Below are 57611 nucleotides of genomic sequence, written 5' to 3'. Positions count from 1 at the left end.
TTCCAAAAAATCAAGTGAAATTCAGCCAATAAAGTAATTTTCAATTAATTTTTTTCTGCAGGAATATATAATGAATTTACAATTGATTAATAATAATTTGAAAAGTTATTGGAAGACACACAGGCTTTTTTTTTTTTAGCCATGAAAAAAAATCACCAAAATAAACTTGTACTCCTGACCTAACAAAAACACACGTCTGAGAAGTAAAAAAAAGAAAAAGAAAAAAGGAAGCCCTAACCAAAAACAGATGACATGAATTAAAAGGCTGTTAAAGGGAATGCAGTTAGTCATTATGTAACTATTAGCTCTTTGAACTAGAACAATCTTGGAGTTTCACACTCATTGGGTTAAATTCTATCCTGAATTAGACCTGTTCACCACACAGATGAGACCAATAGGGTTCCATGAGTGTAACACAGGGTAAATTTTTTTCCTTGTAAGTTAATAATCATGAAATCATATAACAAATCTGTAAACCAATTACCAAAAGTCAGTAGGTGCCCTGATTAAACTACACACATTTGCTGGAACATGCTAGATTCACAAATTAGCCCTGTGTTATTTATAGCTCCTCAAGGCACAATAATAAAGAAAGTGTTAATGAAATCTGAAGGCTTGCATGTCTCCCTTATATTTGAATGTAAATCCCAAGAGTCCCATCTATAATCCAAGTTTAAAAAATACTGTTTTTTTAAAAAACAGGTTCTATATTTTAAAAAAAATCTATAAAGTTCCTATTTTCCAATCCCATTTTTTTTTGCCACAATGAAACTTCGATATTCCTTCCTGAATCTTTTGCATGCAGTTAAATATTTTATTTTGCAGCACTATATAGTTGAGCCAAATCATGAAAAGAGCAGCCTCCATTTATACTGGGGCAATTTACTTTGCTGACACAAGTTGTAGCTCCCAATTCATCTGCACAAGAATCATAACTTACTTTCCTGTACAACTACCTCTAACAACTTCACACCTACCTCTTGGATATAGCAGTCAGTTACCCAAGTGCACTCTCCATCCATCACAGCCCCACAACTATGTGAGGCCTAGGGTCTAACAAATCTGGCATGATTGCAGATTCCAAGAAAAAAAAATCACATTAAACATCTATGGTTATAATAAGGGTCCTAACCCATTCACTAAGAATCTTGAATGGAGTTTTCCCAGTCTCTGAAGTTCTCCAGAAACTAGGTCACCGAAAAACCACTAAAATTAAAAATATATATTTCTTCCATAGGTAACTATATATTTTGTGGGATTTCACTGAGTCAATGGAGGCTCAAATTTATATATTTTTAATTTCATTCTGCTAAGAAGGGAGAAGGCTGCAGTTCCAAGGTAGACACTGCCTTAAGATACCCATTTTTTTCAATCAAAAGTTGAATCCTCTCCCATTGACTGATGGAACTTAGTGAATATAAATTCTTTGGTAGGTAACACCGGTACTGGCCAGCTGTTGGAAGTTTTCACAATGGCTCCATGCATTGTGGTAGGAACCAGATGTAGAATGCTTTAGATGGGTACAAGTTTCCTATAGGGCCTCTAAGATTTTTAAGGAAAGGAACATTTTCAAATGAATTCATATTTGGGTCAGAATGCAAAGCTCTTACTATCTCTTCCAGCCCAGCACTAGCCTTCAACTCTATTTGTTGCCTTCCTATATTTATGCCGTTCACTGATGATCATAAGGGACTGTCTAGCATATCATTCAGATCCTCTCAATTCCATGTTACTAACATAAATACTTTTGCTCTTTAATATTCTTGCTATTCATGTTCATGCACATTCATAACATACTGTATGCACTGTAGATTTTATTAAACATGCAGCAATTGTACAGAAGCATTTATATTCTTTTGCATTCTGTGACGTGATGAATTTGTCACATTATTGCATTAGGACAAAGCAATGATGAATGGTCAATCAAACAAAAGTGAGGGAATGTTTTTAGCATATTGTAGTCAGAGTCTTGAAAATCTTATGAAGGGGCTCAAAGGAAAAAGAATTCTGCCCATATTTTCTCATGTGTTTCCCATTTGTGGGATGCAAACACAGAGGCTACAGCAGACTATTTTTTAACATATACTTCAAATGCTGTAGTGGTGGAAATGATGCATTCCAAAAAGTCAGAATTTCAGATAAAGCATTGGAACTGTTATTTATTTATTTTTGTTGCTCTTCTCTCTCTCTTTGAATTGGTTAGGTTTTTTCTTGTGTTGTGGAGAAGTTATTTCAGGTGACAGAAAATAGCTGGAGGCCGTTGAAGAAAAAAAAGCATGCTAGGAGCCAGTAGTTGCTTCTTTATATTATTTTACAGTCCTGACTCTCAGCCAGAGGGCTGGCAGATAAGCAAGTGATGCCAAAACATATTTTGAATTAAAACAAAATTACACTGGCTGGTTTGGGGCTGCTGTTGAACTACATTGACCTCAGGAACTGTTTCTATCTCTGCATTGTGCCCAAATATAAACTATACTAATGTTTAATTTGTCTGATTTAAAAATATCGCATAAAAACACAAATTTTCTTGTCAGATATGTGGATAATAGGAACTGTTCTTCTAAAAAAGCACTTCATAGCCCTCTTAACACCCACCAAAACCACACACAGAGATCTTTTTTATCTGGGATTTGTAGCACTCTGAAATATATTGCTACTTTTTTTTCAGCATTTCTTATTATGCACCTCTGACCTTTTGCATTTCATCCACAAAGGCTCTTCTTGTTTTTTCTGCTTCAGTCAGAAAAAGGATGCAGCAGAATTCTCCTGAGAAACTCTGAAGGGTAAATGTAGATTGAGACATGAGGATTTGCATTCTGGCTTATTGAGACATCTTTCATTTACTAGACGCCTAAGTCACCAGTCTGTTTTAGTCTAAGTAGTCTATAACTTGATATTTCTTTAAAACTGTGGTATTCTCTCATATTTGATGGCAGGGTTGTCTTAACAAAAATATTCTAATTAGAGCTAATAGGGTCACAGTCAATAGACTTGTGCTTACTTAAGCCAGATGTGAATTTGACACATCTTAGGGAAGGAAAAGACCTATTAAATCACTTACGCCACCCTGTGCCACTGCATGACTCTTCCCTACAGTATATAGACCTATCTATTTCTTGATTTGCCACGTGCTGGTGCTTCCATCTCTTGCCTTTGGAGACCATTGCACAGAGTAATATATTTCACTGTCAGGATGTTTTGTTTGTATGAGTTAAAAGCTGACAGCACAGTCTGCAGAAACTTAGTTTGGGTTCCATTTCATATTGACACTTGTGAATGGTGCTTTCATCTTTTAACTCAGGGACATAAACCTTGCATAAAGTGTATGTCGACTATGCAGTGTAAAAGCAATTCTGATTACTCCCTGGGTCTGCGTGTTTGAGAGGTCAAAGTTCAAATATGTTACCGTTAATTTTTAAGGGTGAAATTGCAGAAAGTTAACATTTAATTCATCCCAGAATGTAATTACCTTTTGTTTTCTGGGTGGGACCAAGGTGCTAGGAGGTAAAAGATTGTCTTTTGTTGGGAGAAGCAGACTCCTGAGGCTTTATAAGTTATTGTGCTGTTAATTTTGGCTAATTCCCCTCTTTATGGATGCTTTATTCTGCTGTTTCACTTTCACTCTCCATTAATGCTGAGGATTTAATGCATTTTTTTATCATACTGAGCAAAATGCTGATGGTATCTTTATGCAGGCTTTCTAATGGCAGAGAGAGGTTATTATCCTCCTCTTTTTTTACTACATCTGTACAGTGTAGAAATCTATGCATGCACTTCATAGCCACCCACTTTCCTGGGGAATATGAAGATGTTGTCTTGCATTATTCACTACGAAAAGGATATTGGTAAAAATTGACTTAACTGACCATTTTAAAATTTGTGCATGTGTAAATCATTTCTTTTACACAGAAATTAGTAGAATGGCATCAGTTATATCTATCCTACCACTGAAATTATTTTTCAGCTTAGAAGTAAAATTAGATGTGGTTTTAAAATTGGTTCATGCAAGAAAAGTAATTTGTTAACGAGCCATTATGTTAATTGCCTTCACTGAAGGAGAAGCTCTACCCCATATAGAGGGCAAGCAAAAGGCCTATGCACAACTGGAGTTCTCAAAATGGGATTTTGCAGGCCCTGTGCGTAAAAGTAAATTTCACTCAGATTTTATAGGACCAGTTGTTTAGGTTCAGTCCTTCACAGTAATTCAAATGACAATATTCAGTACAAAACAATTAACAAACCCAGTCAGAATTCCAACATGAAGTTAAACTCACCATATTATCAGATTAACAGATCTGAGTCAAACCCCTTCTTCTGCACCCATCTGCCTATCATGAATGCTGAATACTAGGGCAGGGCAGACTTCCCGCTCTTTGGATTTGGGTGTAAGTTATTCACAGATGGCCTTATTATTCAGATAAAATTTGCCTCCTTTTTCTGACTTCTACACCAAAGTCACACTGATCTGCTGGGCACCTGAGCACTGGCCTAGTGATCTGGTCCCAGTCTTAAATCTTGGAGCTTGGCCATTCCCTTTCAGGCTTATGGACATTAGCATAGGTACTGAGAGGACCCCTGTCCCACTGCTCATTTTCCTGAAGTGCTGCTGCATGTGGAAAGGCAGTTTCATACATTTCTCAGAAAATGACTATGAAAGAGCTTTTCACTGTTGGATGCTGCCTTCAATCACCTGGATAAAATTCAAGTAAGGACAAGTGAACTTAGACCTCCATTTGCTGCTGGTACCAGTTACCCAGTTGCTACTACTCTGGCCCTATTAAGTATACAAGAACAACACACTGTATATGCTACCACTATCTAGCCAGGCCTGAATCTACAAAACTACCAGACTCTTGGCTACCTAAGGAGGAGTGAGCTGCCTCCTTCCCACCACCAAGCTAGCATACTTCCATTTCTTTGTCTAACCCTCAAGTTCCCACCCACTCTGATACACTAAGAGTATAAATAACATGATTTTCTGAATACTTTTAGCTGACATGTTGACCTCACTAGCTCATTCAATGTATTATTCTATCCATCCATACCTGATGTATATATAAAGGACAGCTGGATGTTAAAAACAATTTGCTTTAAGAAGCTGCAAGGAATTGTGACTTTTCAAAAGAATTATGTGAAAATAAAAATAGGATGGAGCTAAACATTCAGCTAGAAATTCTGCTTACTTATTGTGCTATATATTTATATAAATTCATTTTCCAACTAGGGCCCATGAAAATTTTCTGGGGGTACGTTTTCATGCTGCTGAACGTAACGTGATGATGATTTTCAATAAGCATACATCTGCTGTTTCTCTAAAAGTTTGTCTATACTTAAGCTTGGCAGGATTTGATTTAAATTATTAGTCATTGATAATGGTGGATTTCACCTGACACCGAAATCAATGATAGCTGCTATCTATTGATAAATTGGCAAGCAGAGCCTCCCACAAACCTAGCACCTGCAGAGATCAAGTGTCACAGGCTCCAGGGCCATGCAAAGAAGCCTCTGCAGCCCTGCCAAATAGCCCTGCTCACTCACTTATAGCTGGTAGAATGGGGGCTGTCCCTGGGCATGAGCTCTTCAACAGTGGGGTGAATTTCCCCACAGCCAAGGACTTGTCCTTCTCCTCACAGCCCTGGCCCATGAGGACCGCAGCTTTCCCCATACACTGTGCCTGCAGGGACCCACTGTCACTGGCCCTGTGGGTGTGCACAGAGCCCTCTGCAGCTCTGCTGTCATGGACCCACTTGCTCACTCATCTGGGGGAGTACAAGGGCCATCCTGAAGCAGTGGCTGTTAGGCATCGGGGTGGCTTCCCTTGCGGCTGGAGGCTCATCACCCTCCTAGTGGCCTGGTTTCGGGGTCTCTGCTCTGCTCATCCAGGACTCCACCTTCCACCTGCAGGGATCCAACGTTACCAGTCCTGCTCGCTCACTCGCTCACTGACTGGGAGTGTGGGGGTTGTCCCCAGGCAGGGACAAGGTGGCCTCCCCTATGGCTAGAGGCTGGTGGTCCTTGTTCTCTACCTGAGCCACCTACCTCTCCCCCTGCATTATTCCCTTCCCATAACTCCCCTCCCCTCACTGCAGCCCCTGGCCCAGATTCCCTGGTGCTGGGGAAAAATTTGCTTCTCTGCACCGGGACTGGCGCCTCACCTACACTTTTCACCAGGTATCTCAGGCCACTGAGCCATGCTGGGAAATCCTGGCATCCCCTCGTCCATGCTAGGAGCTCATTGGCTGCATACCTTTCAAATGGCACTCATTTAGAGTAGCATCACTCATTTTGTCAGAAAGTAACCTATAAGCCACACAAACTGGGGCGGGGGGATTAAATTTAATTGTTGAAAATTCTGTAAATTGAAATAAAAAAACCTCCTAAAGCTGATGCTACAGAAAGTTCTATATGCTAAAGGAAGAAAGCTCATAGCATTTAAAGTTTGTTGCATGAATAATTGTCTGTGTGTCCCTCGTTCTGAGTCTGTCACATATTACATCCCACATTTGGGCCTTGGCAAGATGAGAAGTATGATTGCTTGACATTTCTTTTGAAACTGGGAGGCACATCTGTTGCTGATGAGGAACAATACTTTTATTAACTGCACAGAAATGCCACATTTTAAAAGGTCAGAGAAGGTCAAACGGATAATTCCTATCAGCAGCACTGGCCATCACTATGACAGCATTCCATAAAAGTAATAGTCTTATGTCAATACAAATGTCTATAATAATAAACTAATAGTGCTCCCATCATCACTTAGGGCTAAATTCACAAAAAAAATTTGGTTTGGTGATGCTCAGCATGAGAAATCCTAGTTTTTATGTGCCTAGAAAATTACTGGGATTCACACAGAATGAGTTTGGTGCCTAGGATACTATACGTTGCATGGAGGGAGATAGGTGCCTTAGACTGGGATTCACAAAAAGACAGCATGCTAGGTGGCTCCAAGCTAGCCAGTGTGCAATGCCAAACTAAGTGCTAAGCCCCTCCTAAGAAATAGGCACCTAAGTCCAGGCTGCAGGGGAGGCACCTTCCTCTGTTTGGGATTCTCAGCTGAAAATTCTCTCGGTTTTAGCACCTATGCTGTTTTAGTAAGTGGCTGGAGTGGGGAGGAATAGACCCTCCCTTATAACAGTTAGGACACTCATCTAGGATATGAGAGACACTCAGTTCAAGTTTCCCCTGCATGGAGTCATTATTTAGAGCCAGGAGAGAGAAAGCATAGAAAGCATAGATGATGTAGCCTGGTGGTTGGAGCATTCACGTAGGATGTGGGAAATGCAGGATCCTTGTGCCAATGACTGCGGCAGTCCACAATATCCCACAACCCAGTGGTTAGAACAGTTATCTGAGGTGTAGCAGATATCAGTTCAAATCCATTGGAGGGTGGAATTGAACCAGGAGTCTCTCAGTCTTATGTGAGTATCCTAAGCACTGTCCTCCTTCCCTCCCCTCCCAGCTATTTTGTGTAAGCTCATCTATTGGGGCCTGATATAGAGTGCTCACTGGATAGGGCCCCACTGATGAGTTAGGCATTCCTCCACTTATCTTCTCTTCATTCAGTGCATTGCTATGGGGCTTAGGGACACCTAACATGTGGCTGCAGTATATATGCTCACCTGGAAAATTTTATTTTTTTAAACACAGAAAACATTTAGGTGCAGAGCGTTTAGGCAACAACTGAATAAGGGCCTTGTGAATCCCAGAACCTGATTCTGGGATCGAGGCCCCTAAAGTTGTCGTTAGGTGCCTATAGGGTGACCAGATTGAAAGTGTGAAAAATCAGGATGGGGGGGGGGTGGGATGGGTAAATAGGCACATATATAAGACAAAACCCCAAATATCGGGACTGTCCCTGTAAAATCGGAACATCTGGTCACCCTATAGGCACCTAACGACAACTTTAGGTGCCTAAGTCCTTTGTGACTCTAACCCTTAAGAACTTTGTGGTTGTCAAAAAATTTGCTACATCTAAGCTGAGTCTCAGAGGGGAGATGGAGAGTGAGGGGAGGTTGTTTAATCAGGAGTACCTCCATTTTCAGATGTGTTCGGAGCATGTTTTTAAAAAGAAACTTAAATTTCCTTCCAGTTCAAGCCCAAACAAAAGAGCCTTTAAATAAGGGGGTGGGGGGAAGGGGGAGAGCCCTGTGTTGCAGTTTCTTCATTGGAATTTTTTTTAAACTATGTATATTCTTCCCACCAGTCAGTGTAATTGCCTTTGAGGAAGGCAACCATTTTATGCAGAAAAAGTATACCTCACCCATCAAAAACGTATCGTCATTGTTCATATGTTGTATACCTTCACTTAATGGATGGGAAAATATAGTAATAAAGTCCCTAGACACTACAGAAATGGACACTTTAGAAATGCATGTAATAATAAAAAATGGTAATAACAGTGTGAGAAATGCTTGTAAGGAAACCTGAGCCTGGTAAAGCTAGTTTGGTTTTGGGTTTCATTATTGTCTTAGCAGAAACTGACTCTGACATCACCAAAATAGGACTTGGCATCCCAATTCCATAAGATCAGTAAACAGGATTGTCACTTTTACTTCACTTGGCCTGACTCTGGAGAAAAACCAGACAGGAGAATCTCTTCAAAGACATTCTGTGAGTAGTTTGCAATATATCAAATATAATACCCAGAATTAATATTTCTATTAGAGATGGGCTGGAACCAAATCAAGATTCTAAGCAGAACCCTGTGTGATATTTGGATCTGAATCTCTAGATACTGAGGGAATGAAATCCTAATGAAGCCATTAACTTCAATGGAAACAGGCTTCTCCACTGAGTATTTGAGTTCTCAGTGTATTAGCATTTAAGGCAAGAAACAATAATAGCAAAATGCAGATTCAAAGAAGGTCAAGGTAAGACAGGATGGTTATAAACAATCAGAGTTCAATTTCAAAACTCAGAAAGGTGTGTGAAAGATTGCACAAAGTTTTATAACCTGTGGCAAACAACTTTCAAGTAAGTATGAGATTTATATCTTCCTTTAAAGCCCTTGTGAAATTTGACATTGCCTGTATGAAAGTTTGGATGGATATGAGCTTGGAATTCAAACAAAGTGGGATGCAGACCCATCAGAACTGAAATATAATAGAATGCTAGCACAACCCCTATGAAGTAAAAGTAACATATTCTGTAGCTCTAAAATAAATTATTACCATATTATGACCAATAAGCAAATTTGATATTAAATATACAGCCTCATCTGAGTCACACTAAGAGAGAGACTCAGTAATATATGGTTTTCATTAAAACAGCTACACAGGGTTGTGAAGCACCTCACTGCCATCTGCTCTTCGTGCGAGGAAGTCTGGTCTGTGCCTGCTGAGAATCTGCTCCCTGACTTCACCAAGCTCTAGCAACAAACAGTACTTTTCTAGGCCTCCCTGATCCACACTTTTTCTGTACAGGTTAGTGATAGGCACGCACCGATGCCCAAGTCCTCCTAGGGTCCCTCTGTAGTGCCAAATCCCAATCCACTGAACACAGTAGAGACTTTCCTTATAATACGCCTTTTGGTGAATCCAGGGGATCCCTATAACCCTTTGTAACCTGTGCCAGTGGGCATCAAGAGGTGCTTGGGTCATAAACAAATGTCAGAGTGTTTGTTATAAGCTGACCATATCAGTGACAAATGATTACCAGAAGAGGCCTATCGATGGTTCAATATATTGTAAATCAGTAACCTCTAAAAGATGTGGTATTTTGCCTAGTCTTGAATTTTAGTTAAAAAAATAACAAATAAGTCTACAGAAATCATCATTTTTAAAGATGTTCTTCAGAAAGTTATTTAACATTTTTATCAATACAGTTGATGCACTGAAAAGATAACCAATTATTTGAATGTCACATTTGCAAATTCTGTATGGCTGATTTAGTTACACTGGCCAATGTGGTCTTGGGTATTCAGCAGAAATGTATAAAAAACACACAATTAATAGTTTAGGCTGGGATTGTCAAAGGAGCTTGAGAAAGTTTAAAATTCAGTGGCATTTAGCTGCCTAAGGGAACCAGGTGCCTAAAGCCCATAGATACCTTTGAAATTCCAAATTTAAATTCAGCCTTAACAGTTTAGCACAACTGTGAATGTGCAGAGGAGGGAAGGCTCAGAGGGAAACCCATAATAAAATCAACATGACTGCCTTCCACAAGTAGTAGTGCTGACCATCCTCAGTTAGAAAGCTGCTGATGGTCTCTCACAAATAGCATTGTTTCAAAAGCTATGATTTGAAGAGTGAGAGAAGTGGGTCGTAAATGCCACTGATAACAGAAAATTAGGAGATGAAGAACACTTGAGCAACTTTAAGTATGGTATGTATGATTACAGCAATCAAAATGCTATCCTATTCCTCTACAGTTCATCTAGAATAACTGGTTTTAAAACAAAACAAAAAAACCTTACTAGAATGATCGTAAATTGTACAGTATGCATAAGATTTATAAACACCCCTGACAGAAGTCTGAATAGGCAACTGACCCAACAAGTAACATGCTACTTATTTTATTGTACTTTAGTGACCAAAACAATTCCTGCTGTTTCTTCAGCAAACCAGTTTCACCTTTTTGCTATGCTCCAAGTTGTTCAATATCATATTTTTTTGCCAGTTTGACATTGTGGGCTGAATTGTTTCTCACAAAATCTCTGTACTTTCTTGCCTGAAGCTAGATACAATATCCTTAATCAAAATATCATAAGATCTGGTGCTTATACAATTCACTGGTGCATAATAATTATGTATATATTACTAGGGATCATCAATAAAACAATGTTACAATATTTTGAAATATACCATGAGTAGTCTCACGGTAATAGGTTCGTTCTCTTATGTTGCTTGATTTTATAGTAAGAGAATTACACATACACGCTGTGTTCCTTTTACTGTCATCCTGGTCTTCTCACTTCTCTCTCCTGACCCTGCTATGTTCTACAGTAGCCTGTTACATCTTGTTTCTATTTATACTCAGATTTGGGGGGCATGGACTGTCTCTGTAATAATGTAATTTTGTTTTATTTTATTTTGAACAACACCATGTGCAGTGGGGTTCCCTAATGTAGTAAGAGAGAGCTCACAAGGACAACAAAAATGAACTGAAAACACGAAACCCATGATTTCAAATGTTGTGTGTGAAAGAATATAACTAGTGTCATTATACATCTAATTTTTTGCTAGCATACCTGCCTACGACTGTTGTAGCAATAAAATCAATATTTTTGTTCGTTAAACAAGAAACTGGTACAAAGTCTTAAATCCTTTTTTTTTTAAACCAACTTCCATTCTCTTCAATGGCTTTTGAATTTTTGACAGACTAAAAGCTGAATAAAATCTGAGTAAGGACTATAGGATCTTACTCATGATTAACATCTATTAATTAATCTGCATCCACAAACTTGGTTTACAGTTATGAAACTTCAGTCCTTGATTATACAAGTAAATTTTTTTTAAGTTTTAGAACCTAATCTAAAGCCCACTGAAGCCAATGGAAAGAGTGTCATGGACTTTGGGACAGGTCCTCAGTCTCACTAAGTTTTCAAAGAACGTGGCTAGAGGAGATTATATAGGTTTTTGTAAAATCTACATGCAGCCACTAAGTGAACCAGGCAGACAACTGGGACTCAAGTGTTGGCTATGCGTATGACACACAGCATGACATCAGACCCATCCTCTACTCTTTACATAGACTTCCCAGAGAATCTGAAATTAAGTTCAATGTCTCAGTCCTTAGCCTTAAGGCATTTCATGGTCTGGGTCCAGGATATCTAAAGAAGATGGTCTAAAACTCCATGGTGAAGACGTTGGTCAACAACTTTGCTCCTCTTGCAAAATGGAACTCCCTGCAAGAAGGGTAACACTAATCTGTGCAGGAGACAAAACTTTCTTGGGGTGCTGGTCTGAGACTGTGGAATGTGCTTCTATATAAGTGGCCTCTTCCCCTCACAAAACCAAGCCCTGTGCATTTCATTTTAGGCAGTCTCAGATAAGTGAAACCTAAAGTGTGAACCCATAAATGAAACCAAATTGAAGAGTGCAACAAAAATCAATGAGTAGAGGCTAACAATAGCTTTTTAGGGTTTTTTTTTTCTGATTTCTAGTGTCTTCTAGAGTCAGTATTAGAAGGTTTGCAAAAGATTCCCAATACTGAGAACATTAGTAATTGCAATAATGACCTTCCACATCACCCCCACTGTTGCAGCATGTTCTTTTGCTGAAGTCTGACATTATTCAGAGCCAGATTTTGACACTTCTACTCATGTTGGGTGGCACCTTATACCCTGAGTGCTCCCACTGAAATCTGTCCAACATGAATAAGAGGATCAGAATCTGACCCTCAGTTGGTAGCTCTAGAAATGTTAAGGAAGTTGCCTTAAAACCAGTGTAGTTTATATTATATTCAGTTAGTTTTATACTTCAAGACTTGCATTTTCAAAAGCTTGTGTGGGGGGCAAGTCTCTTATGTGCATGGCACAGTACAAACATAGTGGGAAACAGCCCTAATTTTCAAGATTTCTCTATAACATCCCAAAATTAAAAGAACATTAAGGTTGCAAAGTCAAGCACCCAAAGGTTAAGAACTACCAGAATTAAGGTACAGCGTTAATCTGCTCCCCCCGAGCATATGAATTATGATAATCTTTAATTACATTATCACATAATTTTTTTTTCTGGTGTTACAGACAGATAAGTAAGCTTCAGAGAAGGAAGTTAGTTCAACCTTCTCTTTTCTCCCTGCTGTGGAAAAAATATATAATTTTGCTATCCAAACAGTAAAAGACAATCAGCCTAGAAAGTTGAAATTTTCAGAGAGGAGCTAAAGAAGTTGCAGCTGTATGGAGGAAAACGATAGGACAGACACTGAGTTGGAGTGATGAAAGGGGAGTGAGAGGAAGGTTGTAAAGCTGATTAATAGCATGGAAATGACAGAGACTTAGCAGTATTGAATTATCCAGAGTTTGCAAACAGGGAAAAGATGAAGAAATGCCAGTAAAAGGAAATGTATCCTTTCCCCCAGTTTCATACACAAAGGGTATGAATGAAAAAAAGCCTCTTGTTCTCCTGCAATGAATCCTGACAGAGCAAATGTATATTGCTTTACGTTAGGATTTGGGGTTTCCTGAAGGAACATTCACATAAATAGCAACAGGAATGTAGGATTCCCATGGCCATGGAGTGCTAATGGGTTAAAATATCCAATTATTTTGATAGCACAGGGTTTCATGTCATTCAGTGAGTTATTGCCTCATCAGTGAGAAATACCTCATTGAACTTTATGGAAAGAAGTTACAATTTTTTCATATGCACTTACTTCAATTAATATAATCAAAATGAAGATTTGTTTGAAATTAAAAAAATAAAATAAAAATCCTCATTAGGGTCCACAATTCCAAATATTTATGTTAATAAATGACCCAGAAAAATATACAACATTCACCCAGATTCCTCATGGTTCTTCATGTGATAGTTCTTTAACTCAGCACCTCCCATTCAATTTTGAGCCATCAGTTCTCTTCTACATTACTATAAATCAGTATCATGTGCATTTTAACAATAGGAAACAAAATGGCATGTTTTACTGTGAAGAAACGTGTTTTGTTGCTATTTGGAAAAAAATTAACATACCAGTGATATTTTCAAGGCAGAGAGCATCTGGGACAAAGACTATAGAAATATACATCCTGCAAACCTAAACACGAAAGACCAATCCTTACTCCATTTGTCAGCTAATAAAGCTGATACAAATGGAACCAGCCAAGACTACCAATCATAAGTGTTCACTGATCCATTGGCAATTTTTGATCACTGCACAATTACATAGTGTTTACAGGGCATATAGCAGAAGCAGGTTAAGGAACAAACATTGTCCATCATGTGTTACTTTTATTCTAGGAGGATAATGACATCTATTCTTTCTGGAAAATGTTTGTGTGATGTAATTTATTTTCTTCTGGATATGTCACTATAATGGCAATATCAGCAAGGAAGGATTAAGGAAGAAAAAAGATGTTGGCAAGCAAGTGACATTACCTCATCCAAGGGAAAGGACACACTTACGCTTTCATGTTACCATTCAGCAAATATTTATTGTTTTAAAATGTTGCTCCTCTCACTGTTTGTTTTCAGATACACTAAGTTTTTTTCTTGACATGCTCTTATAAATTGCTGTATGTATTTTTATTCATAGAACATTTTTATTGTATGCTTAATTCTAATCAATATAATCTGCTGCAAGGATTGGTTTGATACTCATTTTATTGACTTTATTAATAAAGAAGCTAAACAGCAATGAAGAACCTTACTCTTCTATGTTATACTCTGACAACCCCCACGGGAATAATTGGCCCCTTAAGATAAAGTCAATACTAAATTTGGATTTGTTGAGGACACAAGTAAGAACAGAGCAATAATGGAAAAGGAACCCGAGAGGTTAATGTTAGGAGCAGAAAATCATTCAGTGTGATGGAACCTGACAAATGCATAGTAATGTAACTGACTACAATTAGTTAAACTACCCCTTAGATTAATTCACTGTGAGAAAGTTATCTGATAACTGTTGCCTTTTCTTCTGTTCACATACCATTCATGAACCAATCCTGATTTTTGCTCTTAAATATTCCCAAATTAGTTTGGGCAAACAGTGTGCATCTTATGGGGTGCTGGTAAACCATTCACTTTGACTATTCATTATGGTCCTCCTCAAGCAAAATATGAGTATGTGCTTTAATTTAATTTGACTGCTGAAGTCAAAGGAACTACACAAATCTTATCATTACACGTATGGTCAAGTGCTTTCCTGGATTAGGGAATGTGTGTTCTGCATGATTGTTTATTTACAACACATAGTATTCTCTCTGCTCCCCATTTCGGTAAAAAAAAAATGCTTAAGCAGCAGAAATAACAAATGTCAAAAAATAAGTGATGAGAAATAAATATGCCTGTTTGCACGAGTACCCTTTTCCCAGTGTATTCATACAAACAGCCACTCAAACATTTGTTTGCCCAAAAGCCTGTTTGCAAGAAAGTCCGCAAACAAAAAGAGTGCTAACATGGTTGAACTAACAGCTGATAAATGTTAGTGAGCTCCATTGTTTTAGTATTCAGGCAACTCTATTTAATGATAACAGGCCAACTTTGTTGTAAAGAAAATAATTCACAGAGCTCTTGTCACGAGGCCCAAAAACTGTAATAAGCCTTCACTTTGGACAGCCCATTCTAGAATAGGCAGCACTTCAAATGTAATTTCGAAGTGTCACTGAAAAATTTTAATGATAATCTCTGTCAATTGCACTAAAAGATTTTCATTTTAGACCATGAAGTAACTGCTTAGGCCATGCTACGCTAGCAAGCTTACAGCGGCACAGCTGTACCACTGTAAGATTGCTTGGGTAGCCGCTCTGTGCCAACAGGGGAGAGCTCTCTGGTTGACATAATTAAATCACTTCCAACGAGCAGCAGCAGCTATGTGGGTGCTACTGACATAGCACTGTCCACACCGGGGCTTCTGTCAGTTTAACTAATGTAGCTCAGGCTCGTGGTTTATTCACACCCTTGAGTTATACGACAAAAAAGTGCTAGTGTAGACATAGCCTTAGTCTATTTCCTAACTAAATACCATATGTTTGAAAGTTACAATTGAAAATCTGCTGCAGAAAAATGTGTAATTTAGGTAAGTATTCTAAGAAGGTCATACCTTTATGATTCCTTTATGTCAATTACTAGTATACAACAAAACTACTAGGTAAGTCTGTGCAATGTTACTTTAGTTATGTGGCTGGTATATGGAAGGAGACAGATTCAATAGTAAAACTGAGTGAAAAAACTCCCAGAATTTCTGTCCCACAGAAAATATCAATATTTCTACATTTGTTTTCATCCCAGATCAGGACAAAGTTGAAATATCAAAGTTTTTCACACAAACAATTCAGCAAAATTCCTATTCTGAAGTGTCCGTGTTTTGTTTTAACATTTTTGAACAAAATGAAATGTTTTAACATTTCTGAATTGAAACTTTTCATTTTCGTTTATCAGCCTGAAGCAACTTTTATTGATGGATCAATACTGATCTCTGCATTTTCCTGAACTGAGCTATCTCATGGGAGTTGTATTTCTGGGTCCCTCATGCCTAAATTCTTCCATGTGGCACTATGGTATCTCTATCTATGGACGAGGTGTTGTTTTTCACCACAGGAGATGCAACCTGTCTAGGGAGCCTTGCCCAAAAGCAGACAATAGTGGAATGAGGCATGGAGATTCGGGAGGACTCTGAGATTAATGTTGCATTGACTCATAATGAAATGTTTCATTTAGATTTTCTAATGGAAAATTAGAAAATAGCAAAACCAAAATTTTCCCATTATAAAATTTTAATTTTGTGAAAACCACATGTTCCATTAAAAACATTTGGATGGAAAATTCCTGACCATCTCTATTCAATAAACAGACAGACCCATGAAGTGCTAGTTCTTTACTTTACAAGTACTGTGACCACTTTGAGAATATTGTATGCAATCCTGACCACCTGAACAAAATATGAATAATTTGGATACAGTTCAGAGAACAGTAACAAATTATTTAGAAGCTTGAGGGATCTGGTTTAGGAGGAAAGATTTAAAGAACTACTGGCAGGTAATGAAATGGATGCAACAACCATCTACATGTGTGAACACTAAGGAGAGAATTGTGATCAAAAGAAGTGGGTGGTTAACTTAGCTAAGAAATAAGGGAATAAAGCAGAGCAAAGGTAAATTTAAAATAAATATCAGGATGTCCTTAACAGTGGGTGGGCCTACTGCTACTTTGATGATGCTGGCAAAACTCACATTGCCTTCAAAGGGAGCAAGACCACACGGATGTGAAATATTGGATTGTGGTCTTAAAAAAAACCCAAAACACCACAACCAAACCACACACACACACACACACAGAAGCAGCATCAGTATTTACATAATTAAACAGTACAGTATAAAAAAATACTTGTGAATACATTGTCAGGAATAGTCTGCTAGGCCAGATGCTAGTATAATTGCTCACACTGAGTAGTACCTTGTTTCAAATAGTTCTATTTACTGCAGTAAAGATATTCACAGAGTATGGCACTATTCAACATAAGTGAGGGTACCCAAATTTGGACTCATGATTCCAAAGCAGCAAAATATATTATAAACCCTCACAGTATGGCACAAAAACTGAACTAAAATGGAAAAGCATAATTAAAGCCCCATTCTCCCATATATAACCTAATTCTCTGTATAGGAAAGGAATGTAGGTGGTTTTCAAATTGGCTAGAATCCTGTGAACTCTTCTACTGGGAGGTAGCATCGCCCTCCTTCCTCTCTATCCCAGACACTAAAGGCTGAGAATTCGAGCTATTAGCTGTCCAGATCCAATGAAACAAAGTGGCTTCCTTGTGGAGGTTACTTGCCTCTGTAGAAGCCTGCATGAAACTTGGACAGAGCAGAGTTTTACAGGAGATAACTGTCTGGAGGAGATGTCAGGAAGCCAGTCTGCGTGTGCATGATTGGAGTGATAGCTGCAGTTGCAGCTTCTATGTAAATAGTTTTCTTAATAAACACCTAGTTTAGCTTTAGAAACATAGAGTCCTCTCACATTATTACCCAGCACGCAGTACATGAAACTGTCTCCATACTACTTTTAGCTCCCACTTTCTTGAGTAACATGGCTACAGTTGGAGATATGCTACTGGATATTTGCTTAACTGGGGGCTGCCTCCAGAAATCGCTCAAGGGATAATGTGTTTCCCATTGTGCAAAGTATGTAACAGCCGGCCGCAGTTTTCATTCATGAAGAATTTCTGCATGTTTTGCTGTTTTAATAATGGTTTCTGTAATCATGAGAATCACTTTGATACGCCTTAATACACAGAAGTCAATCCATTGAGTACAAAAATTAATACAGTGAATGTTTACAAAATATAATTATGAAGTCAACAGAAGTTTGGGTGAAATGTCAGAAATGTGTAGACAACAATCTGACATATATCCTAATGAGAACATATGGTTCTTTCTTTAATTCCTTCTTCGCTGTCAGAAAATTAATATATCTTCTACAGGGGATTAATTATTATTAAAATAGAACAATGAAAAACAGAATTGGCTCCAGCATTGATATCCCAGGGCCTATGAACAGCATTTTTCTGGCCCCTTTCTCTTAACCCCAAGATCTCCCATTTTTTGCCTTAACAACTTCCTCAGTCATTCCTGCCTCTTCCTTCCCCAGCCTCACCCCTTTCTTTATTCTTCTCCAGCCTTCACATCTTTCTTCACATCCATAGAGAACTTGTCTTCTGGCCACACAGTTTCATATGACATATTCCAAGTAGCCTTGAACACTTCAAAATTCACTTTAAGAAGATATCAAACTGTACCTGGTAAGAAATTGAAATGATCTAATTGTTCATTTTGGGTTTGATCAGTCAAGGTGCTTAGCACTCTGTCCTTACTCCAGTACTTACTTTCAGCTATAAGCACTTAAGTAGCCCCATTAATTTAAAGTTAAACAAATGCTTGAGTGTTTTGCTGGATCAAAGTCAGGTTGCCTTGCACATTGTTCATCAAGGGCTTAATTTGGCAAATATGTATCTTTTCTCTCTCTAACTTCTGAAAATCTATAAAGTGAATCATGCTGATCCCTGGGAGACCTAGAAATCTTCCTAATCTAGGGCATCAGTAATGATTCCATTTTTGTACTTATGTGCTGAAAATAAGGCTGTGGACCTGATTATTTAATTGGACTATTGGTGGTATTCCCACAAACAGGTACATTTTAAGGAGGTAGACAAAATGTCAAACCATTTGCAGCATGTGTTAAAATATGTATTGGTCAAAAGGCAAGTCAACAAATTTGATAACCTTAATTTCAAAGGGGAGGAAATAAAAAAATATGAAGGCTGATTCATTGGCAAACTGAAGCATCTCATACAAAGAGTAGCTATTAAACACAAAAACACTTTTCAGAGAAAACCGTTTTTCTCACTTTCTTCCTGGCCTGAAATAGAAACAGAACTCTCACTACTTGAGGGCACCCCAGCTCCTTTGGGTTATCCTGATCACATAGCTTGCATACCTAGCAAGAAATGAGATGTCCTTTTCTTTCAGAGCTGAACTTTGCCACACTTATCCAAGCCTTTATCACTGAAGTTGAATTAATGTGATGAGCTCTATATTGGATTGCACCTTCATTTTATTCAGAAATTGAAGCTAGTGCAGAATAAGGCTCACTCTTTATATGCTAATCAGTTTAATAAAAAGCACCTATGCCTTCTGACATACACTGACTTCCCACTGATTTCCATGAGAGGTTCAGTTGCTGGTTGTGACTTTTAAAGCCATAAATGATTTAGAACCTGATTTTTGCGGTGCCCAAGCTAACATCTCCCTGGTTTAAACAATGGCTGCCAGAAGGATGCACTTTTGGAGCGGGATATTGGCTTTCAAAGTCATTTTCTATGCTGGCTCACCAGAACCCACATTGTGGGAATCCTCGAGACACTGAAGGCATTAGAGACATGATTGCTCTCTGTAAATATATCTGCAGGATAAATACCAGGGAGGGAGAGGAGTTATTTAAGTTAAGCACCTGTGTGGACAGAAGAGCAAATTGATAAAAACTGGCTATCAACAAGATTAGTCTTGAAATTAGATGAAAGGTTTCTCACCACCAGAGGAGTGAAGTTCTGGATCAGCTTTCCAATGGGAACAGCAGGGGGAAAAAACCCTAACTGGTTTCCAGACTGAGCTTGATAAATTAATGAAGGGGACGGTATGATGAGATTGATTACAATGGCACCTGGCCCATCTGTGACTGTTATTAGCAAATATCTCCAATGGTCAGGGATGGAACACTAGACGGGGCTCTCAGTTACTACAGTAAATTCTTTTCCAGGCGTCTGGCTGATGTATCCTGCCCACATGCTCAGGATCTACCTGATCACCATAGTTAGGAATGGGTTGGAATTTTCCCCCAGATCAGATTGGCAGACAACCTGGAGGTTTTAAACCTTTATCCTCAGCATGCAGCACAGATCACTTGGTGGTTTAAACTAGAGTAAATGTTGGGTTCTCTATAACTTGAATTCTTTAAAACAAAATTTGAGGAATTTAGTAATTCAGTTAGAAGTTATGGCTGGGCAAGTTCTGGGGCCTGCACTGTGCACTGAATGGTCATGATAGTCTCTTCTGGCCTTAAAGTCAAATTCTCCAGGCTTGCTGTGTGGAGGTAGTGTGTCTGATTGAGGATAATAAGGGATTTTGGTGACACTATTTTGGACTGAAGTCTCTTGAAGTCAAGCTTTTGAAAGCCTTTCAGGAAAGTATGCAGCTATTAAAATGTGTAAGTGGGGCCTAAAAGACTGAATTGGATACTCAATATTTTGTATTAACGGCTGTGGAGATTTCCCCAGGGAATGTTTCCTTTTTGTTTGTTTGTTTTTTTAAAGTTTAGATATATTTGTGTTTCCTTTAACTGTGTTAATGCAGTGAGATATGACTCAGAGGGGCAGCTACAGAATATAGATAAATACTGATTGCAAGAATGTTTTCTACAAAGTATGTTTGATATTTAATCTCCTCCAACAAGTGACTGGGTCACATCACAAAGCAGGCATCACTGAACGTCTTAAAAAGCAGTTTTACTTGTCCAACAATATGGGGAAAAGAGAGTTTCTCTCTAATTCGATGTGTTGTGCTGTCTTTAATTATATGGAGTTTTACAGGCTATACAAATTCTATGAAGCAGACTGATCTTGATTATATCTGTATAAATCCACATTAAGTGTCTGATTTTTCAGAAGTGCAGAGCATTATATAACTCCAACTGTGTGTGTGTGTGTATATATATATATATATATATATATATATATATATACACACATACACACACACACACACACTTGGAGTTATGGGTGCTCAGCACTTCTAAAAAAACCAAGGCCTAACTTTTGAAATCAATGGAGTTACTCCGGGATTATACAGCTGTGGTAGAGCACATTGTGACCTGAAAATATCTGTGGGTATTTTAATTTCCTAGTGCACAGTAGACTACCTTCATTATCTTATCTAGACATTATGGATATAATATAGATACATCAAAATTCTTAACTGATTTTTTTAAATCCTTGTATCACTCAAAACTTTGGAAGAGGGAAGTTTTGCCAATGACTTTAATAGGAGCAAGACAGGTGCCTTTATATTTTGTAATGAATCTGAAAGAAAACTATTATAATTTTTCAAGTACAGAATTAGGTCTCCCTTTAAAAGTAAGTACTGCAGATTTAGCATATTTTTGTGATTGATGCACATGGGCTTTTAATGAAATTGAATGAAGTGAGATCCAAAGTCATCCCAGTAATACACTTCAATAAAAGAAAACACAAGCTGATAGAGTTGCATATGTGAATGTTCAAGGTTTATGGCATTACTTAAGCAATGAATGCATGCAGTTATTAACCTTCTTTGAGAATTAAAATGTTCTAGTATTTGATTAATTGAATCCACTGCTCATTTTAATTTTGAATGTTTGATTTTTTGAAGATGTAATAAAATGTAATTAACAGTGTAATTATTCTGCTCTTGAAAATTTGCAAGACAGCCCTGCCAAAAAACCTGTTTTTAATGGCTTCTCTTGAGTAAAAACATTAAAAAAATGAATATTTTCAAATAACTAATACCAGTTTCCCTGTTAATAGAGATAGTAACCTAAATTACCACCACCACCATCAGCTGCCAGATTTTAACTGGTAGTCTAGATGTGAAAAGGTCTTTGGGGTAGCTCAGTCAGTTGGTAAAAGACATTCCTTCTGACTTGCATGAATGCCTATAATTACCAGTAGTAGTGATAGGTTCTTATCATTAATAAGGATTGTGTGTGCAATTAACTATAAAATGGCTATTCAGATACACTTTCACCTATCTGTAGATAGTTTACTGAGATGAGCTCCTAGATGAGATTTGACATGATTTAATAGTTCTATAACACCGTATATCACCTACATTCAAACACTAGCTTACTTGTTGATTTGTAACTATAATGTGCTGAATTTTAATGTGGAAAATCAACTTGGGCATCTAGCACAGAAATGTTGGGCCTTGATGAATGGACTGACCTGAGCTAGCAGGAGGGAACATATATTTTTAAGAAGATATTCTATAAGGATTTCTCTTTAGCTATGTCGACATTGTGAGTGAGGGGGGTGATTCCCAGCTTGTATAAGCTTTCATCTGTGCTAGCATGCTCAAAATAGTAGTGCAGCTGCAGTAGCACAAACAACAGCAGTGTCAATAGGTACTAGTAGCCTCTAGAACATACCCACAGAGTTCAGGTGAGTTTACACTTGGGACAGCTAGGGTGGTTGCACCACTGCCAGCAGTACACTATTCTTTTTAGTGCACTAGCTCAGATGAGAGCTAGCACAAGTATGTCTATGTGATTGGGGAAATCACACCCCTAGCTCATAGGATAGGCGTAGTCTTTATGTTCATATGCGCTAAACAATTCATTGTAAGGGATGAGCTATGCAAGTTAATCACAGCCACTTTTGATGTAGCTAAGATTCAAGACAATTGGTGAAGATTGCACAGCAACAGTTATACATTACTAGAGGAAAGGACTAAATCTGGTCAAAAAGCGATACATTTTTCACAAAAAATGTACTTTTTAATCCAGGTTTGAAAGAATGTCAAAAGCGCAAATTTAAAAAAATAACCAACTCTACTTAATCCAAAAGCAGATTTGTTTAAGCAGTTTGGAAATCTAGATTTACTCATCTGAGTAATTGATTATTTCCATTCCCCATCCTGGAGTTTAAGTGTGTTACTTCTATTAGTGTCAGAGTTTTACATGCTCTAAGGACTATCATAAGAATCGTCTTAGTGATCAGACCTATCTTCATTCTAGTCCAGTATATGTCTCTGACTGCAGGATGAAAAAGAGGATGCAGGATTAGACTAAAAATAAAGTTCCAATTTGAGTGGTCCAGAACCAGTAGGAATTACATGCAAAAGCTAAGCTATATTTATAATCACAGTAGTTTTACTCATCCTGAAGCTTACAAGGCTGAACCTCCTTCTCTTCTGGCCATGTCTCCCACCCATACCCAAGTCTTCCTATGTATTGATGAAAGGAGCATCCCTACCCTCTTTCCCCATTGTGAGCCATACCTCATCTGGCCTGTCTATTCCTATGTCACGTAGATTAAAATAATGAGAATAAAAAGTTGAGGATAGGGAATGAAAATGCTTCCTAAGACAGTGTTACTGGGCCACTCACTGCTAGGGCAGTACCTTGTCCTAGCTATGCTAGAGATCAAGTCCATCAAGGTCTGATGCCCCCTTCTGTCATCTCACTCTCCAGGACTCTGCACACTTCCTCTTTGTGACTCAGCCCTCCGGCCAGCTCACTGTACAGTCTTCCCTTTCTGAGGTATCAATATCCCACTGGATCAGCAGTCTTCATCCACTCCAGACAATCTTACAATACAAGGCCAGCTTCTTGTTAGCAGCAGAATCAGGCCTGCCCACTCCCCCAGGTTCCAGTTCAGGGACCCTACATCCAGCACCTATGATCTGCTTGCTCCCAGACCTTATTACAATTTTCCTAGACTAGAAAAGCAGGAAGGAATCTATCTTCTGCCTCCCCTTAGGGATTTATCAGCCCTAATTCCCTCCTTGAATGGCATAACTGCAGACTGCATAGCTCTCTTTCCCTAGGAGAGGAGAGGAGAGGTGTGTCTGCAGTAAGACTACAGACTAGCTCTGTCACAACCCTCTCCTGTTCTCAGCCACTGGCCTGGCTGGTAACTTTCTCCCTTTTCTAAGCACTATGGCAGAATGGGAGTAGGGAGCACCTTTCTGCAACAGTGCTGCCATCACTGTATTTCTGTGCTAGCAGCCAGGAGAGCTGCTGTCACAAAGCTCCCATCATTATAGTCAGTTTCTAAAATGGCAATTTCCATATCAGGAAATCACTACCTCTTTTAAAAACCCTTTATTATTTCCTAGCCACAGATTTGTGTCCTGGAAAGATTACCCATATGCATGAGGGGATTCTTATTAAGAAACCTACAAATTGCTTTTGGTCCATCTCATCTGCTGTCAGTTGCCAATATTGTATGCTTTTGAAACAGGTGAGAGGACAAATGAAAACCCACGTACATAAGAAAGAAAAGCTCTCTGTTGGTTTTTATGCTTATTGTACCCTTAGCCTTTCTGCTAAGACTGCTAATAAATTATCTGTCCAGGCATGGACACAAATGGGGTGAGTTTAAAGAAAAAAGCCCACCAAGGGGGTAGGGAGGTGGTGGCAGGGGACAAGAGATACAATACAAAAGAATTCCCACAAATTTCTAACCTTCAAGTTGGGCCTAGCTTTTCCCCCCCTCTTCATTTATTTAACCTTTTCTCCTGTATCCCTCTCTATTCATAACATCTCTCTCCTTTCATCCTTTATTTTTTCCTTACTTCTTCCTATCTCTGCCGCTGCTCTTCCTCCTCCATACCCAGATGTCCCCCTACTTATTTTCATCTTGCTTTTACCTGTTTCTTCTCTCACTTTTCCTCCCAGTGTCTCTGCTTCAATTCTCTTCTCCCCCTTCCATATTATTTCCTCTCTGCTTAGTCCCTTATTATTATTTACCCCCATTTTTATTTCTACCTCTCTTCCCCATTTAAATTTTCCTGCCAAGGATCCTTTCTTTCTCTGACCATCTGGGTCTCTTATTTCTCTCCCCATCTTGTGTTCTTTCTCCAGAACCCCCACCAATTTCACAGCTGTACTAATTCTTTCCCAATGTTTCCATTTATTTCTGTATTTCTCTCCCTTTCAATTTAGGACATCTGTCTTCTTCTAGCTACAACACACAAAACACCTTCACCTGCTGTAATGTGAGGATGCCTCCATTTCCCACATTCTCTGAATCCAGGGGCCTGCCTGCTGGTGGAGGAGAAGAGGACCTAGCCTGGGAGGCAAGTAGAGTGGAAGAACCAGCTGGAGACCCAGCTGGTTCTCGCAGATAAAGTTTGGAGCAGTGATGCCTGAGTGCTGCTTAATCCCGGTGTGTAGAGTGGGGCAGACTAATCATCATCTTTAGATTTCATCATCACACCTTAAAGCCACCCCTAGATACAAATCCACTTGTAACTGAACTGAGAACACAAGTCATTTCATGCAGGTCACCATCATATGGTAATGATTATATCAGTCATTACTGATTTGAGCTTGTTTTGCACTATTAGCCAATTCTACGTGAAACAATTTTCATATACATTTTTAAAAGATATTTTCCCCAATTTCAAGCCTGAAAACCCCCCACATTGTCTGGATCCATAATCACACCTTGTAAGTGAAACATCTGAGCACCTGCAGACTAGCAATTACCATCAGTAGGCAGACACAAGTGTGCTATTTAGTAGTGATTGGACTCAGGCACGTGGACCCACACATTACCATCACAGAGAATCAATCTGAGACCTGTTGTGATATGTAGCTAGCTAAAGTTAACTTTTGCTTCAGTTTATAAGCCAACCACTAACATTTTGGGGTTAGGAAGCTGCTTCCCTATGGTATGTGTTGATTATTCCAAATTTGTCCATTAGGGGTTTCTTGTGCCTTTTCTGAAACATTTGGTATGGGTGGAGGTCTGAAATAAGTTCTCCATGGTTTAATTTAATTCTTCCATATCTTGCTGAGATTACTAATATGTATAACACAAGAATTGTATATAGTACTATCACTGAGTATAATAATCCTATGATTTCCTTGAGAGATTTTGGCAACACTATGAACCATTATGCTGAACCACACGTGGTCTGGCATGATACCACAGACCCAAGATGTAACTATTACCTTAGGGCCAAATTCTGACTCCCTTAGTCATTGAGATTAACTCAGACTACTAATGGAATAAGGATGTCAGACATTCAAAATGAGTAAGGTCATAAATAATCCTTAATATATACATATGATTCCTATCATTTTAAATACCCGCTTTTCATTCGACCTCCAGTCTTATCCCAAACCTAGTTTGCCCTCCTGTTCTCCTTCCCACCCATCATATTCTTGAACTTTCTTGCATCCAACCCATTCCATCAAAGGCTGATGGTTGGAATTTTAGTAATATTCACATTCCAAAAGAGGCGTAGTAAATAATATGTCTTTATTCTGACCACTTTCTTATTACCTACTTCTCTGGAGTCACGTTCATATCAACTCAAGTACTGAACAGTAATAAGGAGATAAACATCAATTTGTATAAGTCTATTCCAGGCTTCCATGTGTAATCAGAATATAAAGTGTACTTTGTACACTGCTGTTATTTACATTTCTATGCATACCTCCTAGTTGTGAAACCTATCTCTTGGTTATATATATACAATATGCGTAGAGGTTTGTCTTCCAAGATGCATGTTAGGAATCTGTGAAATGTACATTTTAGAAGGTACTGAGATTGAATCAGGTCCATATTGCCTTGAATCAGTAGATTTGATGATTTAATGTCACTTAAAGAGCTGCCTGTTGTAACCTTTTTGGGAAGTTACAGGAAATGCCGAATGCAGTGCACAGGTTTATTTATACCTAGAAATCTTAACCCATTGCTGCACTTTTCTTTAATGCTGCAAGAAACTGTAAAATTCTGTCTGGATGTCTGGCTAATTATTTACTTTGTTGTTTATTATTATTAGGGTTGGATGAATTTCCTCTGCATAATTCCATCCCCAGTAAAACCTCATGGATCTGAATGTGCTACTGACTTAAATGATGGTGCTTTCATATTCCACCTTTCAAAAGACTTTTGAGAAAAAAAGCAGCAGAGTAGAATGAGAAAGAAATTAAAAAAAACCCAAAAAACCAGAAGAAAATGGTTCATCATACAGGAAAAGTGAAAGCCAGCTATAGGGCTCTATTCGTTACAGCAAAGTGAATGCACACATCCCGAGACCATTCAGATGCTCACTACTACAGGCTATGCTTTGCAACAGAGTGGAACCCAATACACTTATAGTGCCCACTGTTTCACCCGTAGCAGTTATCCTTTTCCTGAGAAGTCTCCCTAATACTCTATCACAAAGATGTCAAAACTCATTTATAGGCTCACACCATTAGGGAGTTTTCACAATCCTGTGCAGCAAACCTCTCCCCTTGAACTCACTTAATGCATAACTTTAGAAGCCCTGATGTGTGCCATTCTTTTCCCTCTTAAGTAAGTCAGTTTGTTGTGCATCATTATCACACAGCAGTTATCTCCTGTTCTTCTCCCTACACTTGAGCTTGGAGCAAATTCATTTTGCACATAAAATGATATTTGCAAAATAAAAAGTTCTCTGTTGTAGTATTATCCTGTCAATCTAGCAGTATAGATTTGAAAATGTGTGCTCCAACTCCACATTTTCATTAATTATTATGGTCTTTCCATCTGGTCTAGTTGTGGTATAATCATGAAACACACATACACAACTCACATACAGCCCCCCCCCCCCAATTTTCTGCCTTATACAACAAGCATAGTACAACTAAGGATTATTTGAAAGATGGCTCCACATTCAACAGCCACCTTTATGCCATATATAAGTGAGAGTGCCTGGTCTTGGGTGAAGAGATAATATATCCTGGCTCCAATACCCTTCTTTTCTGCATAGTATCAAGTAATCCCTGTGTATATCGAGTGATTTGGGCCAAGCACTTACTCAGGAGGAGTAACTCACTGGAATAACAGGCATAGTACCACAGCTCCTGGCTTGAAACTTGCAAGCTGAGCAAATTGTATATAGAAACCACTGATGCAGAATTAATGTAAATCAGGATGCCAGTTTTTCAGTTCCTTCTCGTCTTAACAAGACTCTAATCCAATTATAGTAAATATTTGAAATATTGATGAGAAGCAAAAATCAAGTAAAGTGTTTAGAATAACCCACACTCCAACTCATTTTTTAAATACGTTGTAGCAGTGAATTAAAACCAGCTGCCACGGGCTAAATATAATAAATGAAAATAAACATTTCACTAAAGCATTCTTTCTTTTAAAAAAAAATCCTTAAAAGCTAGAGAGATAAACTTAACCTACTACATAGATAACACTGGAAATATTTTAGCACAGAGTAGATTATTTGATTACATTAAAAAATGAAACATTGCCACTTTAAATCAGAATACACTAACGTTAGAATGTTTTATACTTTTAATGAAATTTTAGAGGCAATCACTGATGAGTATGCAGAAGTCATGTCTGCTGCCAACACTGTCAGTTTATATAAATGCCTGGTGGGGAAACCAATATTAATGGCTGAAAGATCTTTGTACCCTACAGCTATGTTCAATTGCTAAGATATTATAAGCAGTCATGCCAGGCTGTATGCCCTGTACTCCTGCCAACTTGTGAATGTATCTTTCAGAAGAGCACCATAAACAGACATGAATGCATGCCTGCCTTTGTTGTTAGAGCCTTCTGTCAAGATCTTTAAAGCAAACATGTTGACTAGAGAGTTAAGATTAAATGGCTATCTAGACGAAATTGTACGGCACTGTTGAAGGCCTTTTATCAGGAGGAATTGCTGAGAGATTTTATTTTCTTTTTCATATGTCCTCATGTATAGAGTCAAGTGACAATATGGTTTATATATTAGAATGAAAATACGTCATGTGTTTTAAATAAGACTATTTTAAGGACCACATTGTTTTTGTGTATTATATACTATCATCAGTTTTTAGTCAACAAAATACGGTATTAAGTACAATAGAAGCCAGAGTGTGGAAATTTTGCCTCGGAGAATTTCATAGAAATGGTGCAACGTATATTTTATTTTATGTTACAGCATGTTTGTTAGTAGTTACTAGCACCTAGGGAGTACCCAGACTCGTTTAACTGGGCATCTTGAATTCACAATCATTTTGAATAGTTTCTAATATTTTCAGGACATTTAAATAATTAAGTGCAAAAAAAATCAAAACGAAAAAATGGGTATTATTTAGTTTATATTAAAGAGGGTAGAGTTATGTCTAAAAGTCTAAAATGCTAGGGCCTAATCCAAAGCCTGCTAAAGCCAATGGAAAGATTTGTCAGGACACAGTGTTGCAGGGGTTCCTCCTTTTTAATGCCCCTTGTGTCCTGGTTCCACCATGGTCTTTTGTTTCCGTGGCCTTGCCCTCCAACCAGGTCAGCTCTCAGTCCAGTCTCCTCCTGGGGTTAACAGAAAACTAATTAAATCTAAACACAAAATAGACTGACTCCTGGCCCTTAAAGTCCATGCTACAAACACTGGTCCTTCGCAGAGGACCTCAATACTAGGCCCCTGACTGACTGGGCCAGATTTCTTGGGGTAGAGCAGGGAGACTCTTCTTTCCTGTTCTGAATTCACCCAGAATTGGTCCCTAATAACAGCAGCCAGCTCCTTTATCTGCCCTGCTGGGCTCTGACTGGCCTCCATCTGCTCTCAGCCTTTCTAAGTACCTGAGAACCAACTCTCACTAATTTTCCCTGCAGTTTATCATGGGAGGCTGGTCTAGACCACCCCCAGAGATCACATCTCACTGATCTTCCCTTCTAGCAGGGCACTTTCTTAGGGTGAGGTGTGCCAAGGTGGTGGCAACTTCAGCAGGGGCAGAGAATGCCTGGTACACCTCATTACAGACTCCCATTGTTTTCACTGGACTGCCAATGCTAGTTCCACTTCCAAGACTTCTTCAGTCTGTAAGAGTGATGCATCAAAAATTAAACAATGCACATTATTACTCTACACTGAATGAACATTCAACAGAAGGCGTTATCCAAGTAGCCGTGTCACTATACACCTGTATATAAGACTAAGCCCTGATCCTTAGATGCATAACCTTTCAGTTGTATTTACTTGATGAGCACAGGATGCATTTTATAGCACAGGGGAGGCACTTTGTTTTTACAAGCAGTACCAAATGCAGTAATATTGTGATTATTCCCTTTTGGATGATTAATAAGCCTTTTTGTTTCAATAATAAACTGTATCTGCATTAGCCAATCATAGATTAAAAGGTTATAAGGTTTAAGCCATTTGCCAGTTATGATGTAGCTACCAGCCAGCAACAGTTGGGCAATAAACTTTTGGTTGTAAATGTTTTCATGAGCAGTAAGTTCATGGCCAAAGCCATAACAACAGTGACAAATTCTCATCCACAATATAATCTAGCAATATAGTTCCTTTCAAAATAAAGCAATACTTCAACATTAAAGCATCTTATTCATCATCAGTCTCTGGGTTAAGTCAGAGAGGTTAGGACTAAAGTTGAGCACACTTTATAAAGGTTCATCCACCTGACCTGAGATTTGCAGTCTCAATGCAACTGCCAGCATAGCCTGATTTCATCCTGGTTCTATTGCCCATTTTTAATATCATTTTAGATTGGATCTTCATGCAAGCATTTAGCATCAATCAAGAGAGTACTGTAGAATTCAGTCCCCATTTGCTCAAATATCACTTTCAGTAGTGTGACATCTGATAGCTTCTGTAACAGACCTCAGCCCCTTGCCTCTGTGATTTACTAAACCCATCTGCACACCTGGTAGCATGTTAAGTGTACCTCAAACTTGAAAGAAGGCATAAAGGTGTGTTAAATGCTAGACTCACAAGTGCCCATAACCAGTGACTTCCCAATAAGCACTCTCTACTTATCAGACTTGTCTATGAAAGGCCTCTCCTAAGGCTGGCAGGAAAATAAAAAGTGCCAGCTCTGTAGTGCCCAAAGTCTAGATTTTAGAAAATGTAAGCAGAGTAATTTCTAATAATAACCCACAGCACCAACCAGATAAAAAGGGGAAAAGTATAACTTTGCAGAAAAGGATTCCTCAAATCTAGTTCTTGAAATGTCCATTTAAATCTGACTTTATTTGAAAGAAGATAATATATTTGTCCTATGGTCTCATAGGTTTGGGTTTAGCTGCTCTTTTAGAAATAAGGCAACTTCCTCTAGGGCTGAATCCTGCAGTCCTGGCCACTCCTTCCCTCTCTATCTCCCATCTATGCTAACTCTTTTTTGTCTGCTGAAATTTGTATTTCAGACAAGATAATGTTAATGAAACAGTAGTGCATTACAAATCATGTCCTCTTCTTTTCCCCATGCAAAAATATGTCTTCTAAATGTTTGCAGCACCAATCTTATTCAATTTATTCATAAATGATCTGGAGAAAGGGGTAAACAGTGAGGTGGCAAAGTTTGCAGATGATACTAAACTACTCAAGATAGTTAAGACCAAAGCAGATTGTGAAGAACTTCAAAAAGATCTCACAAAACTAAGTGATTGGGCAACAAAATGGCAAATGAAATTTAATGTGGATAAATGTAAAGTAATGCACATTGGAAAAAATAACCCCAACTATACATACAACATGATGGGGGCTAATTTAGCTACAACAAGTCAGGAAAAAGATCTTGGAGTTATCGTGGATAGTTCTCTGAAGATGTCCACGCAGTGTGCAGAGGCGGTCAAAAAAGCAAACAGGATGTTAGGAATCATTAAAAAGGGGATAGAGAATAAGACTGAGAATATATTATTGCCCTTATATAAATCCATGGTACGCCCACATCTCGAATACTGTGTACAGATGTGGTCTCCTCACCTCAAAAAAGATATTCTAGCACTAGAAAAGGTTCAGAAAAGAGCAACTAAAATGATTAGGGGTTTAGAGAGGGTCCCATATGAGGAAAGATTAAAGAGGCTAGGACTCTTCAGTTTGGAAAAGAGAAGACTAAGGGGGGACATGATAGAGGTATATAAAATCATGAGTGATGTTGAGAAAGTGGATAAGGAAAAGTTATTTACTTATTCCCATAATACAAGAACTAGGGGTCACCAAATGAAATTAATAGGCAGCAGGTTTAAAACAAATAAAAGGAAGTTCTTCACGCAGCGCACAGTCAACTTGTGGAACTCCTTACCTGAGGAGGTTGTGAAGGCTAGGACTATAACAATGTTTAAAAGGGGACTGGATAAATTCATGGTGGCTAAGTCCATAAATGGCTATTAGCCAGGATGGTAAGAATGGTGTCCCTAGCCTCTGTTCGTCAGAGGATGGAGATGGATGGCAGGAGAGAGATCACTTGATCATTGCCTGTTAGGTTCACTCCCTCAGGGGCACCTGGCATTGGCCACGGTCGGTAGACAGATACTGGGCTAGATGGACCTTTGGTCTGACCCGGTACGGCCATTCTTATGTTCTTATGTTCATCTCATGTTCTATATGGAATGAACTCTACAGTGGTATGGAAATTGTTGAGGTAGCATGACTAGCCAAAATCCCAGTGACTATGGTTCCATAAGAAAACAAGGGAAAACACTACAGATCTCAAGCCATATGCCTTGTATCTCTGTTTCAGTACTTCTACATGCTTCCTGATGACTACACTGCCCTCCCATCTATCGTGCTATTACCATGGCTGGAACATATCCATTTGGTTACTAGTCCACAGCCCTGTTGCATCAGTATGACGACTGTGATGTCTACTATTCATTATTGTATTTCCTTATTTCAAAGCATCCAGAAGTGCTTCACAAATATAGCCATATAAGACAGGTCCCTGTCCTGACAGTATTACAGTCTAAATGATGAATTTACTGGGCAAGTGAGGATATAATATGCTCCAGAAAGGAGCTTGATAGTGTTTTCAACTGTTATGGAGAATAGATGTAGCATAGAGGGCTTGGAAGGACAGATTATCCAAATCACTTTTGACCAAATTGAGTTTGAGATGATGGCCAGTCACCCAGATGCGACATCTGAGAGACTCAACTCATAGGAAATGTGTCCAGAGAGTAAACCAAGTAAGTATAAGCCTATACAGTGTTAACAGACCAGCTGAACTTGCAATAGTCATGCAGTCTTACATGTGTATAATAATGCTGTTAAAATGTATGAGGAGGTTGTCAATGCTATTCTATCAGATATAATAAGTGCAACTACCTGTATGAAATAGAAAGGTTGTCAGGCACTATCCATCCTCAAATTTAATAAATTCAGTTATTCTTATATTAATGAAGATAGAAACCTATGTAAGAAAGTAATGCTGCCTTCTTCAATAGTTGGGGGGTAGCCATGTTAGTCTGTATCCACAAAAACAACACTGAGTCTGGTGGCACCTTAAAGACTAACAGATTTATTTGGGCATAAGCTTTCGTGGGTAAAAAACCTCACTTCTTCAGATGCATCTTATGCCCAAATAAATCTGTTAGTCTTTAAGGTGCTACCGGACTCCTTGTTGTTTCTTCAATAGTGTTTCCATTTTCAACTGTTTACTGTTATTCCTAGAGTGCTTAGCTTCCAATGATGTCTTGAAGGCACAATTAGCGTGCTGAGTCCTTGTTGTGGTGAGTCAGAATTACAGCTTGTCAGCCATTGCAATAGCGGAGTGACTGGGATATGAAGCAAATGCTGCAGAAAAAAATGAAAAGGTTGCGGGGGGAAGACTGTGCCATCTAAAATGGCAGTCTTGGAAAGGCAACAGGAATGGCATAAGGACAAAGACAAAAGGGAAAATAGTAATTAACAGAAGATGAAGGTAAATGCATGAACGTTATTTAAAAATACAACTGTTTAGTAAAAGCAACAAAGAATCCTGTGGCACCTTATAGACTAACAGACGTCTGTTAGTCTATAAGGTGCCACAGGATTCTTTGTTGCTTTTACAGATCCAGACTAACATGGCTACCCCTCTGATAACTGTTTAGTAAGAGATTCAACTTAAGCCTTTTTTAAAAAAAATAGAAGGACAAACTTTAAAGAACAGTTTAAAATTAAAATCATGTTAAAGACCAGAAAGAGGTGAAAATATCAGGGAGAGATGTAAAATACAGCTGGAGAAGGAAACAGCAAGTGAAAAATCAGTGACCGTATTACAAGAAAAGGCTCATTTCTAAAAGATAAGTCCATAGTCTACCTCAATAGCCTAGAAGTTAAGGAATTCCAAGAAAAATGTGGCAATTGATTTTTGGTTAAAAAAAAAGGCCAGAGTGTGACATGCTTTCTCATATTGAATAGTTTCTTACACTGATATCAATGGAGCAGTTATGGAATAAGGTACTACTTGGCGTGAGGGGAGGTACAATGGTTTAACCCTTCATTAGCAAAGTGAAGCATTCTAGGTTAATAAGGAAAATATTAAGTTTGATCTTTAGGCCAAATTTTTACAAAATACATGTGCTCACATATTGAATGACCCCCAACCTACATGCCACAAGAGACATTTTAAATTACCTGCTCAGAAATCTTACTTAACATTTCCCTTTCTATAAAACTGCCCATAAAAAAATCATAAAATGTATAGCTAAAAGACACAAGTGGATGGTCAACAAACCATAGCTACATGTCACATGGGAACCATGCCTTTATGTAATGGAGATGGTAGTGAGATAATAATTCTGTACTAATAATATATTAATCCCAAAAGCCAGAAAGGTTGAAAATGTTGTGTCTTCCTCTAACTCACTCACATAGTAACATTAACGGGAACATTCATTTGAATGAGAGGAGTTGGAATATTAGAGGTTCATCAATACAAGTTGTAATAAAACCCACTAGAAGAAGGTAGGTGGTGTTCAGAATGACAAGTATCCCAACAGCAACATTACTCAGGTCCATATTTTTGGATGTGCCTGAAGAAAACATGGAACAGCTCAGGGCTGGGTATAAAGGTTGCTTTAAGACACTTTTGCATTTTCACAATTATGGTGCCAGTCAACAGGCACAAGACCCTACATGTTGCTCCAGCTGCTGGGGGTCACCTACACATAAGGAAGCTCCTTTCACACTCCCTTTAACTTAGACATGCCCTCTACTCTGGTGGCCATGAGGGGTGGGGATATATGAACATCTATGTCAGTTCTCTACCATTTGAGGGTTCTCTTACACAAAGAAAATCCTCAGGTAATTTGCTCCACCTTGGGTTGGGTTTAAGTCTGCTTTGAGCCTGGAGGAATGGGCCCAAACTTTTCATAGTGATTCAGTCCATTTTTAATTGTGATACATCTGGAAAAAAAAGATACAAAAAGGGAGGTAGAAGTGGAAAGATTAGGAATAATATGGTATATTTCATTGCTACCAGAAAGAAGAAATGATAAGCTTTTAGCAAAGCTCTGGTCATTAAACTGACACACACCATTCATTCGATATGCCAAAAAAGCTCATTTTCTTTAGATCATGACTAATGAAATTTGTTAGCAAATCAATTAACATCCAACAATTATTTGTGTATGTCTAAAAACCAGATCTTCTGGGCCCTATTCACCACTCCCTTATAACAGTTATAGGCTGCTGTTACTGCAATCCTACTTTCTGTATTAAAATCATATTGGTGTAAAGTTGCTGTAATGGAGGGAAAAATCAGGCCCTCAGTTTGGTTGGTTTCTGTACGTATTTATATAAACAATTCTTGTTTGTTTATGGAACAAGACTGTTGATGGAATCCAGAGACAAATACTATTTCTTAGAAAATAAATTATTTCCTGATTTAGTGAATATGCTATTGAATACACACACACACACACACACACACACACACACACACACACACACACACACACACACACACACACACACACACACACACACACACACACCATTGACTGGATTGAAAATATACTTGTATTTTTTCCTCTTTCCCCGTACATATAATTATAAAAATGTTGACAGCTTTACTTTTTTATTATCTAAATAGTTGCACATCAATCTGCAGAAGAATATCCACATGGGAATCCATTTAAAACAATAAAGGAAGCGTTCACCAAATGTTCGGCAAGAAAGGCTAACATTTTGAATATATTTGGGAGACAAGGACAGCACTGAAGCAGCTACTTCAGTCATCATGTGGTCCTGTCTGAAGAGACAAGCCAGATGTTAAATACTTGCTTCTGAGACTCCGCTACCTGTGGGGAATTCTGCTCTTTGGAATTTTTTTTAAACAACAAATAATTTACATAGCAAATACACAACCAAATAGGTTTTAAGAGCACTTTCACAGTTCAGCTTTAAAAAGCACAGCCCTTGTCATTGTGAAAGTAGACTGGGCTCCTGTATCCCAATTATTTGTGAATAATGACAGCTCATTATGAAAAGCCAAAGAATGACAATACCAGATGTGGAGTATCACAAAAGAGGTTGTCAGATACAGGGTATTTGGAGAGGAAATAAATGACTCTTTGTATTCTGTTCAAGAAAAAGTACCACTGTAATAAGAAGATGGGGGAAGGATGTTGTGTTTTCTGTGTCCTTTTATTTTTCCATAAGAAATGAATGGAGCTGGATATTAATATTGCTGTGTTGTTTTTCAGCAGCCTGGAAGATGCCTGCAGTTGTGAAAGGTTATTGGGGTTGGTTGCTCATTAGTCTTCTGTCGTCTTTTAAACAGACAAAAGCCAAATCATTGGCATTGTAAATTGGTACAAGATGCCATCAGCATATAAAGATAAAAGCTCACTCTTTGACACTGATTGGCCAGCATCCAGATGTCACCCTATTTCTCCTGGCACAAGAAACAAGCTCCCTTACATGCATACCACCTGCTAGTTCTTTTTTCACTCTAGAAACATACTATAATTTACTATAAACAAGTAGACTACACTATCTAGCATAAACAATATATAAGGCCAAAAGGCAGCTTACAAAATTACCAGTTTCTCTTGTGCATTGAATAGCATAACTGTAACTCATTTGTGCTTTGAACAAAATGGGAGAGTAATGTTACAGGTGCCCTTCAGTCTCTGTTGTTTGCTCCTAAAATATAGTTTCCATTAGCTAAAATACCATTTCTGTTCCAGCCAGAATAAAAGTTTAAAACTGATGGTATAAAGCCAGGAAACAATAAATGTTACATTATTGCCAAGTACTAGGCTCCAAATAAAGACATAATCAGAGGCCAAACGTGTAGTCTTAAACACCTTGCAATACCAATGGCTTGTATGATGTCTGTGCAGGATATAAAAAAGCACAGAATTTGGTCCACTGTTTACAACTGAAATTGGCTACAGCTTTTCTTAAATAGACAAATAAACCAGACCAACTGACCCAGGGCCACCCAGAGGGGGGGGCAAAAGGGGCAATTTGCCCCGGGCCCCGGGCTCCGCAGGGGCCCCCAAGAGAAGAGCGGAGGCTCCCGCCTCCGCCCCTTTCCTGGAGCCTCAGTGCATCAAGCGCCGAGACTCCGGCGGAGCCCCTGAACCCCGCCCCGAGCGCCGTGGTGAGCGGGGCGGGACTGGGAGCTCCAACGGGGCCTGAGCGCCGTCCCGCTCAGAGCGCCGTGGGGAGGGGGCAGGGCAGCTCCCTCCGCTCGGCGTGGAGCTCCCAGCCCCGCCCCCTCACCACGCGGCTCTGAGCGGGACGGCGCTCAGGCCCTGCCGGCGACGCGCTCGGTAAGAGGCCGAGGCCGGGGAGAAGCCGGGGCCAGGCGGGGGGGGAGAAGCGGCGGCCGGGGCCGGGCGGGGGGGAGAAGCGGGACCCGCCGCCGTCGAAGCGCAGCCCGGTCTTCGGCGGCGGGGGGCCCCTTCTGTTCCGGGACCCGCCGCCGAAGTGCCCCGAAGGCCCGCGGCGGGGACCCCCCCCGCCACCGAATTACCGCCGAAGACCGGGCGGCGGGTCCCGCTTCGGCGGTAATTCGGCGGCGGGGGGCTCCCGCCGCGGGTCTTCGGGGCACTTTGGCGGCGGGTCCCGGAACGGAAGGGCCCCCCGCCGCCGAAGACCCCGGGCCCCCGGAATCCTCTGGGCGGCCCTGAACTGACCATGCAAACCAACCAAACTGAATAAAGTAGACCAGGCAGGCAATTCTTGCTGAACTTCAACCATGACACTGATAACTGTGATATTATAGAATCTGTGGGTTCTCTAAAATCTTTGGCCCACACTACAGTATACAACACTGAAACGGTTTGGTGTGTGCAGGGAGATCATTCATTGTTAGAAATTCTAAGTCTGTACAAGTTAACTACTATTATGATTAGTATTATTGTAATGCCTAGAGACACCAACTAAAATGGAAGTATGCAATTGTGTTAGGCACTATAAAAGCAAAATATGAGATAACCTCTAAGAATTTATAAACTAAAAAGACACATTAGGCAATGAATGTGAAAAAGGAAGGAAATGCACAGACAAGGCTTTCAAACATCCTAAACTATGTGAGTTTTGCCATTGACTTTAATAAAACAAAAAAAACCCCTCATGAGCAGATAAATAAAAAGTAAATAAAATTAATAGGTTGTAAAAGGTCAGGTTAATCTTATCTAGCAGACATATGCACTAATCATTGTAGGGTAATTGCACAGCATCACTACAGAGCACAATTAAACTTGTTTGGATGCTTTAACTACACATTTTCACACTTCCATATGTCTGGAATTACTTTAAGTTTAACCTTAATGCTGAATTTCCTGGATTTGAAATGCTCATTATAGGGAGAGTGCATTTACTGGCTTGCTGGAGGAAAAGAAATAGCGCTTTACAGGCAGGGGGTAGAAGATTGTCTCAGAAGTTGCTGCAAAAGGAGGAGTGGGTCAATGTGACGGTGCTGACTCATCCCCAGGGACTAGAAGGGCTGGGGAGTTGATAAGGGGTAAAAAAACCCGGTGGAAGAAGACACTTTTCCCTGGGGAAAAGCAGTTCCCACCCATCCTCCCTTTGAGGTGGCAAAATACCAGGTTTGGTCAGGACCTGCTGCAGGCATCACGCTAGCTGCTCCTTTCTAGCGGGGCCGGGAAGGAATTTTCCCCTCACCACCAGATTGTCCTAGGTAGAATGCTTTTTTTTTCACCTTACCAACAGCGGGTTCGGGGGCGGGGGGAGGGGATTTTTTATGTGAGTAAGAAGGGAGTTAGGCTATGATATTGCAACTCATTATGTAACTGTGGGGCAGACATCCAGAACAGGTAATCCATAGGGAAAGGATAGGGTGACCAAGGAGGTGTTTGTTAAAGGAGTGGAGCAGGGTGGATAGAGGTTTGGGGCTCTTATGCCTGGCATGGCAGGGAGCCAACTCCCCTTCCTTATAGCCCACCTTAACCCTTGTTCAAGGAGGGGACAGTAAGGTCCCATCAATGGGTTAGCTGGGGAACTGGGATGGAAAAAGACTAGGGGGTGTCAGAAGCCCCCAGGGTAGATATTGAATGATCTTGGCATTACCTGCATTGTACACTTTTATCTATTGGGTAGTCCCAGACAACTAATAATTAAGTTGTGCCCTGATTAAAACCATATCATGTGTCTCCTGTCCATCTTTCGGTATTACTTTTTAAACGGTATGAGTTCTTTTTTAGGGGGAGCTCACATAACATTTATAAAATGTTGAGGTTTTTGCCAGAGTTTATAGATTTCCTAATTTTTTTTTCTTGTGGTTTTTTTCTGCCCTTTCAGGACTGTGACTGTGCAAACTCATCTATATTAGATGACTATAATGTACTTGTCAATGACCTATCAACTGTGGGGTTAGTATGGCAAGCACAGGCCTCCTTCCATAGAGACAGGAAATCTCACCTCCAGAAAGTGCCACACAATAGATCCTGGAGCAGGAATCATAAATTGCCTTTAGCTGTTATCCCCATCAAGGATGTCTCTTTCTAAAGGAGATAACCTTAAAGAAGTTCTAAATAAGATTTTATTTCTCCATTTTATTATTGTCCAAAAGCACAACACTCAGGGCCTCCTTGACCACACTTACATGGAACTTTCACTGAGGTCAATGGGAATTATGTGCACATAGCAGAGAGAAGTTGTCTTTAACGAAGTGTTCTCATCTCAGTACCTTCAACTAGGAATGACAACTTGTCTGTATGATGATCACTTGCAAATAAAACAAAGGAGCTTTTAATGCAAAAAGTTGTTTTTGTTTGAAACTTTGGAATCATTATAGGAAATTCTGACAGAAGACTCTGAGACATGAGCACGCATAAATGAACAGAGCATTGTTCACATCCACATCATTGGCAGTCTCGAGAGGAATAAGGTTTGGAAAATAAATCTATTTTTACAAAGAGACTGATCTGAAGTTATTCAAGTTAGAAAACTTAACTAACAGTGACAGACAAAGGTACTTACTAGGGTAACTTTAGTTGAAATCTGTTCAGTTTGTAGGCTGCTCAGGAAACAAGACACTGCATTTAAGTTTAAGACCATTTCACACTTTTCCCTGCAGAAATATACGTTTAATTTAACAGTCACAATAACAGGGGAGACGGCATCACATAGTGACTTTTCTGCCTGAAAACTGTTCAGAAGGGAGATGGTTGCATAATTACAGGATGACAGTGTATTACATTCAGACCAGCTGGGCATGATGATATTAAAATGAAGATTTAAAAAAAAAATCAACCAGCTCTATAAAATTCACTTTTTCCAGAGACGGAGAACAAGCCTGAGCTTCACTTGGAGTTCCAGATGTGATTCACTCTGCATCTCTCAATATTTTGAATGATAAGGAATAAATGTTAAATTTTAAGTTTCATCAGAATTGTGAAGATTATGAAGAAGACAGGTCTCATTTATTTGTTTTGACCTATTACATATATTGAAAGTTGTTGAATTTTCTGTATTTGCTTAGGTAATTGTACTGATATAATATAAATCAGAGGGAAGATAAGAGTTAATTTCATTTATAGTTACTGGTGAAGATGCAACGAGTTCATATCTCATACAAGAGAATTTCAAAGCATTTGTAAATAAAACCTCTGGCATGTCTATATTTTGAGCAAATTAGTTCTTAAGCATATGTAAGATTTTTCTTTTGTTTTCTCCAGCTGCTTCTGAAGCATATATGAGAGAGAGGGAGAGAGAGAGAGAATTTATTTAGAGCAAGAAGGAGGGTGGAAGAAAATTTTTGAATCAATATATAAGAAAAATTAAATATTTTTCTCTTTCTTCTTTTTTAAAGTCTGTATATTTGGACTTCTGTAGTTTTTAATGTATAGCAAACTGACAAATCCCTGGAGTGAAATCCTGGCTCCACTGAAGTCAATGGTAAAACTCTCACTGACAATAGTTGGACCAGGATTCCCTAATAGGAGTCAAGAACATAAGCCAAGTAAAAAAAACGGCTACGTAACAAAACAAAACAAAAAAAACCCAAAACAAGAAAAAACCATATTATACGGGAAAAGCTTATAAACAATTTAAAAAAAGAGTCAGGAGACAAGGAAGATTTGCTGTTCTAGAGCTACTTTATGTGTCTCAGATAATGTTTATTGCATGCTTTATATTTATAGTTAATAATCTTCAAAATGATATATATTACAGGCAGGGCTGGGAGCATCACCTATCATTAAGATTGCCTTACACTTCCTTGTTTTTAGTTACTTACAACTTTGTCAATCTTTAACTCTTTGCTTTGAAATGTTCCATGTCGGATGTCTCCGTCAGCCTTAATTCTTTCAGAACATTTTGGCCAGATTTGTTCACCCATTTTTGAGAATGAGTCTCTAGAAAAGTATTTTGGTTTGCACCTGTTAAATATTTCTGGTGATGTTTCCTTTGAACAACTCTTGTGCACCCATGCTTTGGAGCAAGGGGAGTTGAAATCTGGCAGAGGTTGGCCTTTGTGTCAGGGATGTGTCTTTTGCCATCCTTGTGAAAATCTACCCAAATTTGGCCAACTAATAAGTCTTTAGATAAACACAGTTTGCATATTCTCAGTAGAGACTTAGATTTTAGTAGCTAAATTCTCAGAAGATTCCATTCACAATGAGCATGATCTCACACTGGGCTCAGCAGGATGTTTCCTACAATTGCAGCTCTGGGCTTCTGCAGCCCTTGCTGAGTCTGGATTTGGACACATGAACTGAGAGTAGGGAGATTGGGACTGGGAGTTAGGGTTGGGGTTGACTTGGACTGTAAGTCAGGCAGAGAAATGGGGTTGGTGTTTCTGGGAGCCAATAGGTAGCGGGGATGATCAAAATTTTATGGAGAGCCAGGTGGGAGTGGGACTGAAAGCCAGTTGTGCAGGAGGAAAGAGATAAGTCGAGGAGAGGAGAGACTGATGTAACCAGGAGCTGGCATTGAGTAACTAAGGATGTTGTCCACTGGACCCCGCCTGATATGTTGGAGAAGTTGGAATCGGTGTAATGAATTAGACAGAGAATTGCAGGAAGAGAAAGGAGAGTCTTGTGGTTAAGGCAGTTAAATGCTGCCCTGGATAATTGGATTGTATCCCTTCCTCTGCCTCAGAGTTCCTGTGTAATGCTATCCAAATCACTAAACCAAACTTTTCATGCGAGATCACTAATTGTGAGTTCTTGATTTTCTGAGTGCTTGATTTGAGACCTTATGGTCAAATTTAAAGAAGAGATGAGCTACAACTGAGGTCAATAGAATCTGTGCTTTGAACATATAAACTACTATATAATGCTAAAATCTTTAAAAATAAGGTCCTAGGTGCCTCAGATTGGGCACCCAAAATCATTGGATAATTTTTAGCTTGATCTTTCTATGGCTCACTTTCCTATCTGGGGATAATACCACTGGCTCATCTCACTTGGGTATTGATGAGCACCATAGAAAAGCCCATGAGGAAACCATTCTGATTTCACAGCAGAGTTTGAATAGTGTGGAGTAAATAAGGTGTGGGGTGACACATTGAACAGTGAGGAGAAAAACAAAATAATGAATGCTTCTCATTATGTGTATGAGGCATGGGTCCTGTGAGCATGTTAATAAAGACTTATTATAATATATCTGCATAAGTTGGTCAAGTTAACATTGCATGAACAACTTTAATACTGGCATTTCCTAACTTTGCAATCTTAATAATGTTCTTTAAGAACAGTCTTTTTGTGTGTAACAGGCTGTCCACCTACATCTCCATTTCTATCACATGAAAATCAAGAGATTTTGTAGTAGTTTCTCATGATTCAGTGTGTATGTCAGTGAGTACAAAAGGACAGCAGTTTGGTGTGACACAGGAACATTTTGATGCCAACTGGCAAAGAGCACAGGAGGTACATAAAGTTTTACAGGGATCACCTGTGTTGCATACATACAAATAATTTACTAAAGAGTGGCAAATGAGATCTCTACTGAGCAGTAGCCTACTGGTCACCATAATTCTGTCATGCGGTACAAAGTCAAATACCTTACTTACAGAAGAAGTCAAGTATATTATGTTAACATAATGCTCTCTACAGCGGGGAAAGTTCTTGCACGGGTTTTGTTGAACCGACTGATCACTCACCTGGAGCAGGGCTTACTGCCAGAATCACAGTGCGGCTTCTGCAAGGGGTGTGGGACTATTGACATGATCTTCGCTGCGCGTCAGCTACAGGAGAAATGTCAAGAGCAGAACCGTGAACTCTACACAACTTTTGTGGACCTCACGAAAGCGTTCAACTCTGTCAGTCACCAGGGCCTGTGGAGGATCATGTCGAAATTCGGCTGTCCAGACCGATTCACACGAATGGTACGTCAATTTCATCACGGTATGATGGCTCGTGTCCTGGATAACGGTGAAACATCTGAGGCCTTCCCAGTCACCAACAGCGTCAAGCAAGGGTGTGTTTTAGCACCCACTTTGTTTAGCATGATATTCTCTGCCACTCTGACTGATGCCTTTCAACACTGCACTGAAGGAGTAGGCCTGAAGTACCGAACCGATGGGAAACTATTCAATCTGAGGAGACTGTGTGCCATCACCAAGGTGAAGGAAACTGTACTTCGAGACTTTCTCTTTGCCAATGATTGTGCTCTGAATGCTAGTACAGAGCCAGAAATGCAAGCCAGTATGGACAAGTTTTCATCTGCATGCAACAACTTTGGCCTCACCATTAACATCAAGAAGACTGAGGTCATGCACCAGCCAGCTCCCCACACTCTGTACTCAGAACCGTCCATCACTGTAAATGGACAGAGACTTCAGGCAGTGGACCACTTCACGTACCTGGGCAGTACCCTTTCTCAAGCAGTGTCAATCGATGATGAAGTAAAGTGCAGAATTGCTAAAGCCAGCTCTGCATTTGGCCGATTGTGCTCCAACGTCTGGGAACGTCGAGGGATCAGCCTACCAACGAGGCTGAAGGTCTACCGAGCAGTGGTGCTTCCAACTCTGCTGTACGCCTGCAAGACGTGGACTGTCTATCAGAGTCATGCACGAAGGCTCAATCACTTCCACATTTCCTGTCTGCGAAAGCTTCTAAAAATCAGATGGCAGGACAAAGTGCCCGATACTGAAGTCCTTATCAGAGCCAGTCTGCCGTCAGTTCACACACTGCTGATGAGAGCCCAGACCAGATGGACCGGACATGTCGTGAGAATGTCAGACGAGCGCATTCCTAAACAGCTCTTCTACGGAGAACTCGCCCAGGGAAAGCGCTCCCATGGAGGACAAAAAAAGCTGTTCAAGGACACGCTGAAGACCTCTCTGAAGTCCCTTGAGATTAACACCGCCACATGGGAAACCCTTGCACTGAACCGTCCAGCATGGTGCAGCCTCATTCACACAGGCAGTAATACCTCTGAGGCGAGGCGTACTGCTGAGGCTGAAAGAAAGCGTGAGCTGCGCAAGTCCAGAGCTGCCCGCACATCATCAACAGTGCCATCACATGTCTGCCCGACGTGTGACAGGACGTTCCATGCCCAAATCGGACTGATCAGTCATCTTCGGACGCACAGAGTCCGGTCATTGAACGAATGAGTTGTTGAGGTCTTCATCAACAACGATGGACGAACATCATCATTATGTTAACACAATTATCTTTATCAACCAAACTTGTAATTGCATAAAAAAAAGATATCAAGTTAGTTTGTCAGCATCTATTTTCCATAAACCCATATTGATACTGGTCTGGACTTGATTCTTCTTTACCGGGCTATACTTTATTCTGCTTATAGGCTATCAAGTCCACTTTTAAACTTTTTTTTAATATAAATAGTTTTAATTTCTTAATTGTCTTGCTGTAAGGCAGGATTTCCAGATCTGGAATCGTTATGGTAGCTCTTTGCTGAACATTTTCCAATCCTTTTCAAATCCTTTTTGAAGTTGGGACACACAAACTGGATTTCCAGTAATGGTCTCACCAATTCTGTATACAGAAGCTACAACAATTCCCTACTGGAAAAATGGAATACATATATAAGAAATGTGTCCCCCCCAAAAAATGTGTCCCCATTTGAGATGCTTACCATGCCATCTCAGTAATCCTCTGCTTGTACACTAAAGGGTCACTTTTAGCCAAAAAATAGCACTTGAAATTCATGTTCCATCAATTATCCATCATGACCAAGAGAGCCTTTTCTGAGACATTGTTTTCCAGGATACAATTCCCCATTCCGTAAGTGTGCTCTACATTTTTTGTTCATTGATGGTTACGAGGTTTGCCATTTTATTTCAGTTTGGATGAGTCCTTAAATTCACTCATTTCTCTAAATTATCTACACTATTGAGTTTGTTAAATTATGCTAAAAATTTCATGGGAACAAGCTTCATGATGACATTCCTGTTACGATTCAAGAAATATGTATGGAAACAGCTATTCTATTTTACATCTCTTCTTCTGGTACTGGCTTGAAGCCAGAAGTCCAAAGGTCCACAACAATAAAAAAAGGAAGTTATCTGAATATTACAGAATTTCAAAAGAAGTTTGGTTCATCTCTATTTCTAAAGACAGGTGAAGGTTTGGGGATATTTTCTCTTTTTTTTTTCTTTTTAAAAAGGAAAGAAGTCTACTTACAACCTATATGACATTACGTGAGATGGTAGAAAAACCAAATAAGGGACCACAGGTTTCATAGAAGCAGGTCAAGGAATGCTCCTTTCCATGAAATATGATGTAATTCTAAACCTGAGTATTTTCCAGGAGCCACATAAGTGTGTGTTCATTTGGCCATGTTTCTCTTTCAGATCCAGATATCTCTGCATTTACAGATTAAAACCTGGAATGTAAGTAAAAATGTCACAGCAAGCTTTGCTATGCTCATCCAAACTAAACCTCTGAGCATTATTTGAAAACACTCCTCACCTAAGAGCTGCTTCAAACTTATTGTACATCTTAAAATCAAACCTAGGTTTACCAAGCATAGAATTTTCAGATATTTCAATTCTCCAAATACCCAGCCAATGCCACTTTCAACCTTAGTGGTTTTTCTGCTATAGTGCAATTTAGTGGCAGAAAATGCCACTTTAATTCTCTAAACTTAAAAAAAAAGAAAAAAAAGGTATGGACCTGATCGAAAGCCCACTGAAGTCAATAAGAGGCTCTGAACTGATTTCAGCTGGTTTAGGATCAAGTCTAATATGCATGAATAAATGCATTTAGAATAATTATAATTTAGTTCCAGTGCCTGCCAATAATTCTCATATATACTATGATTGCAAATCTTTAAATAGAAGGAAAATCAGGTGGGAAAAGACTAATTAAGCAATGTTTACAATATTTATGCTTTGTTCCCTGCATTTATATTTTTAATTATTTCTTACTGCATTCTACTGAATATGTATGATAGAAGCCATAAAAATGTATCTGCTCTATGTATACGTGGGAAAGAATAATGATAATCATAACACTTTTACAAAGTACTATAAAATAGAATAAGGTTAGTATAAAATTGTCTGTGTTTAAGCCACTAGGGAGTAAAAACCTGAAAGATAGGCCTAGCTAGTATCATGTTGCAAAATAAATAAATTTAAAAAAAACGAACAACAACAACAAAAACAGCAAACCAAACATCACAAAACAAAAAAATGCCACACCTTTTAAAATTGTTTTTGGTAAACAGAATCTATTTTATTTATCACTTGCTTTTCTATCACTAACCTGTCTTTCAGAAGGCGGGGAGAGATGCGTATGTTGATTTTTTCTGAAAACAGCTTTAAAAGGGCCATTTAACATTTAAGTAAGCTTATATCAAAATACAAATAAACACATTTAATTTCCATACAAACTGTTCTGACAAGCTGAATACTTCCTCTTTGCAATGTTCAAAGTAACAAAGCCCATATCTGAAGCATTTCAAATCCCTTCTGTCTAGTTCTGAAGCTCTCATACACTACATTTTGCTGTTTCTGAGGTCTAAACCTTTTGATATCTTCTAATGAGATTTTGGGACAAAATCTGTACCTTAAAAGTTCCAATTTCACTCCCAGTAGCACTTAAATTTGTGCATAAGTCCCATTCATGTCAAAAATAGGGAGGAATAATATTTTTAAAAATAGATTATTTTTTGTGATTTCATGCCTTAAGGTATCAACAAATAATTATTCCCAGGATCAAAAAGTTTATTTCAGTTTTTTTGTCAATCACTTTTTGTTACAACATCGCCCTGCTTTTTAAATGACACGGGGGCAGGGAGGGAAGGGGACTGGTGGTATAAGGAAGCTAAGTTCCACTCCAAGCAGATGGCCATTAACTTTCCCTGTAAAGAGGGCTTAGCTTTCTCTCTACACATATTTAAAACAAAAACAAAAACTTTCCGCCTACCTTAACTAGCTTCCCTCCACCAGAAGACGTTTGTGTGACACTACGTTTCCCATCTGTTCCATGAACCTTGTGCACTTTCCAGGTATCCTATCCAACTTTTCTTTTAAAGAGAAAGTTGTATGTGAAACAATGTGTCCAAATTACTCTAAGGCAAACAAAATTACACATTTTTAAAATAAAAAAGCTAGATTACTATTTAGGACACCCGCAGGAGGCACTGCAACTCCGAAACACACCTCTGAGTCACAATTCCTCTCCTGCTTCCTCCTTGCTCCCAGAGATTAGTAATTAACTGCTGAATAGTAGGTTTACCCACCCATTCCCCACCACTTTCTGTCCACCTGCTCCTGGGAGGGAGTAAGCAGATGTAAAGCCCCACTCACTTCATGTCCGGATCCAATCCCACACAGGGTTACTGGTGAAGATTCTTAATCCCTGTCATTCCCCTGCACGGATGCATAGATTAAGTCACAATGTAACCCATAGTAATAAATTGTTGTTTATTTTCTGGAGCTATCCATATATGTAGAGTGTGTTACCTACCTCATACATCTCAAGGGATTCTCCTGGGGAAATTTAAGGTCTGTGAAGGTCTCTTTTTTCAAAGAAAAACATGAAAGTCTTCCCTCCCACTGAAATGTTCAGCTGCCATAGGTAACATTTCACCAATAGTGATATCAAAAGCGGCATAGGTAATTTATTATAGTCTATCATCTAATTTGACAAACAACTCAGGGAACTGACACTGAGTTAATCCCTCCTCTGACTGGAATACAATTTTGTAACATGTTTACAGTGCTTCTACTACTGGAGCAGTCTTTTGATATTCATCCCTCTTCTTTTTGCTACAGAAGAAAGCGTTAATGCCAGCAATGATTTCTAAAGTGGTGATTTATGCTGGTTATGTCAGAGGGCCATTCGCACACATTCTGGGTCACGGTATTACATTATTCTCCAAACATCACCAATCTGATATTGATATATAAATCAACAAGCATGAGAGCATGGATTAGTAAGAACATGAAAATGCTAATGGATGCTATTATACCACCAGATACCAAAATTAGCCTTTATCATGGCAAAAACCTCTACTAGACTGCACATAGATCCTTAGTTTGACACCATTCCTAATGATGGAGAATGTGGGGGAGAGGACTGAGATTGTCATGGGGAAAGAGGGAAATGGTGCTGTGCAGGGAGGGGATTATGGAGTGAAGAACTGGCCTCCTCTCTCACATCATTGCCCCCAGTAACATTAACCCTTCCCCATACAGGCACACTCTACCATATCCCACAAATCTCAACACAGTCCTACAGTCTCATGACCCCTCAGACTCTATTCCACCCAGTAGCCTCCACACAAAGATCCAGTCACAAACACTGCATGACCTGACACCCAAAGCCAAGGCCCCAGTAGCTTTCCCACATAGTCCCCTTACTCCAGCTTCATTCTCCTATACATCAGACAGCTCGACAGATCATCATTCCCCCATCCACCACTCCCAGCCTCCTAGTGGCTTAAGAATCAGGATGGAGAGAAGTTATACAAGCATGTAACTTCCTATGTGAAGCGAAGCTGCTCACTGATGACAATGAACCACATCCCACATGCATACATCATCTGGCTCATCCCACCTTATGAGAGCTTGCCTCTCCATGCTGTGCCCTAAATACCCCACTTCCCAAATGCCTAGGCAGTCCCTCTTCCCCCACATGTCCCTCTCTTGGTAGGCTCCTGCTGATTTTAGAATCTCTGCTAGAGAGGAGTTAAACTATTTTTATTATACACAACATCCCCTCTTCCCCCCGCCCACAGAGCCCTGCTGTTCTCTTGCCTCCTCCATGTCTCCTTGACATGGTCCCTGGCCCCTATCCTTGTGTTTTCCTGAATGCCTAGGTCCTATCTTCAGCTGCACACAAGAAAGTAGCGTTACAGCACAAAATTTGTAATAACATTTATGAAGCAAAATAACTGATGGGCATCTAGCTAAAAACACAAGATACCACTTCAGCTTCAGACTTACCCTACCCACTGACATGCCCATATTATCCAATCAGCACTCATGCATATTTTGTGTGGAAGCAAGCGGTAGAGACCCATACTCAATATAGTGTGACCAGAACACCCCACTGGGTACACATGGCTATTTGGCATCCACTGAGTACTGAACAACATTCATCATCTCCACACATCTCAAATGGCTGTTCAGTGTCCTTCTTGAATTTCAGCAAACACATTATATGTGTAAGGATTAATCTGTCCAATTGGCAGTTGCACAGTTAGCTGACATCTCCAAAGTTTGTAGAGATGCAGAAGACTTCAAAGCTTGCAACTTACTTCATTTCCAATAACCAAACTTCTTATCCAGTGACTACAATAACCATAAAATACAATTAATTAACATTAAGTTCTAAGAACTGCAATTTTAGGGTGGTATCATACTCTTTCTTGGGATGCCTGGTTACTGCATGTGATTTTCAAAAAGTAGACATTTCAGATCTGTTAAATGTCTGTGTCAGCAATTATTTCTGCTTCACTTCTTGCTGCTTTGTGTGTAATTATTAATTATTTAGATTTTAGTCTGTTCAAAATATTTTTTCTCTTTGATATTTACTCTTACTCTTCATTTGTCACACCTTCTTGGTCACAGCTTCAAAGACATTGCAACTTATAATTTATAGTCAACATACCAAGGGATTTGGTACTGCCACTAACATGTAATTTCTATCTCCCCACAGTCAGTTACTGTGAAATGCCATTCAGTTACTTACTACAACCTTACAACTACAACTACAGCCTTACTTATGCAAAACTATTGTTTATTTCATAGGACTATTCACTTAGCACAAAAGAGGCAGAGGTCTAGGAAAATATAATCCTCTCCACCCCCTTTTTTATAGCCCATGAGATGCAGTAGTAGCTCAGCTTGCTGGACAGCCCCTTATATGGATTTGTGGCCACTGAATCTGACCAAGACATGGATCTATTGCCCATCTCCTTACTACCTGGTCCCACCTACAAATCTTTAACCTTGTATGTCCCTACAATGTGGGTGGCAGACTTTATTGCAACCTCTTTTATATATAACAGCAAAACTTTTATGGTTCCAGGCAGTGACTCTAAGTCAATGTGAACTCTTCTGGGTGATCAGCACTTTTGAAAATCAGCTTCACTTCATAATAGAGTGGGATTAGTCTTAGAGTAATGAATTATTCACCATGAGTAAGAGTTTGAGAATCTGGCCCAAAATTTGCTATCCATTGTTGTTGTTTTTTTCCCCCCTCTCACAAGCCTATGTGGCTTTATTAGAGTTACTGGAGAGAGAGAGAGAGAGAGAGAGCGCACATGAATTTTGGATCTGCAAAACTCAAATACAATATTAAGCATAGACCAAGATTAAGCCACCTTTACTTATCCTTCATCAAGTTAACCCTAATGATTTCAATGGAAATGCTTGAGAACTAATCCTGCTTAATGTGAATAATCATGGTAGAATCTGGCCTATATTAACGGAGCTATTAATTGAGCTACTATTGTTGTCTATTAAGGTTTGTTTTGTCACTTTGTATTATTAGCCAGTAAATCCTCATTGTTTCTTTTCAGATTCATTTTTGTTAGAGCTCTATTAACATCTTTTCCTCTTCTCAGAGATGCTTGTAGAAATCATATTAGACAGAAATGTTGTGTGGGGCTTAGTTCACACATTCACATATCCTAGTCTCCTGTGTGGTTTCATTATATTAAAGCACACCTTTAGGGTATGATCTGTCCTTGATACATGCACACAGCTCCCATTACATAATCCTGGTACATAAGAAATACAAAACTTCCATTAACATTAGTCAAAGCTGAATTTAGCTCTTAACTCCAATTGAAATCATTGGAGTCCAAACTGTCCACCACAAAGCTAATTAATAACTCGTTTACAACTTATCTTCTTCAAATATATGTGGTGATTAAGTTTTCAAGGAGATTTGATTATATGGAAAGCCCAAAGGGATAGTAAGAAGCTCTTTGTGAACTAGACAGCATAAAAATAATAGGCAAGATGAAATTTCAAATGTGGGTAATTATTTAAATAACTGTAGAACCAGATAAAGTTTGAAGACTTTTCTTGAAACCAGGCTCTCCAGGGGGCCGGGGGCAGAGACAGTTTGCCTTGGGGCCTCCTGTCTGAGAAGGCGCCAAATCCATGGAATTTGAGTGGCATTGTGATCTGGCACACAGGGTTGCAGCTGGCATGGACTCTTGAACTTGAATTGGGACCCTCCAGTGTGAACTCCTATGACCTCTCCTTGAACAAATGGGACTCTGTAAGGCTGCCAGGGTACATACTAGTGGATCCCAGTGCAGGATCATGTACATTGTGTTATGTATCTCTTAAAGCTTAAAAACAACCAAGTATTGGAGGTTTGGTTGGTTGCTTCCTGCTCCCAAGCCTTAATTGCCAAGTTTCTAGAAAATTTCTACTTCTGAGCTATAACTGCCTGAAAATAGTGGTTTAGAACAGAAATTTTGAACATTTTCAAATCTATAATGTTGTTTAAGGTGGCTGCTACAATAAATGTAAACCATTCTAGTACTGAATGCAAAAGGCAACATAGTGAGAGTATTATTTTAGAAAAAAAATATATTTTGGTGATTCAAACCCACACAAAACAATGAATGGCTATGTAAAGCCCCACAACATAAAAAACATAATGTTTGGCTGTCATTTTTAAACTTCCATAATAAAAAGGTTCTCATTACCTCATTAAAGAAAACTGAGCAGTCAGAGTCTCAAGATTTATCTAGCATTTGCCCTTTATGCCTTATAAATCATTTCCTATTCCTAACAACTAATGATGATTTAACACAAGAATTGATGAACGGATGCCTTTGGCTTATAAAGGAAAAGATACTTTAATTACTCTGGAGGACTTTTGACCTGTGCAATCTTTTGGGAAAATTAGCTTTTGAGTTTTTGCATTTCTCTCATTTAATTCAAAATTCGTTCAGCTGTCATTAAAAATGTTAAGGTTTGTTGATATCTTTTTTCTCTTTCTCTCCACTTCTAGGGTAGTAGGAAAACCTGTAACTTCAGACTCTGTCATTTCAAAAAAAAAATTCTTATAAGAAGACATTCTTACCACTGACAAGGCATCATCCTTCTCCTTTTTCCTAGGGTCTGATCAACACATGAGCCTGTGTAAGTCCATGGTGTTTTTGACCTTTAGTTACCAGACATGTATATTTGTTTCTTTCCTGTAGAAATAAACTATTAGATAATTAAGAGAAGGGCGGGGGGAGGGAAGAATTTTTAAACTTCAAAGCCAAGTAGGCTAAAGTCTCATTAACAAGTAACAGGGTATTGTATGCTATCTCCTGAATATCATGTGACAGACATATTTCAAATCAGAGGTGGTAAAATGTGGATGAGAACTCACAGTTTACCACAATATAGTTAGTTATCCTTTTTTTGTACCTACCTTGTAGTTAGAATAAATTGCATATTAAATTCAGTAAATGCCCAGCTAACTAGTCAATCCATGATATAAAACAGAAACAATTTGCTAATGGTTTGTTGTGAAGGATTGTATGTAAATATTTGTGTGAACTGCATTATAAAGATACAGCTTGCTCAAGTAAAGTTACTGTGTAAGAAATCAGAGAGTCATTCAGTTTCATGACTGCCACTAAAATAAAGTATACAGATCTCCCATTACACATAGGTTGTGAGCACTGAAATTTAAAAAGTATATTTTTATTGTTTATTTGTTTTTGTTTTTTTCAGTTGAAGAACAAACCTGCTGGTATTACTCCACTGGTTTATGTAGTTGAGGCCATGTAATAGATATCCCATGCTTGTGGGGTTTTGTTTGTTTGTTTGTTGTTTTTGTTTTGCTACTTTAGTGCAAAAAGTTACATAAACTATGAACAATTGACAGACACATTTGTTAATTTCTGCTTAAGACAGTCTGAAAATGTGATTTCTTATTGAATTAAACAACTTTATTTGATTTGATACTTGCATTAAAACAATACACTTAATATAAATATAACAAACGATATCACAATAAGAATGTTGTGAAACTTAAAAAAGGGCTAGAAATCAGGGGTAGGCAACCTATGGCACGTGTGCCGAAGGCAGCATGTGAGCTGATTTTCAGTGGCACTCACACTGCCCGGGTCCTGGCCACCGGCATTTTAATTTAATTTTAAATGAAGTTTCTAAAATATTTTTAAAATCTTATTTACTCTACATACAACAATAGTTTAGTTCTATATTATAGACTTATAGAAAGAGACCTTCTAAAAACATTAAAATGTATTACTGGCACGCAAAACCTTAAATTCGAGTGAATAAATGAAGACTCGGCACACCACTTCTGAAAGTTTGCCAACCCCTAGGCTAGATTGTGCCTTTAGGCAAAGCACTGCAGAAAGGATAGTGTACCGCTGCACTGTCCCATAGCAGATTCAGAGCTGTGTATCAGGAATACACACTGAAGAATAATTCCCTCCCTGCTTACGTTTGCACTGGGGTAAGATGTTTATTATTAACTATTTATTCATTATTATTATTATTATACAGACATATGGGGGGGTCAACACAACTTTTGTAAAAAGAAATCCTGTATGATGAAAAGTTTCAGTTTTGACAAATCAGCATTTTCAGATGGAAAAATATGTAATTAAAAAACTCCTGACCAGCTCCAGTTATGATGTGTATTTCTACCTGGTTTAACATACTCATCCCTTGGCCCAGCCAGTCTCCATCCCCTCCTCAGCACAGAGGCAGACAGAGGACAGTACTGCAGAGATGACAAAGCTCTGATCCACATGGGCCAATATCCACACATGGATGTTGGATGGACAGGCCCACATGAGCATCTCAGATCAGATCCTGAATCTAGGAGAGCTACTTATTCTGCACTTTTAGAATTGTGTTCTTAAAAATCTATCACACAGCTCTTTTAACTGTCCCCAAAATTAAATATATATTTTTTATTTCTAATATATTATAGGCAGTAAACTAAGTGAAACAGTAGCATGACGCACATTAGTGTACATGGTATTTATCCTATGTAAACCAACAAAAAGCAGTGAGTTATTTTTAAAATACAAATATTTTTGCAGCAAGTAGTGGAAAAGGCTTGTTAACAGCAAGAAGGCAGATCCTTGTATTGCTTGCTGGGGAGATTATGACAAGTGAATTGCTAGAAAACTCAAGATTTTTTTTTTAAATAATGCATTTGGCTTTACCGTGCTGTTTACACCCAGAAAAGCAGAATGTAAACAACATAGCTGCTTTAGGGAGTGTTTATTTTTTTATCTTATAAATCTAAAATCCTTATGCCCAGTTCTGAAATGTGCTTCAACTCCCACTGGAAGCAAGCACTTTGCAGAAGGCTCTCAACACCTTTCAGGAGTGAATGGTCAACAGTTCCTGCTGCTATAATGTTTTCCTGTTCTATCAAGTGCATTAAGCTAATTCACAGAGAAACACTGATTTAGTACAATTCTAACAGAGCGAGATTGGATCCATTTCTAAGAAAAAAACACTCAAGAGTCCTGAAACATTTCTAAGAAAAAAACACTCAAGAGTCCTGAAACATTTTAGGTTTTATATCTCTTGGATAACTTGTTCTTGAAATATATGTAGAAAGAAACAAAGAGGAACTTAGGTTTTAATTAAGGGATGGAGAACCAAAGACTTCTGATCTCCCAACCAAATGTACATTACATTTTAGGTTGGGAGTTTATAGCAGACAGGTTTGTATCTTCATTTATTTTAATTTAACTAATAATATCTCAGAGGCGTATACAAGGCTCTGGGTGCTCTAACTCATAATTAGTATTACTACAGAACCCTAGCAGTGTTCAGAGAGGAGCTCTGCAAACTTATCATCCTCAATGAAAGCTTCTGTTGCTTCAGAACACAGCCCCAAACCCCTATATAAACAAAATAAATACACTTACCATGAAATCTCAGCTAACTTTTTCTGTTCTTGCTCTCTTTGCCTTACCTAAAGTCAAGGCATAATTAATCAGACATATTTGTAAATATGTAAGTTTTATTTAAATATGTAAATAAGCTTTTGCACAATAGTAACAATACGTTATGTTTGCACAATAGTTTTGCACAATAGTAACCACATAGCTAGCACTTATGGCTAGACTGTAATTAATCTTAAAATAGGCCCTGAGTAAGGAAGGAATGCATAGTTGCACCCACCCAGGTGTAGGCCAGAGAAGAAGCTGTGATTCTCAGTCAGAATTCCTCTTGGCTCCTCACTTACACTGGGGGTAGGGCAATACATTTCTTTATCCATTTTTGGAAGTAGATAATTCCTTTCTGTTCACTGGCACAGTTACTCTGGCCAGTAAATTGGAGCTAGAGCCAGGGCCTCTGCTGCTACTACTCTCTCCCCGTACCCCCTACTTGTTCATATTAGAAAGACAGAAAGAGCACAAGTTCTCTTCCCATTAGCTGGAATCACAATCTGAGCAAGGTGAATTGGGGAAGCATGGAAATCCTTACTTCTCACTGCTGCTTTGTGTGGCTGAGTACAGCCTGTAATAATCTAGTCTTTATTCACCACCATCTTTTTGGAAAAATCCTATATTATATATATATATATATATATATATATATATATATATATATATATATATATATATATATCACTGATGTAGGACTGTTCAGGAAATGAAGGCAAATCTGCTATTCGATAAGGTTTTTTAGAGAAATTTCTATCTAACCATATTGGTTGTATCCGTATTAAATTCTACAGGGATTTCCCATATGTTAATAATAATGGGCTCGATTGTGCACTCATTATTCCTGTAGAGAAGTACCTTTTCTCAGGTATTGCCAGTTGATTTCAGTGGAACTTCTTCAGGAGTAAGTTACAACTCTGTGGAAGTGAGGTTGCGAGAAAGTGGCCCAATGTTTACAGATGAAGGAGTTAAATGGATCTCAGCCTGAGCACCTTCCTTTTCACTTGCTATTTCCTGCTACATGGGGATAGATTTTCAACCACCCCAGATGCTGCCTATGAACATTTCCAGCTCTCCCAGGAGGAAGATGAAGCCCAGTAATAGCAACAGTGAAGGGGGTCACTAGAGAGAGATTTATAGGGGGTGCAGTTCATGAGTGCTCTCCTCCCAACCTCACTGGGGCCACCCCTCTCCAAGGGAGCAGCCTATGAAAAGGCTCATACCTCAGCTATCTCTGGGTATGAGGAGCCCCAAAACAGAAGGGGCAGCTCTGCAGAACAGATTAACCCCATTGGGGAGAACCCCTCCTCCCAGGAAGAGATTACAGCAAGTGGGAAATAAGGTCTGGTCTTAAATTATAGGAAAACAGGTTTGCAAACCCAAACTACTTTTGTGAACTTTCTGATCCTACAGAGGAGTTTGGAAGGTTGGCAAAACCTCAAACACCAGAAGGTTTGCCCATCTCTCTAGCAGTGCTCACACAATAACACCTGTATATTTTAGGCAAACTTGGAGGCTCAGGGGAAGGGAGAACAAGGGTGGTTACAAGACTGCCTATTCACACTGCCTACAGCATTGTTAACCCATTTTTCCCTTGTCTCCACTTACTGGGAGAAAAAAAACTGAAAGAGAAAAAACTGATTAAATTAAATCGTAATTTGATCGTTAATCAGCACCTGGGATTCTGATGATCAGGTACTTAAACCTACATGGTGCTTTCAGGAATCCTATAATACAATTCCCATGTATAATTCTAAAGCTAAAAGAACAGCAGAATTTGTAATAAATTCACCTGAAATAAAACTCATGGTATTGCAAGTTTACCATCTCTTTTTTCTCTAGATAAATTGACAGGAAAAAAAGAGTAGCAAATGGGAATTCCCTCTTATTTTTCTAAATCTAAAACCACTTTAAGAGTGTAGTGGGGTGGATTGCCCCACTCCCTGTGAGAGTGAGCTGCGGCAGGCCAGGGCGCCTGCGCAGACAGTGAGCCAATCAGAGAGGGGCTTATTGTGAGCCAATCAGGGCCCAGTTTGGAGACAGCCAATCAGGGCCAGGCTCAGGCATATATAAAGGCTGCCCAGAGCAGGAGCAGTCAGTCTGTCCCGGGCCTTCGACAGGGAAAGGTCAGTCTCCAAGGGAGGAGACTAGCACCGCGGACAGCGCAGTGCTGGCCAGGCTCGGGGAGGCTAGGGAGCTTGAACCCGTAGCC

At 39.1% G+C, this 57611-nt stretch overlaps 1 long non-coding RNA gene across 1 annotated transcript; it reads left to right on the top strand.

Moving 5' to 3' along the window:
- The first annotated feature begins 25562 nt into the window (after window positions 1–25562).
- Window positions 25563–51737, top strand: LOC120405745. Its single transcript, XR_005598825.1, has 3 exons — window positions 25563–25579; window positions 45840–45878; window positions 51644–51737. It is a non-coding gene; the product is annotated as an uncharacterized LOC120405745 (long non-coding RNA).
- The last annotated feature ends 5874 nt before the right edge of the window (window positions 51738–57611 follow it).

Source organism: Mauremys reevesii, linkage group 5 (assembly GCF_016161935.1).
Source record: "Mauremys reevesii isolate NIE-2019 linkage group 5, ASM1616193v1, whole genome shotgun sequence".
In the NCBI taxonomy this organism is placed as follows: Eukaryota; Metazoa; Chordata; order Testudines; family Geoemydidae; genus Mauremys; species Mauremys reevesii.
This window is presented reverse-complemented; position numbering and strand designations above follow the sequence as displayed.